This window comes from Myotis myotis, unplaced genomic scaffold (assembly GCF_014108235.1).
Source record: "Myotis myotis isolate mMyoMyo1 unplaced genomic scaffold, mMyoMyo1.p scaffold_m19_p_19, whole genome shotgun sequence".
Taxonomy (NCBI): Eukaryota; Metazoa; Chordata; class Mammalia; order Chiroptera; family Vespertilionidae; genus Myotis; species Myotis myotis.
In genome coordinates this window covers 8,531,589-8,603,304 of record NW_023416323.1, presented here as the reverse complement: position 1 = coordinate 8,603,304, position 71,716 = coordinate 8,531,589, and the positions used below count along the sequence as shown (strand labels likewise).

At 41.1% G+C, this 71,716-nt stretch overlaps 2 protein-coding genes and 1 pseudogene across 2 annotated transcripts in view; all 3 read left to right on the top strand.

The window, feature by feature from the left end:
* The first annotated feature begins 33,395 nt into the window (after positions 1-33,395).
* On the top strand, positions 33,396-41,184 carry LOC118674060 (zinc finger protein 570-like). Its single transcript, XM_036345252.1, has 4 exons — positions 33,396-33,496; positions 35,203-35,283; positions 39,207-39,333; positions 39,616-41,184. The coding sequence occupies exons 2-4, from the start codon at positions 35,254-35,256 to the stop codon at positions 39,717-39,719; spliced, it is 261 nt and encodes an 86-aa protein (XP_036201145.1). The 5' UTR covers positions 33,396-33,496; positions 35,203-35,253; the 3' UTR covers positions 39,720-41,184.
* An 8,001-nt stretch (positions 41,185-49,185) lies between these two features.
* LOC118674059 lies at positions 49,186-49,906 on the top strand (annotated as a pseudogene).
* Positions 49,907-58,312: 8,406 nt separating this feature from the next.
* The window catches only part of ZNF570 (zinc finger protein 570), a 19,059-nt gene continuing 5,655 nt past the window's right edge, over positions 58,313-71,716 (top strand). Inside the window, exon 1 of the mRNA XM_036346789.1 lies at positions 58,313-58,316. Within this exon, the coding sequence (XP_036202682.1) occupies positions 58,313-58,316 (4 nt within the window). The remainder of the gene's footprint in view (positions 58,317-71,716) is intronic.

Sequence of the window (71,716 nt, the reverse complement as noted above, 5' to 3'; positions counted from 1 at the left end):
CACAATTCACCATAGCTAAGATCTGGAAACAGTGTAAGTGCCCATCAGTAGATGAATGGATTAGAAAACTGTGGTACATCTACACGATGGAATACTATGCTGCTGTAAAAAAGAAGGAATTCTTACCATTTGCAACAGCATGGATGGAACTGGAGAGCATTATGCTAAGTGAAATAATCCAGTCAATGAAGGAAAAACACCTCATGATCTCACTCATTTACGGATAATAAGGACCATTATAAACTTATGAACAAAAATAGATACAGAGGCAGAGCAGCCTCGAACAGACTGTCAAACTACAGTGGGAAGGCCTGGGAGGGTTGGGGGCAGGAGGGGTGGGGTAAGAGATCAACCGAAAGACTTGTATGCAGGCATATAAGCATAACCAATGGACATAAGACACTGGAGGGTAGGGGAGGCCAGGGGATTGTCAAGGATGGGAAGAAAATGAGACATATGTAATATTCTTTGTAATACTTTAAGCAATAAAACAATTTAAAAAAAATAAATAACAAAATAAATAAAAATTTTGGGGGAAAAAAAAAGATTCTCTCTTTGTCCTGAACATTTGCCATCATAATTACAATGTGTCTTGGCATGGGTCTTTTCAGGTTCATCTTGTTTGGGACTCTCTGTGTTTCTGTGACTTTTTTCTGTCCCACATCCATGAAGTTTTCTAACGTTATTTCTTCAAATAGGTTTTCTAACCCTTGTTCCTCTTCCTGTTGTTCTGTAACCCCTGTTTTTCATCTGTTGCTTCATTTCGTGTTGTCCCAAAGCTCCCTTAGACTCTCCTTATGTCTTTTCATTTTTTTCTTTAATTGCAGTTCAGTTTGGGTGTGTTTTGCTTTCCTGTCTTCTAGTTTGGTTCTGCACTTCTCTTAGTCCACTGTTGAAACTTTCCATAGTGTTTTTTATTGCTTCTATAGAACTCTTTATTTCTTCTTGTTGCTTTTTTTCATCTATCTGGTATTACCCTTTTTCTGAATTCTTTTCTGACATATTGTGTGCCTTGGTTTCACTTAGCTCTTTTTCTGGTTAGTCCTCCTTTTCTTTTCTTTGGTGTCTTCTTTGTCTCCCCATTTTTGCTTTCACCAGAGGATCCAGGTGTCGAGTCATGTGGGAGCTGCTCCTCAAGTGGACGTGGCTCCTGGGGTGGCGGCTGCTCCTTGGGCAGTCATGGTAGTGACTGCTTCTCTGTTGGCAGTGGCTCCTCTTTGGGTGCTGCTCACATGGTTGTGGTGCCCTGGGCTAAAGCATTGGTCCAGCCAGAGGGGAGCACGCTTTAGAACTCACACGAGCCTATGGCCAAGATGGCAGGAGTCTTGGTGACTGTTTGACCACAGCCAAGGTAGCGGGTCACTGGTGGGAGTGGCTGTAGAGTCCCAGGTGGTATCTGAGGGCACCCTGAGTAGAGGTGAAGCTGGGCTCTCAGTCATAGCAACTTTCCCTTTCAAGAAGACACAGCCTCTGTTGTAGCGCCGGCTGCCCCAGGAGTGCTTGCATTGGTAGCAGAGGCTGCCCAGCTAGGCGAGCCCAGTCTGCCTGCCCTCCCTCGAAGGTCCTGTGGAGCTAACTGTCCCTCACTCATGTACATACACACACACCACACATCTACACACTCCCCTTTCGCTCCCTCACTCACTCGTGCTCTCTCCGTCACTGCTGACATCTTCCTGCCTCTATAGTAGGGTCTGGAGTGTTTTTGACCCATTGGTGAATGGAGTCTTCTCTCCAAGTGTCTGGTTATATGGCTTGCTCTCTACCACATTGACCAAACAGGACAAAATGCAACTTGACAAGACATACTACAACAGGAACAAAACACGAATGTAATCACGACACTGAGAACCCCAATATAAGTGACCACCAGAGAAATGAGAATTAGGTGAGAGAAAAGAGTGTACAAATGATATCAAGGAGAGAAAAGAAAAAGGGAGAAAAAGGAAAAAATATATATATGTGGGGAGAAAACATCACAGAACAAACAGATAAACCAAAAAATGCAAACACCAAACACCCAGAAAAGAGGGTGGAGGCAGAATCTGTAGAGGCCGAGCTTATATTAACAGAAAGTAAGGTTAAGGAATTGGATGAATATGGATGGGGAGGACCTCAGTTCAATATAGAGGAAGTAGAAAGAGTATGAGTGGATAAGAAGAAATAATAAGAAAGAAGAAAGAAAAAATTTAGAAATTAATTTAGAAAAAAAAGATAAAATAAAAATAGAAAAAATAAAAATAGAATGATGAAAAAATAATGTCAGAAGAAATAAAAATAAGGATACAAACAAAAAAGGAAATACAGAAAAAAAGGAAAAAGAGAGATAACAAAATAATAATAAAATAAAAATAAAAATGAAAAAGTGAAGTGCCTGGCAAGTTTTAATGCCTCATGAGGACTGGTTTAAGATCCCATTCTTCTGTACTGTCTGCCACTTCTTAGTTTCCTGTTAGATTGTTGAATTTCCAAGCAGTCCACCGCTCCTCTGCTTGTGACTATCTCCACAGCCTTGACTGCCAGCAGGAGGGAACAATCTGCCCACTTAGCCTGCTGCCACTTTCAATCTTCATCTCTCAAGTGGATGTTTCTGACAGGGCTATAGTTGGGGAGATATCTGTATGGCTTTCCGGGACTGATGGCCTTTCTTCAGGCCAGTCCCTGCGGGCTCTCAGGGACTATTCATATTTTTTTTTTTCAAGTTAGCACATGAGTAATATATATATATTGGTTAAAGTATTACAAAGAGTATTACATATGTCTCCTTTCCCCCCACCCCTTGACAATCCCCCAGCCTCCCCTACCCCGCAGTGTCTTATGTCCATTGGTTATGCTTATATGCATGCATACAAATCCTTCGGTTGATCTCTTACCGCCTCCCACCCCCGCCCACCAACCCCCGCCCCAGCCTTCCCACTGTAGTTTGACAGTCAGTTCGAGGCTGATCTGCCTCTGTATCTATTTTTGTTCATCAGTTTATAATGGTCCTTATTATCCGTAAATGAGTGAGATCATGTGGTATTTTTCTTTCATTGACTATCTTATATCACTTAGCATAATGCTCTCCAGTTCCATCCATGCTGTTGCAAATGGTAAGAATTCCTTCTTTTTTACACCAGTATAGTATTCCATTGTGTAGATGTACCACAGTTTTCTAATCCATTCATCTACTGATGGGCACTTAGGCTGTTTCCAGATCTTCGCTATGGTAAATTGTGCTGCAATGAACATAGGGATGCATATATCCTTTCTGATTGGTGTTTCTGGTTTCTTGGGATATATTCCTAGAAGTGAGATCACTGGGTCAAATGGGAGTTCCATTTTTAGTTTTTTGAGGAAACTCCATACTGTTTTCCATAGTGGCTGCACCAGTCTGCAGTCCCACCAGCAGTGCATGAGTGTTCCCTTTTCTCCTCATCCTCTCCAGCACTTGTCGTTTGTTGATTTATTGATGATAGCCATTCTGACAGGTGTGAGATGATACTTCATTGTTGTTTTGATTTGCATTTCTCAGATGCTTAGTGACTTTGAGCATGTTTTCATATGTCTGTTGGCTTTCTGAATGTCCTTTTTTGAAAAGTGTCTATTTAGGTCCTTTGCCCATTTTTTGATTGGATTGTTTATCTTCCTTTTGTTAAGTTGTATGAGTTCCCTATAAATGTTGGAGATTAAACCCTTATTGGTGATAACATTGGCAAATATGTTCTCCCATGCGGTGGGCTTTCTTGTTGTTTTGTTGATGGGTTCTTTTGCTGTACAGAAGCTTTTTATTTTGATGTAGTCCCATTTGTTTATTTTCTCTTTAGTTTCCATTGCCCTAGGAGCATTATCAGAGAAGAAATTCCTTAGACATATGTTTGCTATTTCGCTGTCTATGGATTCCACTAGTATTTTTATGTTTTCTCATCTTACATTTAACTCTTTTATCCATTTTGAGTTTATTTTTGTATATGGTGTGAGTTGGTGGTCTAGTTTCATCGTTTTGCATGCATCTGTCCAATTTTCCCAATACCATTTATTGAAGAAACTGTCTTGACTCTATTGTATGCTCTTGCCTCCTTTGTCGAATATTAATTGGGCATAGCGCTTTGGGTCAATTTCTGGGTTCTCTATTCTATTCCATTGATCTACATGTCTGTTTTTGTGCCAGTACCAAGCTGTTTTAAGAACAGTGGCTTTGTAATATAGTTTGTTATCTGGTATTGATATCCCACCTACTTTGTTCTTCTTTCTCAGGATTGCTGCAGCTATTTGAGGTCTTTTTTTAATTCCAGATGAATTTTTGGAAGGTTTGTTCTAGATCTGTGAAATATGCTGTTGGTAATTTAATGGTGATTGCATTGAATCTATAGATTGCTTTGGGTAGTATGGACATTCTGATGATGTTGATTCTACCAATCCATGAACACGGTATGTTCTTACATCTGTTTAAGTCTTCCTCTATCTCTTTATTCAGTGTCCTGCAGTTTTTCACATATAAGTCTTTTACGTCTTTAGTTAAGTTTATTCCTAGGTATCTTAATTTTTTTGGTGCAATGGTAAATGGGATTGCTTTTTTAGTCTCCCTTTCTGTAAGTTCACTATTGGTGTAAAGAAATGCCTTAGATTTCTTGGCATTAATTTTGTATCCTGCTACATTGCCGAATTCATTTATTAACTCTAATAATTTTTTGATGGATCCTTTAGGGTTTTCTATATACAGTATCATGTCATCTGCAAATAAGGACAGTTTTACTTTTTCTTTTCCAATTTAGATGCCTTTTATTTCTTCTTCTTGTCTGATCACAATGGCTAGTACTTCCAGTGCTATGTCGAACAGGAGTGGTGAGAGGGGGCATCCCTGTCTTGTTCCTGTTCTCAGGGGAAATGGCTTTAGTTTTTGCCCATTGATTATGATGTTGCCTGTGGGCTTGTCATATATGGCTTTTATTATGTTGAGGTATGATCCTTCTATTCCTACCTTGCTGAGAGTTTTTATCAAGAAAGGGTGTTGAATTTTGTCGAAAGCTTTATCTGCATCAATTGATATGACTATGTGGTTTTTATCTCTCAATTTGTTTATGTGATGTATCACATTTATTGATTTGCGGATATTGTACCATCCTTGCATCCCTGGGATGAATCCTACTTGGTCATGGTGTATGATCTTTCTGATTTATTGCTGGATCCGATTTGTTAGAATTTTGTTGAGGATTTTGGCATCTATGTTCATGAGGGATATTGGCCTATAATTCTCTTTCATTGTGTTGTCTCTATGTGGTTTTGGTATTAGGGTGATGCTGGCTTCATATAATGAGCTGGGAAGTGTTCCTTCTTCTTGAATGTTTTGGAATAATCTGAGGAGTATATGTTTTATTTCTTCCTTGAATGATTGGTAAAACTCACCTGTGAAGCCGTCTCGCCATGGACTTTTATTTGCTGGGAGCTTTTTGATGATTGGTTCAATTTCTTCCATCATTATTGGCCTGTTGAGATTTTTAGAATCCTCTGGATAGAGTTTTGGAAGATTGTATTTTTCTAGGAATATGTCCATTTCCTCCAGTTTGTCTAGTTTGTTAGAGTAGAGTTGTTCATAGTATTGTTTAACCATTCTTTGAATTTCTGAGAGGTCTGTAGTTATTTCGGCTCTTTCATTTCTGATTTTGTTTATTTGAGTCCTCTGTCTTTGCTTCTTGGTGAGCCTGGCTAGAGGCTCATCAATCTTGTTTATCCTTTCAAAGAACCAGCTCTTGCTTTCATTGATCTTTTGTTTTTTTTTTTTTGTTTTGTTTTGTTTTTTTGGTCTCTAGGTCATTTATTTCTGCTCTAATCTTTATTATCTCCTTTCTTCTGCTCACTCTGGGCTTTTTTTTGTTGTTCTCTTTGTAATTCCTTGAGTTGTAGAGTTAAATGATTTACTATCATTTTTGTTGTTTTTTGAGGTAGGCCTGTATTGCTATAAACTTCCCTCTTAGGACTACTTTCATTGTGTCCCCTAGATTTTGGGTTGTTGTACTGTTATTGTCATTAGTTTCCAGGGTGTTTTTAATTTCTACTTTGATCTCACTGGTAACCCAATCATTATTTAGTAACATGCTATTCAGCTTCCAAGTGTTTGAGTTTTTTGGATTGTTTTTATTGTTGTTTATTTCTAATATTATGTCCTTTGTGATCTGAGAAGATGCTTGGTATGATTTCAATCTTCTTTTATTTCAGGAGACTTTGCTTGTGACCCAATATGTGGTCTATTTTTGAAGATGTCCATGTGCACTTGAGAAGAACATATATTCTGTGGCTTTGGGGTGAAATGTTCTGAAGATGTCAATTAAGTCCATTTGATCTAGTGAGTCATTTAGGATTTCTGTTTCTTTGCTGATTTTTGTCTAGAGGATTTATCCAGTGATGTCAGTGGTGTGTTTAAGTCCCCTACTATGATTATGTTGTTGTTGATCTCTCCCTTGTTATTTTCCAGGAGGTTTTTTATGTATTTTGGTGCTCTTGCATTGGGTGTATATATTTTTATAAGGGTTATATTCTCTTGTTGTATCGATCCATTTAATATTATGAAGTGGCCTTCCTTATCTCTTGTTATGGCCTTCACTTTGAGGTCTATATTGTCCGATATAAGTATTGCTACCCCAGCTTTTTTTTCATTTCCATTTGCCTGAAAGATATTTTTCTATCCCTTCACTTTCATTCTGTGTGAGTCCCTTTTTCTGAGGTGGGTCTCTTGTAGACAGCATATATATGGGTCATGTCTTTTTATCCATTCAGCCACTCAATGTCTTTTGATTGGAGCATTTAGTCCGTTTACATTTAAAGTTATTATTGAAAGATACGTGCTTGGATTCATTTCTCTTTTTGTGCCTGTGTTCTTTCTTACCTTTATATTTCTTTTTACAGCATTCCTTTTTAGCATTTCTTGAATTGCTGGCTTGGTAGTGATAAACTCCCTTTACCTTTTTTTGTCTGCAAAGCTCCCAAATTCCTCTTCAATTTTGATTGATAATCTTGCTGGATATAATATTCTTGGATTCAGTCCTTTGCTTTGCCACATTTTGTATACCTCCTTCCTTTCCCTTCTAGCTTGATGTGTTTCTGTTGAGAAATCATTTGATAGTCTGATGGGAGATCCTTTGTAGGTAACTCTCTGTTTCTCTCTTGCACCCTTTAAGATTCTCTCTTTGTCTTGTACATTTGCCTTCGTTATTATGACGTGTCACGGCGTGGGTCTTTTGGGGTTCATCTTGCCTGGGACTCTCTGTACTTGTGTAACTTTTTTCTTCCCCATATCTGGGAAGTTTTCTGACATTATTTCTTCAAATAGATTTTCTAATCCTTGCTGCTCTTCTTGTCCTTCTTGCAGCCCTATTATGTGTATGTTACTATGTTTCATGTTGTTCCAAAGCTCCCTTAGGCTGTCCTCCTGCTTTTTAATTTTTTTCTCCAGTTGCTGTTCAGATTGAGCTTGTTTCTCTGCCTTATCTTCTAACTCACTAATTCGGTCTTCTGCTTCTTCTAGTCTGCTGTTGAAACTTTCCATGGTGTTTTTGATTGTAGCTATATCACTTTTCATTTCTTCCTGATTCTTGCATAGGTTGTTGATTTTCTCATCCATCCTGTGAATGAATTGTATAACCATTATTCTGAATTCTTTTTCTGTCATGTTGCATGCTTCAACTTTATTAATTTCCTTTCTTGGCAACTCCTCATTGTCTTTCCTCTGGGTGTTGTGCTGTCTCTTCATTCTGATTATCTCCTGATTGTTCAAATGTTGAGTTGCGTGGGCCTGGGATGTGTACAGTGGGAGCGTCACACCACCCTAGTGTCACTAATGTGTGGTTGTTGTGGGTTAATGGGAACCAGACTCGCTCAGAGACTGTGTTGCCTGCGCTCAATGTGGCCTCATGCACTCCCTTAGAATCAGGGACCCTGCCTGCACGGTGTGAAACAGAGACCCCCCTGAAGCGTGTTGAAAATCAGCGCCCCTTAGCCCGAGCCAGGGGTCAGAGTTCGCCAAGAATCTGGTATCAGAGTCAATGTTGCTTCGCGTGACCTCACATTGAGAATCAGGTTCCCTGTGTGCCCTTGCACCAAGAATTGGAGTCACTGGCTCTTACTATGAATGCACAGGGAGTCAGGGATCTCAGCCGCAGGTGAAAAGAAACACAGTCAAGTCACTGGTGCTTGGTGCTGCCTTCTGCCCTGAGAATTGGGGTCCCTGGGCCCGCGCTACGTGGGACAAATTCCTAGTGTTCGCGCGATTGCTCCCAGCCCAGGGCTCCTGAAGCCCGCAGTGCGCAGAGAATCCGTTCCTGGTGTTTGCACATTTACTCCCAGCCCAGAACTCCTGAAGCCAGCAGTGTGTGTGCAGAATCAGTTCCAAGGTGCTTGCACACTTCCAGGCTAAAGTTCCGGAAGCAACACTGAGGCCCAGGGAACGGGTGGGTCTATCAGTTACTATGGCGCTGCCAGCAAGCCTGCAGGGAGGGGGATGGGCTCTGTTACTCACAGATCTGCTGGGGGGATTTCTGAAATTTTGGTGTCCGCAAGTCTGTAGCTGTGGTCAAAGGTCGCTGTCTCCAGCTGCTGAAGGGTCCTGGTATGCGTCTGAGATCAGACTGGGTGGTTTTGAGGCCAGGATCCTAGTCTCAAGCAGCTCTGTTTCCCAAGATGGCATGGTCCGACTGTGTGGTTTTTACCTCTCAATTTGTTTATGTGATCTATGACATTTATTGATTTGCGGATATTGTACCATCCTTGCATCCCTGGGATGAATCCTACTTGGTCATGGTGTATGATCTTTCTGATGTACTGCTGGATCTGATTTGCTAGAATTTTGTTGAGGATTTTGGCATCTATGTTCATGAGGGATATTTGGCCTGTAATTCTCTTTCATTGTATTGTCTTTACCTGGTTTTGGTATTAGGGTGATGCTGGCTCCAGAGAATGACCTTAGAAGTGTTCCTTCCTCTTGAATTTTTTGTAGTAGTCTGAGGAGGATAGGTTTTAGTTCTTCCTTGAATGTTTGGTAAAACTCCCTTGTGAAGCCATCTGGCCCTGGGCTTTTGTTTGCTGGAAGCTTTTTGATGACTGCTTCAATTTCTTCCATAGATATTGGCCTATTGAGATTTTTAGATTCTTCCTGATTAAATCTTGGAAGGTTGTATTTTTCTAGGAATATGCCCATTTCATCCAGGTTGTCTAGTTTGTTGGAGTAGAGTTGTTCGGAGGATTTTTTAACAATCCTTTGTATTTCTGTGGGGTCTGTTGTTATTTCTCCTTTTTCATTTCTGATTATGTTTATTTGGGTCCTCTCTTTATGTTTCTTGGTGGGTCTGGCTAGAGGTTCATCGATGCTGTGTATCCTTTCAAAGAACCAGCTCTTGGTTTTGTTGATCTTTTGTATAGTTATTTTTTTTTTTTTTGGACTCTATGTCGTTTATCTCTGCTCTGATCTTTATTATTTCCTTCCTTCTGCTGACACTGGGCTTTTCTTGTTGCTCTCTTTCTAACTCTTTGAGTTGTAGGGTTAGGTAATTTATTATCATTGTTAATTGTTTTTTTGCAGTAGGCTTGTAGAGCTATGAATTTCCCTCTCAAGACTGCTTTCACTGTGTCCCATAGGTTTTCGATTGTTGTGTTTTCATTGTCGTTTATTGCCATGATGTTTCTTATTTCTTCTTTGATCTCTCTGGTAACCCAGTCATTGTTTAATAGCATACAATTTAGTCTCCATGTGTTTGGTGTTTTTGGATTGTTTTTATTGTAGTTGATTTTCAGTGTTATGCCATTGTCATCTGAGAAGATGCTTGATATCATTTCTATCTTCTTGATTTTGAAGAGACTTTTGCCTGTGACCCAATATGGTCTATCTTTGAAATGACACATGTGCACTTGAGAAGAATGTATATTCTGTGGTTTTGGGGTGAAATGTTCTGAAGATGTCAATTAATTCCATCTGATCTAGTGAGACATTTAGGATTGATGTTTCCTTGCTGATGTTTTGTTAGAGGATTTGTCCAATGATGATAGTGGGGTATTAAAGTCCCCTACTATAATTGTATTGCCGTCAATCTCTCCTTTGATCTCCAGAAGTTTTCTTATGTAGTTGGGTGCTCTTATATTAGGTGTGTATATGTTTACCAGAGTTATTTCTTCTTGTTGAATTGCTCCTTTTTGATTATGAAGTGGTCTTCCTAATCTCTCTTTGTGTCCTTCACTTTGAGATCTAATTTTTCAGATATAACTATTGCTACCCCAGCTTTTTTTTTTCATTTCCATTCGCCTGAAAAACCTTTTTCCATTCCTACACCATCAGTCTGTGTGCGTTTTGTTTTTTTTTTTCTGAGGTGGGTTTCCTGTAAACAGCACATATATGGGTCATGTTTTCTTATCCACTCAGTTACCTTATGTATTTTGATTGGGGCATTTAATCCATTTACATTTAAAGTTATTATTGATAGATTTTTGTTTGTCGCCATGATTTTCTTTACCTTGTATTCCTTCTTTGTTTCCTATTTTTTCTTTTTACAGCAGACCCTTTAGCATTTCTTGCATTGCTGGTTTGGTGGTAATAAACTCCCATAGTCCTTTTGTCTGTGAACCTCCTGATTTCACCCTCAATTTTGATTGATAGCTTTGCTGGGTACAGTATTCTTGGATTCAGACCTTTCCTTTGCATGACTTTGTATATTTCATTCCATTCCCTTCTGGTCTGGTGTGTTTCTGTTGAGAAACCAGTCACTAGTCTTATGTGGGATCCTTTGTAGGTAACTTTTTGTCTCTCTCTGGCCAGTTTTAAGATTCTTACATTGTTGTTGGTGTTTGCCAATTTAAGTATAATGTCCCTTGGTGTCGGTCTTTTGGGGTTAAGTTAGTTTGGGACTCTGTGAGCTTCTTGAATTTGTATGAGTTTTTTCTTCCCTATATCAGGGAAGTTTTCTGTCATTATTTTTCAAACAGGTTTCCTATTCCTTGCTCAGTTTCCTCTCCTTCTGGCACCCCTATTATGTGGATGTTGTTTCATTTTGTGTTGTCCCAAAGTTCTCTTAGGCTATCCTCCTGCTTTTTAATTTTTTTTTCTAGAAGCTGCTCTGCTTGGGTATTTTTTTCCTACCTTGTCTTCTAGTTCACTGATGTGGTCCTCTGCTTCTTCTAGTCTACTGTTGATGCTTTCTATTGAGTTCTTTATACCAGTGATGTCATTTTTCTTTTCTTCTTGGTTCTTCTTCATTTCCTCTTGGTTCTTACACATATTGTTGAATTTGTCTTCAATTCTTTTCATGCACCTTATGACCATTTCTCTGAATTATTTCTCTGACAGGTTGCTTGCCTCCATTGCCTCCAATTCGTTTCCTTCCTTTTCTGGTGATGTCTGTTTTTCTTTCATATGCGGGCTGTTTCTTTGTCTCCCCATGATCACTCTTCTCCAGGTGTTTGGTTATGTAGTTCTCTCTCTGCTGCGTTGATTTAAAGGCACAAAATACAACACAACAGGGCACAACACACAAGGCATTGAACACAAATGTATTCACAATACTAATAACCCCATATAAAGGTGACACCAGAGCAAAGAGAATTAAGGTATAATGAAAAAGGAGAGAAAAAGAAAAGAAAGGAGTGCAAAAATGAAATTGGGAAAAGGGGGAAAAAAGTAAGAGAGAGAAGAAAGAGAATGAAATAGAAGAAGGGAAGAAACTATTTATATGGGGAGAAAACTGCAATAGAAGAGCCACTAATCCCAACAAATTCCAGCAACAAATCCCTAGAGATGAGGGCAAACTACAAACAACCACTAATATCAAGTGAGGCGAGGGAACACAGAATCAAAAAAATAACCGGGGGCAAAAAAACCACTGAAAAATAAAAAGCAAAAGCAAAACCATCTCACAAACAAGCTTAAAAACCAATATACTCAACAATCAAGCAAACAACAACAAAACGACAGAGAAAAAAAATTGGATAGTGAAAAAGAAGAGATAGGTGTATATGGATTTAGAGTAAGGGATTGGAAATTAGATATATAAGTAGGGTGAAATTTAGACAGGGGGTAAAAAGAAGAAGTAGGGAAAATATAAAGCAGGAATAGAGTAAGAGAAACAGGACAACAAAAGGGGAAAAGTGAGGAAGAGAGTTTTGGCATAAAGGTAAAGTTGAGGTAGAGTAAAATGATGCTAAAAGAAAGATGAAAATAGAATGTAGAACACTAATCCCAAAATAAAATAAAAAGAAAATAAAATGGCACTAAAAAAAGGTAAAATGGTAATAGTGATAAGGCTGGTTAAAAATAAAAATGTAGTAATTAGAAGGTAAAATCAGGTGATGAAAAAAGAAAAAAAATTAGTTTCTTGAGTAAAAGGTGAAAAAACAATGTGCAGTAGTGAAGGTCCTTCAATTCCTCTACTCTTCTGTTTGGCACACCTTAGTCCTATCAGGTATTCAGGAGAGTGTTGAAGTTCCCTGTGATACATTCATCCTCTGTGTTGTAAACCACAGTCCTGATTTTAAAGCAGGCCATATTTGTTTCCCAGTCTGCCTTTATTGGTATTTACAGAAGAGTCAGTTTGTGGTTCAGCCCTCGGTGGCAGTGTTTCTGGATTGACCGCCAAGGCTATAAGCCCTCTCTAGCCAGTAGTTAGGTTTTGGGAGAGTCGACTGCCCCAGAACTGGTTTTTTGATTGTTACTCCCCACTTTGATTCCCAGGTTCCACAAAAACAACTTTCCCCTGCAATCTCTGAGTGACCCCAATTGTGCGATCCTATGTATTGGGTTTAATAATCAAACACAAAGATTTAAAGGGAAGAGAGAAAAGAGAAAAAGAGCCTGAGAAGGTATGCGAACTGGCAACCCTCCACCATCCAGCTCTGTGTGCAAACTCTTCCGCGCATCCTCTCTCCCCTGGCACTAAGCAACCAGCACACTGGCAAAATCCGAGGCTGCCTTTTTGCACCCAGTCCAGCTATGGGCTTATTTTTATAGTTCCCTTCTGCAAGCAGCCCTGTGGGACCCATTCCACACTCATGGATCATGGTGGCCCCAATGGCCGCGGACTTTGTGGGGCGCAGAGCTCCTCTGCGTGTGTTCCTCTCTCCAACCTGGATTGCAAACCACACCTTTAGGTGAAATCTGACTTTTCCATGAGGAGGAGCAGGGTTTGTCTGAGTCCATGTAGTCGTGCTGCTTGAGATGATCCCTGGATGCTATGGTTGTAGGGTCTCTGAATGTATATGCTTCCGATATCAGCCACTCAAGATGGCGCCATCTCTGGGGCTGAGTTGGCCGCGATTTCAGCAGCAGTGGAGGCTGCCTGATCCGGCAGTCTCCAACAGTCCCCTTTCTCTTGGAGTCCTCTGTCTTTCTAGGCTGCAAACTGTCTCCCAGCTGAATCTCCTCTGCCAATTTGGGCTAGATGTTACTGGTTTCAGCTGCTCACCCTATCTGCTCCGGGACAAGGCTAGAGACATGTCTGTATATACCACCACCATTTTCTCAGTCCCAGTAATTTTTTAAAAAATATATTTTATTGACTTTTTACAGAGAGGAAGGGAGAGGAATAGAAGAGTTAGAAACATTGGTGAGAGAGAAACATTGATCAACTGCCTCCTGCACAACCCCCACTAGGGATGTGCCCACAACCAAGGTACATGCCCTTGATCAGAATTGAACCCGGGACCTTTTAGTCCATAGGCCGATGCTCTATCCACTGAGCAAACCGGTTAGGACCAGATTTTTTTTTTATCCTTTGTAGCACTCAGGGTGTAGTTTGGGTGTGGCTGTATTGGTTGCCTGGAGACTGAAGGTAGGGGCTATCTCTTCAGGAAAAAATGGCTGCCTAAGTACAGCTTGTCAGGTATGTCTCAGTGCCAGACTCCTGGCCACCTCTCCCCAACCTGCTCCTCTCCTCAGCCTCTCCCCAGACTCTGCATCTCAGCCACTGGTGAGTGTTTGTATTTGGAGGTCCTATGAACTGGGTTTAGTGAATAAAAGCAAAGACCAAAGAAGGAAAAGAGCTGGCCACTGAGAACCCCTTTCCCCTGGTATGGCGCGGCTTGGGCAGTTGTTCAGGCTGCCCACTCCAGGCTCAGCCTCTCATGGTTGTGGGCTTAGATCTAGAATCCCCTGCCACCAGCAGCTCTGTGGACTTCCTTTCCACAGTCAAATGTTACGCCTGTCTCAAGGGACACAGCCTTGGTGCTGTGCGGCTTCCTTCTGATCCTCTGGGCTTGGAGGTCTCATAATACTCTCCAGCGCAGATCCCTAATTTCACCATATTTTAGTATCTGCTCTGGGACAAGGCTGGAGACACATCTGCCTATTCTGCTGCTATTTTGTCTCTCCAGTGTTCAAGTTTTTAATCTATTTTTAGTTTATTCTTGTTTATGATGTAAGAAGGTGGTCTAGTTTCCTTTTTTGTACATGATTTTTTCAAGGTTCATTCATAGTGTAGCATGTATTCCTTTTTATGGCTGAAAAAAATGTTCAAATGGATGTATACCCCATTTTGTTTTGTCCATTCACCTAGTGATAGACACTGGTATTATTTCCACTTTTTGTCTATTTTGAATAATGCTACAGCTAATATTGGAATACAAATATATGTTCAAGTCCCTGTTTTCCATTCCTTTGGCTGATACTTAGACGAAGGGTGCACATTTTAAGTAGAAATAAGATAGAATCCAACGTGTAGTACTCCCTGGGTTGGCCTTCCTTTCCAGTCCCCCACACCACATAGTTGGTCTTCACTCTCTTGGGCCAGGAGAACTCGCCACAAAAGATGACTTTGTCCCCCTTCACCAAGATCTTCTTCTTCAGGATGTTGTATTGTTGCAGGACACTGAGCAGAGCTGCCATCTTCTGCCACTGCCACCAGAAGGGCCCTGCACACCAGAGCCATTGCCTCCTAGCCCACTTCTGGCCATGCCTGAGACCTTGCTCACTGGACTGCTGCTGCTGCTGCGCCGCCGCTGCCGCCACTACCTGTTCCACACACCCACTCAGCAGTTTCTTTTATACATTTGAAATTAAGGATGAAATATAAAAAGGATTACATGAAAGTGAGAGAAAACAAGACAGGGATTGGATTATAAGATTACTAGAGGCTTGGTTCACTGGGGGAGTGTCCCTCAGCCCAGCCTGCTTCCAGTTCGGGGGGATGTCCAACTGCCACAGAGGCGGGAGAGGCTCCTGCCACTACAGCTGTGCTCACCAGGTATGGCCAGAGTTTCTTCAATAGGGTGGGGCAGTTTCTTTTGCCTGGAGACTAATTGTTATTTTTAATCTGTTAAGTGGCCTCAGGGCAAGGTGTTTTCCAATAGGGTGTGTCAACTGTCTTCCCCCAGGCAAGGCAAATGTCTATGTGGGAAAGATGACCTCTACTGTGTGAGGGGATGGCTCAACCCAGGAAACTTGGGGTGTCTGCCTTCTGAGCTCTATCTTCAGAGACCCCAGTCCTGGCTTCTGCTCTCACAGCTCCAATCCACTTCACCCTCCCTCTGGTGGAGTACAAGGTGGGTGGCTCCACAGGGAATTTTGTGTGTTGGCCCTTTTTTTGAGGGTGCCTGAATTTTCAGCTGCTACTCTCTAGCAGACAGTACCCCCTTGCTTTTCACAGCTAGATGTTATGTGGGGACCCTCCTCAGTTTTGGTGTTCTCTGCTGGGGAGCACAGCTTGGGGATTAAATCCCAGAGTTTTTGGTAGCTACCCCCCAAGCTGAGATATCTCTCTGGGACTTCAGTTGCCATCTGTGGGTGCCAGGCCAGCCCTTTTGTGCCTCTGAACCTCCTACCAGTCTCTATGTGGTCGCCACCTTCAGTCTTCAGTTATCAGGGGTCTCTCCTACAAGTTTTCTGTTGATTATTCAAGAAGTTTTTCTGTATTTTAGTTGTAATTCCTGTTTGTTCCTGGGAGCATGTCTGTGAAGCATCCACTTACTCTGCTGCCATTTTTAATCCTTCATATCTTCTTTTTTTTTTTTTTTTTTTTTTTTTCCACTCCCCAACCTAAATTGCAAACTGCACCTTTGGGGGAAGTCCAACCTTTCTGTGGGGAGAAGCAGGGCTCCTCTGAGTTCATGTAGTCGTGCTGCCTGAGAGCCGTTGCTTCCGGGTTAGTAGCCGGTCTCTGGATGCTGGTAACAGCCACTCAAGATGGCGCGGTCTCCATGGCTGTGCGGGCGCACCGGGAGAGGTTTCAGCCTCAGACTCTAACCATTCCCTTTTTCTAGGAGTTCTCTGTCTTTCCTGGCTGCAGACTGTCTCTCAACTGAATCTCCTCTGCTTATTTGGGCTGCATGTTACCCGTTTCAGCTGCTCGCCCTTATCTGCTCTGGGACAAGGCACCGACAAGTCCCTCTAAACCTCCGCCATTTTTCTTCCTTTTCTATGCCAGGTTTTTTTGTTTTTTGTTTTTTTTTTAATTAAATCTTTATTGTTCAGATTATTACATTTGTTCCTCATTTTTTTCCCCCCATAACTCCCCTCCTCCCAGCTCCCGTCCCACCCTCCGCCCTCACTCCCCACCCACTGTCCTCTTCCATAGGTGCACGATTTTTGTCCAGTCTCTTCCCGCATCTCCCACACCCCTTTCCCCCCCAAGAATAGTCAGTCCATTCCCTTTCTATGTCCCTGATTCTATTATGATCACCAGATTATTTATTCACTTGATTCTTAGATTCACTTGTTGATAGGTGCATATTTGTTGTTCATAATTTGTATCTTTACCTTTTTTTTTCTTCTTCCTCTTCTTAAAGGATACCTTTCAGCATTTCATATAATACTGGTTTGGTGGTGATGAACTCCTTTAGCTTTTCCTTATCTGTGAAGCTCTTTATCTGACCTTCCGTTCTGAATGATAGCTTTGCTGGATAAAGTAATCTTGGTTGTAGGTTCTTGGTATTCATCACTTTGAATATTTCTTGCCATTCCCTTCTGGCCTGCAAAGTTTCTGTTGAGAAATCAGCTGACAGTCGTATGGGTATTCCCTTGTAGGTAACTGGGTTTCTTTCTCTTGCTGCTTTTAAGATTCTCTCTTTGTCTTTTGCTCTTGGCATTTTAATTATGATGTGTCTTGGTGTGGTCCTCTTTGGATTCCTTTTGTTTGGGGTTCTCTGCGCTTCCTGGACCTGTAGGTCTATTTCTTTCACCAGGTGGGGGAAGTTTTCTGTCATTATTTCTTTAAATAGGTTTTCAATATCTTGCTCTCTCTCATCCTCTGGCACCCCTATAATTCTGATGTTGGTGCGCTTGAAGCTGTCCCAGAGGCTCCTTACACTATCTTCATATTTTCGGATTCTTTTTCATTTTGCTTTTCCAGTTGGGTGTTTTTTGCTTCTTCGCATTTCGAATCTTTGACTTGATTCTTGCGCTCCTCTGGTCTGCTGTTGGGTGTCTGTATAATATTCTTTATTTCAGTCAGTGTATGCTTAATTTCTAGTTGGTTCTTTATCACAACATCGAGGTTCTCATTAGATTTCTTGAGGATCTCACTACATTTATCGGCCGTCTCACCAGTCTTTTCGAGGGCCTTACTAAGTTTATCGGCAGCTTCTAGACAGTTCTTAAGAGACCTTAAAAGTGTGGTTCTGAACTCAATATCCTCCATTGACAGTTTTGTCCTGTTTCTTTGTCTCCGCATTTTTTATGCTTTCTTGGTGCACCCCCTAGTGGTCTTTGTCCGCAGTCTTGTTGCCTTTAAGCCTTGATTGATGTCGGCAATACCGGGGGTGATTTGACCTCCAGGCTAACTGGCTATGATAGTCTGCTGTGTCTGTAGTGGGAGGGCTTCTGTGCTGGATCTCTAGGGCGGTGCTAATCTAGCGTTTGCCTGAGGCTATCCGGCAAATGGCGCTGCGCAGGGCTTGGGCGGGGCGGGTCCCCGGGGATCTACAGGGCGGGCGGAACAAGCAGTTATGGCGACTCTCAGTTCCTTCCCCAGGGGCTCTGCCTCTCAGAGCCCCAGCAATGGTTGCAAACCTCAGAGAGAAAGCTGCCTTCGAGTTCCGACCGAAGCCAGACAGTCCCGTTTCTCCCGTTTGAGTCTCGGTCCCCAGAGACTCGCCCGGATCTGGAGCTCAGAGTCTGAAACTCCCTCCCGATTGAAAACAACAACCGCGCCCTCCGCCGCCAGCCCGCTCCGCGCGCGCACTCTGCACCTGAGTATTTCACTTCAGCACTGCGCCTCCTCTGAGTCTGGGTATGATATTCTCTTTCCTCCTAGTTGTAGAATTTCCACTCAGCCAGCCTTCCCGTGGTTCTGGGTGATGTCCGTTCTGTCCTTTAGTTATATCTCTAAAGTGGTTGTTTGAGGCAGCGATCTCCAGCGTTAACCTATGCCGCCATCTTGGTTTCTCCTATGCCAGGTTTTCCTTCATATCTTCTTTAGAAATATATATATTCAGGTCCTGTGCTCACTTTTTAATTGGGTTAATTGTCTTTGATGTTGAGCTTTAGAATCTCTTTAGATGTTCTGATTATTAAACTCTTATTAGATACTAGAGGCCTGGTGCACAGATTCATGCAGCGGTGGGGTCCCTCGTCATAGCCTGTGGGGATCAGGCTGAAATCAGCAGTCCAACACTGCCTGCTTCTCCTGCCTACCACTCCACTCATCCCAGCCCCACTGTGCCTGCCTCTGCCGCTCAGTAGTACTTCCATGGAGGGAGAGGCTTGTGCCACAGCAGCGGCACTCGCCAGCCATGAGCCGGCATCTGGTGCCTGTTGGTCAGCTGAGCAGTGCTCCTTCTGTGGGAACACACTAACCATCAGGGGGAAGCTCTTACATTGAGTGTCAGCCCCCTGTGGTCAGTGTACATGATAGCAACTGGTTGACTGGTCAATCGGTCACTTAGGTTTTTATATATATAGATACTAGAGGCCCGGTGCACAAAAATTTGGGCACTCGGCAGGGAGGAGGGGTCCCTCAGCCCGACCTGTGCCCTCTTGCAGTCTGGGACCCCTCGGGAGATAATGACCTGCTGGCTTAGGCCTGCTCCTGGGTGGCAGAGGGCAGGCCTAATCCCTAGATGCAGCCCCTGGTTGGGCTCAGAGCAGGGCAGATTGAGAGGTTGCGATGCCACCTCAGTCACGCTCAGGGTAGGGCCGATTGTGGGGTTGGGGCACCGCCCCCTGTCACACTCAAGGCAGGGTCGATGGGGAGGTTGCGGCGCCACCCCCGTCACGCACAGAGCAGGGCCCATCAGGGAGGTTGGGGAGCTCCCCCCAGTCACTCACAGAGTAGGGCCGATAGGGGAGTTGGAGCACCACCCCCTGTCACACACAAGGCAGGGCGGATCAGGGGGTTGGGGTGCCGCACCCTGTCACACTCAGGGCAGGGCTGATGGGGAGGTTATGGCTCTACCCCGTCACACAGAGCAGGGCCCGTGGGGGGGGTGGTTGGGGCACCGCACCCTGTCACACACAGAGCTGCAGGGCGATCAGGGGGTTGGGGAGCTCCCCCCTATCAGGCACAGAGCAGGGCTGATTAGGGGGTTGGGGCGCCTTCCCCTGTCACGAACAGAGCAGGGTGGATAGGGAGGTTGTGGCGCCACCCCCTGTCACACACAGAGCCGCAGGGCGATCAGGGGGTTTGGGTGCTGCCCCCATCACGCTGATCCCGGTGTTGGGAGGCCTCGCAGCTCCTCTAATCCCGTTGCTGGGAGGCATATTACCCTTTTACTATATAGGATAGAGGCCTGGTGCACGTGTGGGGGCCTGCTGGTTTGCCCTGAAGGGTGTCCTGGATCAGGGTGGGGGTCCCCACTGGGGTGCCTGGCCAGCCTGGGTGAGGGGATAATGGCTGTTTGCAGCTGGTCACACACCCTTTAGGGTTGGGGTCCCCACTGGGGTGCCTGGCCAGTCTGGGTGAGGGGCTGAGGGCTGTTTTCAGGCTGGCGGGTGATGGAAGCTCCCAACTGCCCCTTTTTTGCTTTTTTTTTTTTTTTATTCTGGGCCAGCTTTAGCTCTGAGGCTCCAGCTCTTAGGCCTCCGCTCCTGAAAGCAGGTATCTGGTTTGTTTAGGTTCTATAATCGAAACAATGTACAACTCAAGCTCTGAGATCCCTGCTTGCTGAAAGCAGGTTTCTGGGGTTTTGTTTAGCTTCTATATTTGTTACAATTTTTCAAACTGCCGGCTCAGAGGCCAGCAAGGCAGGCAGGGAACGTTGGTTTCCTCCATCACTGAAGCAAGCAAGCCTCATGTTAGTTTCAAGCTGCCTGGCTGCCGGCCACCATCTTGTCTGGCAGTTAATTTGCATAGCACCCTGATTAGCCAATGGGAATAGTAGCGGTAGTATGCTAATTACCATGTTTCTCTCTTTTTTTTTAAAATATATTTTATTGATCTTCCACGGAGAGGAAGGAAGAGAGATAGAGAGCCAGAAACATCGATGAGAGAGAAACATCGATCAGCTGCCTCCTGCACATCTCCCACTGGGGATACGCCCGCAACCCAGGTACATGCCCTTGACCGGAATCGAACCTGGGTCCCTTCAGTCCGCAGGCTGACGCTCCATCCACTGAGCCAAACCGGTTTCGTCACCATGTTTCTCTTTTATTAGATAGGATGATTTAAAATATTTTCACCTATTCTGTAGGCCACTTTTAAAAAAAATCTTTCTTGTTGAAAGTATCACATTTCTCCCCTTTTTCCCCCCATTGACTCCACTAGCTCACCCCACCCCCTGCCCCAGACCTTCACCACCCTATTGTTTGTGTCCTTGGATTATGCATATATGCATACAAGTTCTTTGGTTGCTTACCTCCCACCAGCCCAACCTACCTCACCTTCCCTCTGAGATTCCACACTCTGTTCCATGCTTCATGTCTCTGGATCCACTCTATTCAGCAGTTCATTTTGTTAATTAGATTCCACATACGAATGAGATCATGTGTCACTTATCTTTCTCTGACTGATTTATTTTACTTAGCATGATACTCTCCAGGCCCCACATGCTGTCCCGAAGGGTAAGAAATTCTTTTTTACTGCTGCATAGTATTCCATGGTGAAACTGGCAGTCCAATGCTTTTTTCCCCATTCGTCTGATGGGCAGTTGAGCTGTTCACAGATCTTTGCTATTGTAAATTGTGCTGCTATAAACATAGGGGTGCATACATTCTTTCTGATTAGTGTTTCAGGTTTCTTTGGATATATTCCTAGGGATTACTGGATCAAATGGCAGTTCCATATTTTATTCTTTGAGTAAACTCCATACTGTTTTTCATAATGGTTGTACCCGTCTACATTCATTCCCACTAGCAGTGTACTAGGGTTCCCTGTTCTCCACATCCTTGCCAGCACTTGTCATTTGTTGCTTTGTTGCTGGTACCCATTCTGACAGGTGTGAGGTGATACCTCATTGTTATTTTAATTTCCATCTCTCTGATGATCAGTGACTTTGAGCATTTTTGCATATGTCTCTTGGCCTCCTGTATGTCCATTTTGGAGACGTGTCTATTTAGGTCCTTTGCCCATATTTTTATTGGATTGTTTGTCTTCCTTTTGTATGAGTTCCTTATATATTTTGAATATTAACCCTTTATCAGATGACTGTCAAATATGTTCTCCATACAGTGGGTTCCCTTTATATTTCATTGCTGTGCAGAAGCTTTTAATTTTGATGTAGTCCCATTTGTTTATTTTCTCCTTAGTTTCCTTTGCCCTTGAAAATGTATCCGTAAACATATTGCTATGAGAGATGTCTGAAATTTTGCTGCCTATAGTTTCTTCTAGGATTTTTATGGTTTCACAACTTACATTTAAGTCTTTTATCCATTTTGAGTTTATTCTTGTGTGTGGTGTAAGTTGATAATTTAGTCTCATTTTTTTACATGTATATGTCCAATTTTTCCAACACCATTTATTGAAGAGACTGTCTTGACTCCATTGTATATTCTTGTCTCCTTTGTCAAATATTAATTGAGCATAATGGCTTGGGTGGATTTCTGGGATCTCTGTTCTGTTCCATTGATCTATATGCCTGCTCTTGTGCCAGTACCAAGCCTTTTTTTTATTATTATGCTAGCTTTGTAGTATAACTTGAAATTGGGTATTGTGATTCTTTCTCAACATTGTTGCAGCTATTCTGGGTCTTATTTGGTTCCAAATAAATTTTTGGAGTATTTTTTCTAGATCTGTAAAATACACTGTTGGTATTTTAATAAGGATTGCATTGACTCTGTATATTGCCCAGAGTAGTATGGACATTTTAATGATGTTAATTCTACCAATCCATGAACATGGTGTATTCTTCCACTTGTTTATACCTTTATCTTTTTTTTCAACGTCCTGTACTTTTCCAAATACAAGTCTTTTACCTCCTTGGTTAAGTGTATTCCTAAGTATCTTAAATTTTTTTGCTGCAATGGTAAATGGGATTGTTTGTTTGGTTTCTCTTTCTGAGAACTAAGTATTGGTGTATAAAAAAAACCCAATAGATTTTTGAGTATTTTGTATCCTGCTAATTGTCAAATTTATTTATTAAATCTAGTAGTTTTTTGGTGAAGTCTTTAGAGTTTTCTATGTACAACATCATTTCATCTGCGAATAATAAGAGTTTTACTTCCTCCTTTCCAATTTGGATGCCTTTTATTTCTTCTAGTCTGATCACTGTGGCTAGGACTTCCAGTGCTATGGTGAATAAGAGTGGTGAAAGTGGACATCCTTTTCTTATTCCTGTTCTTAGGGAAAATGATTTTAGTTTTTGCCCATTGAGTATGATGTTTGCTCTAGGTTTGTCATATATGACCTTTATCATGTTGAGATAGGCTCCCTCTATTCCCACTTTGCTGAGTTTTTTTTATTATTAAAAATGAGTATTGGATTTTGTTAAATGCTTTTTCTGCGTCTATTGACATGATCATGTGATTTTTGTCTTTCAGTTTGTTTATGTGATGTATCACATTTATTAATTTGGAAATATTGTAACAGACTTGCGACCCTGGGATAAATCCCACTTGGACCTGGTGTATAATCTTTTAAATATATTGCTGTATGTGATTTGCTAATATTTTGTTAGGATTTTAGTATCTATGTTCATCAGGGATATTGGCCTGTAATTCTCTTTCTTTGTAGTGTCTTTATCTGATTTTGGAATTAGGATAATGCTTGCCTTAAAAAAAGGGTTTGGAAGTGTTCCTTCCCCTTGGATTTTTTAGAATAGTTTGAAGAGCATAGGTGTTAGTTCTTCTTTGAATGTTTGGTAAAACTCCCCTGTGTAGCCATCTGGACCCGGGCTTTTGTTTGCTGTTTTTATTATTATTATTATTATTATTATTACTGCTTCTAGTTCATCAGTTGTTATTGGCCTATTCAGGTTTTCTGATTCTTCCTGATTCATATTTGGGAGATTCATCCACATTGCCCAGCTTGTTGGCATATAGTTGTTCATAGTATTTTTAGTGATTACTTCTCTGCTTTCACTTCTGATTTTATTTGGGTCCTCTCTCTTTGTTTCTTGATGAATTTGGCTAACAGTTCATCAATCTTGTTTATTCTTTCAAAGAACCAGCTCTTTGTTTCATTGATTTTTTTGTATTGTGTTGGTTTTTTGTTTTTGTTTTTGGTCTCTATATCATTTATCTCTGCTTTAATTTCATTATTTCCTTCCTTCTACTTACTCTGGGCTTTTCTTGTTTTTCTATTTCTAATTTTTTAAGTCGTAGGGTTAAATAGTTTATAGTTAATTTATCTTGTTTTTTGAGGTAAGCTGGTAGTGCTTTGAACTTCCCTTTTAGGACTGCTTTTGCTGTGTCCCAGAGATTTGGGGTTGTTGTGTATGTTCATTTTAACTTGTTTCCAGGAAGTTTATTATTATTTTTTTTATCTCATTGGTAACCCATTCACTGTTTAATAAGTGTTATTTAGTCTGCATGTGTTTGAATGTTATAGGGTATTTTTACTGTAGTTGATTTCTAATTTCATTCCACTGTGATCTAAGAAGATGCTTGATATGATTTCAATCTTCTTGAACTTGTAGAGATTGGTGTCCTAACATATGGTCTATCTTAGTGAATGTAGGTCACTTTCTTGATGTTATTTGATGCACACAAGTTCTTAATTCAGAAGAGGTCCAGGTTATTTTTTTTGTGGTTGCTTACTCCTTTGGAATGACATCTAGGAATCCATTCTCGAAACCAAAGTCATTCCAGCTTTCTTTACACAGCATTAGCATGTATCTTTCTATTCTTGTAATTTTAACCGTTTGAGTTCTATTTAAGGTGAAATTTTTCTAGGCAACATGTGTTAAGCTGTGTGTGTTTTTTTTGTTTATGTTTTTTGTTGATGTTTTTAATCCATTCTGACACTCAGTGCCTCTTAATTGGGATCTGAACAACCCAATTTATTTTATCTCCCTTGTTGATTATTAACTATAACTTTTGGTTAGTTTAGTGGTTGCTTTAGGGCTTTGAATTTGAATATTTCATTTATCACAGTATTTGTTCAAGTGATATTTTATATATATATATATATATATATATTTGCTTTCCATCAGGAATTATTTTATTTTTATTTTTTTATTTTTTTTAATTTATTGCTTAAAGTATAACAAAGGGTATTACATATGTGTCCATTTTATCCCCCCGCCCTAGACAGTTCCCTAGCCTCCCTTATCCCCCAGTGTCTTATGTCCATTGGTTATGCTTATATGCATGCATACAAGTCCTTTAGTTGATCTCTTACCCCCCTACCTCCTGCCCCCCAACCCTCCCCGGCCTTCCCGCTGCAGTTTGACAATCTGTTTAAGGCAGCTCTGCCTCTGTATCTATTATTGTTCAAAAGTTTATAATGGTCTTTATTATCCATGAATGAGTGAGATCATGTGGTATTTTTCCTTCATTGACTGGCTTATTTCACTTAGCATAATGCTCTCCAGTTCCATCTATGCCGTTGCAAATGGTAAGAGTTCCTTCCTTTTTAGAGCAGCATAGTATTCCATCGTGTAGATGTACCACAGTTTTCTAATCCATTCATCTACTGATGGACACTTAGGCTGTTTCCAGATCTTAGCTATGGTGAATTGTGCTGCTATGAACATAGGGGTGCATATATCCTTTCTGATTGGTGTTTCTGGTTTCTTGGGATATATTCCTAGAAGTGGGATCACAGGGTCAAATGGGAGTTCCATTTTCAGTTTTTTAAGGAAACTCCATACTGTCTTCCATAGTGGCTGCACCAGTCTGCATTCCCACCAGCAGTGCACAAGTGTTCCTTTTTCTCCACATCCTCTCCAGCACTTGTCGTTTGTTGATTTGTTGATGATAGCCGTTCTGACAGGTGTGAGATGGTACCTCATTGTTGTTTTGATTTGCATCTCTCGGCTGATTAGTGACTTTGAGCATGTTTTCATATGTCTCTTGGCTTTCTGAATGTTCTCTTTTGAAAGGTGTCTATTTAGGTCCTTTGCCCATTTTTTGATTGGATTGTTTATCTTCCTTTTGTTAAGTTGTATGAGTTCCCTATAAATTTTGGAGATTAGGCCCTTATCAGATATGACATTGGCAAATATGTTTTCCCACACAGTGGATTTTCTCATTGTTTTGTTGATGGTTTCTTTTGCTGTGCAGAAGCTTTTTATTTTGATGTAGTCCCATTTGTTCATTTTCTCTTTCGTTTCAAGTGCCCTAGGAGCTGTATCAGTGAAGAAATTGCTTCGGCATATGTCTGAGATTTTGTTGCCTTTGGATTCTTCTAGAATTTTTATGGTTTCCTGTCGTACATTTAAGTCCTTTATCCATTTTGAGTTTATTTTTGTGTATGGTGTAAGTTGGTGGTCTGGTTTCATTTTCTTGCATATATCTGTCCAATTTTCCCAACACCATTTATTGAAGAGAGTATCTTGGCTCCATTGTATGTTCTTGCCTCCTTTGTCAAATATTAATTGAGCATATTGGTTCGGGCCAATTTCTGGGCTCTCTATTCTATTCCATTGATCTATATGCCTATTCTTGTGCCAGTACCAGGCAGTTTTGAGAAGAGTGGCTTTGTAATACAACTTGATATCTGGTATTGAGATCCCACCTTCTTTGGTCTTTTTCAGGATTGCTGCAGGTATTTGGGGTCTTTTTTTATTCCAGATGAATTTTTGGAGAGTTCGTTCTAGATATCTGAAGTATGCCATTGGTATTTTAATGGGAAGTGCGTTGAATTTATAGATTGCTTTGGGTAGTATGGACATTTTAATGATGTTGATTCTACCAATCCATGAACACGGAATATTCTTCCATCTGTTTATGTCTTCCTCTATATCTTTTTTCAACGTCCTGTAGTTGTCTGAGTAGAGGTCTTTTACCTCTTTAGTTAAGTTTATTCCTAGGTAGCTTAATTTTTTTGGTGTGATGGTAAACGGGATTGTTTTTATAATCTCTCTTTCTGAAAGTTCACTATTGGTGTATAGAAATGCCTCAGATTTCTTGGGGTTAATTTTGTATCCTGCTACATTGACAAATTCATGTTTTAAGCCTAGTAGCTTTTTGATGGAGTCTCTAGGGTTTTGTATGTATAATATCATGTCGTCTGCAAATAAGGACAGTTTTACTTCTTCTTTTCCAATTTGGATCCCTTTTATTTCTTCTTCTTGCCGAATTACAATGGCTAACACTTCCAGTACTATGTTGAACAGGAGTGGTGAGAGTGGGCGTCCCAGTCTTGTTCCTGTTCTTAGGGGAAATGGTGTTAGTTTTTGTCCATTGAGTATGATGTTGGCTGTGGGCCTGTCATATATGGCTTTTATTATGTTGAGGTATGATCCTTCTACTCCCACCTTGCTGAGGGCTTTTATCAAAAATGGGTGTTGAATTTTGTCAAATGATTTTTCTGCATCAATTGATATGACCATGTGGTTTTCTCTTTCAATTTGTTTATGTGATGTATCACGTTTATTGATTTGCGGATATTGTACCATCCTTGCATCCCTGGGATAAATCCTACTTGGTCATGGTGTATGATCTTTCTGATGTACTGCTGGATCCGATTTGCTAAGATTTTGTTGAGGATTTTGGCATCTATGTTCATGAGGGATATTGGCCTGTAATTCTCTTTCATTGTGTTGTCTTTACCTGGTTTTGGTATTAGGGTGATGCTGGCTTCATAGAATGAGCTTGGAAGTGTTCCTTCCTCTTGAATTTTTTGTAGTAGTCTGAGGAGGATAGGTTTTAGTTCTTCCTTGAATGTTTGGTAAAACTCCCCTGTGAATCCGTCTGGTCCTGGGCTTTTGTTTGCTGGAAGCTTTTTGATGACTGCTTCTATTTCTTCCATAGTTATTGGCCTGTTGAGATTATTAGATTCTTCCTGATTGAGTTTTGGAATGTTGTATTTTTCTAGGAATTTGTCCATTTCCTCCAGGTTGTCTAGTTTGTTGGAGTAGAGCTGTCCATAGTATTTTTTAACAATCATTTGTGTTTCTGTGGGGTCTGTTGTTATTTCACCTCTATCGTTTCTGATTTTGTTTATTTGGGTCCTCTCTCTTTGCTTCTTGGTGAGTCTGGCTAGAGGTTTGTCAATCTTGTTTATCCTTTCAAAGAACCAGCTCTTGGTTTCATTGATTTTCTGTATTGTTTTTTTGGTCTCTATGTCATTTATTTCTGCTCTAATCTTTATTATCTCCTTCCTTCTGCTCACTCTGGGGTTTTCTTGTTGCTCTCTTTCTAATTCTTTGAGTTGTAGAGTTATATGATTTACTACCATTTTTTCTTGTTTTTTTGAGATAGGCCTGTAGAGCTATAAACTTCCCTCTCAGGACTGCTTTCATTGTGTCCCATAGGTTTTGGATTGTTGTGTTTTCATTGTCATTAGTTTCCAGGATGTTTCGAATTTCTTCTTTGATTTCATTGGTAACCCAATCACTATTTAATAGCATGCTATTCAGCTTCCAGGTGTTTGAGTATTTTGGGTTGTTTTTATTGTAGTTTATTTCTAATATTATGCCATCGTGGTCTGCGAAGACGCTTTTTATGATTTCAATCTTCTTGAATTTGGGGATACTTTGCTTGTGACCCAATATATGGTCTATTTTTGAATATGTCTTATGAGCATTTGAGTAGAATGTATATTCCCTGGCTTTCGGGTGAAGTGTTCTGAAGATGTCTATTAAGTCCATCTGATCTAGTGAGTCATTTAGGATTGCTGTATCTTTGCTGATTGTTTGTCTAGAGGGCTTATCCAGTGTTGTCAGTGGTGTATTAAAGTCCCCTACTATGATTGTATTGTTGTTGATCTCTCCTTTGATATCTTCCAGGACTTTTTTTATGAATTTGGGTGCTCCTGCATTGGGTGCATAGATGTTTACCAGGGTTATATCTTCTTTTTGTATTGATCCCTTTAGTATTATGAAGTGGCCTTCCTTATCTCTTGTTATGGCCTTCACTTTGAGGTCTATTTTGTCCGATGTAAGTATTGCTACCCCAGCTTTCTTTTCCTTTCCATTTGCCTGAAAGATATTTTTCCATCCTTTCACTTTCAATCTGTGTGAGTCCTTTCTAATGAGGTGGGTTTCTTGTAGACAGCTGATGTATGGGTCATGTGTTTTTATCCATTCAGCCACTCGATGTCTTTTGTTTGGAGCATTTAGTCCGTTTACATTTAAAGTTATTATTGAAAGGTACTTGTTTGTAGCCATTTCTGTTTTTGTGTGGCTGTTTTCTTTCTGAGCTTTTTATTTCTTCTTTTTATACCAGTCCCTTTAGCAGTCCTTGCATTGCTGGCTTGGTGGTGATAAACTCCCTTAGCCTTTTTTTGTCTGTGAAGCTTCTTATTTCCCCTTCAAGTTTGAATGATAGCCTTGCTGGATAGAGTATTCTTGGATTCAGTCCTTTGCTTTGCATCACTTTGTAAATTTCCGTCCATTCTTTTCTGGCCTGATGTGTTTCTGTTGAGAAATCATTTGACAATCTAATGGGAGATCCCTTGTATGTAACTTTCCATCTCTCTCTTGCAGCCTCTAAGATTCTCTCTTTGTCCTGAACATTTGCCATGGTAATTATGATGTGTCTTGGTGTGGGTCTTTTCGGGTTCACCTTGTTTGGGACTCTCTGGGCTTGTGTGACTTTTTTCTTCCCCACCTCAGGGAAGTTTTCTGATATTATTTCTCCTAATAGGTTTTCTAATCCTTGTTCATCCTTCTGTTGTTCTGGTACCCCTATTATTCGTATGTTGTTTCGTTTCATGTTGTCCCAAAGCTCCCTTAGGCTCTCCTCCTGTCTTTTAATTTTTTTCTCCAATTGCAGTACATTTTGGATGTGTTTTGCTTCCTTGTCTTCTAATTCACTAATTCGGTCCTCCGCTTCTCCTAGTCTACTGTTGATACTTTCAATGGAGTTTCATTGCAGCTATATCACTCTTCATTTCTTCTTGGGTCTTACTTAAGTTGTTGATTTTTTCATCTGTTTCTTCTTGCTTCTTGCAGAGGTGGTCGATTTTTTTTCCTCCATCTGGTTTATGCACTCTAGGACCCTTATTCTGAATTCTTTTTCTGTCATGTTGCATGCCTCTGTATTACTTAGCTGCTTTTCTGGAGAGTCCTCCTTCTCTTTCCTTTGGGGGTTTCTTTGTCTACCCATGTTTGATCTCACTGACATATCTAGACATTTAGTCATTCAGTGGTTGCTCCCTTGGTGGCAGTGACTCCTTGGTCTGTGGTTGCTCTCCGGGCGGTTGCGGTAGCAGCTGCTCTTCAGTTGGCAGAAGCTCCTTTGGTGGGTGCTGTTCACAGCTGTGATGGCTCTTCTGGCTGGTGGGGCAAGGTTTCACGTACAGCTGCTGTTCCTCAGCAGAGGGTGTGGTGCTCAGGAGGTTGCTGTTGCTTGGATCTGCTGCGTTGATTTAAAGGCACAAAATACAACACAACAAGGCACCAAGTACCAGGCACTATACACAAATATATTCACAATATTAATAACCCCAAATAAAGGTGACCACCTGAATTAAGAGAATTAGGGGATAAGGAAGAAGGAAGAGAAAAAGATAAAAGAGAAAAAAGAAAAGAAAGGTAGGGACCAAAAAAAGGAGTGCAAAAATGTAATTGGGAAAAAGGAGGGGGGAAAATAAAAGCGAGAAAAGAAAAGAAAAGAAAAAAAAAAGAGCGAAAAGAGAGAATGAAGTGGAAGAGGGGAAGAGACTTTTTTATATAAGGAGAATACTCCTATAGAACAGCCATTAATCCCAACAAATTCCAGCAACAGCTACCTGGAGATGAATGCAAACTAGAAACAACCAATAATATAACGATGAAAATAGAATGGAGAACACTAATCCCAAAATAATATAAAGAGAAAGTAAAATGGCACTTTAAGAAAAATGGTAAAATGGTAGCAGTAATAATACTTGTTAAAAATAAGAAGGTAGTAATTAAAAGGGTAAAATCAGGTGATGGAAAAAGAAGAGAAAAAAAAAGAAAAAAAATTGGTTTCTTAGTTAAAAGGTGAAAAAAGAAAAAAAAAATTGCAGTAGTGAAGGTCCTTCGGTTCTTCTATTCTTCAGTGTGGCTCGCCTTAGACCTGCCAGGTATTCAGGATAGTGTTGAGTTTCCCTGCGATACACTGTTCCTCTGTGTTGTAAACCACAGTCCTTATTTTAAAGCAAGCCACATTTGTTTCCCAGACTGCCTTATTTTGTGTTTAGCAGAGTCAGTTTGTGGGTCAGCCTCTGGGTGGCAGTGTTCTGGGGTTGGCCTCTGAGGCTATAGGGCCTCTCTGTCCAGTGGAAGTTCACTGCCCAGAGCTGGCTGTGTAATAGTTAGTTACCGGCGCTGTGTTGTTGCTGGGATTCTGTTCAAGTGATATTATATTACTTCACATAGAATATAGGAACTTACAATAGTTTATTTCAATTTACTTCTCTTCTCCTGGCCTTTCTGCTATTTTTTTCATACAATTTGCTTCCATATGTGATATATCCTAACAATAGAATTTCAGGTGTTAATTTTGTATTTATTATTTAAACCTCATTTGTTGAGGTTTTAATAATAAAAAAAAAAGTCTTACATGTTTACCATATATTTCCTGTCTCTAGTACTCTTATTTCCCTTCTATGGATTGAGATTTCTATTTGTTAACCAATTACACATATATTAATATGTCTCTTGAGGTTGCACCTCCATTCATTAATATTCTGTTTGAAAATTTTTAAAGTTTGTTTTCTCTGTATCTATCTGAGCACCTCAAAGAGCATCTGGCACACTGTGGGTGCTTTCTAATCAGATACCATAGGGAAGAATTCCACACACAGACAGACATCTATTCGTCTAATCCTCATGGTCTCTCACACACCATCATATCACACTCCTGCTCCAAGCTCCACCAGTATGTTCGTTTCTATTACAGCAGATTCTCAGAGGTAACATCACAAATCTCAAACACACTATCACATGGTCACCGAAACACAGCATGCCCACCTCAGCACATAGAGTTTTATATAGGTACTCTCATAGAAACACACACATACACACACAATGACAGAATCAAAGGGTATTTGCACCAACTCTCAAAATCACAGTCTGGTGACAGAAACTCGTGTCTAGACAATAAACAAATAAGAAACATAAAATATAAACACTATTGTTCTAATGGGGTATACAGTTAGTTACATTAAGGAGCCATGGAGTGCCGAGAGAGCTGTGATCAGGTAAAGCCTCTTTGGAAATGTGACATTTTTATCTGAATGTAGGGAGTAAGGGAAATCTGAAGATACCTAACAGAAGGCCCATATTAGAAGAGGGGTCACATTCAATCCCATCATCACTAAATCACAAATAGCAGAACCATATGCAAACGGTTATGCGTTCTACCCTATCCCCACTCTCGTCCCACCCACCCCCATCTGCAAGGTAAGTTGTTCCCTGAACTAGAATGCCCTAAGGCAGGGGTGGGCAACCTTTTTGTGAGTGCGTGCCCAAACCAGCAAAATCTCTGACTCAAAATTTTTCTGCGTGCCAACCCTAATTTTTTGAGAACATGTTACGCCTACTTGATATCTCTTAAGGTGTACGTATGTGAAGAACCTTGAAGAAATAATAAAATTCATTTGAGTGACAAAAACACAATATATGATGATGAAAATACATTTATTTTTTAATGTATACATGTACAATGATAGTCCGACAGAAAACTTTATGATTCTGTTTGATATTATCAGTGGGACTTTTGCTGCTGCATCACTGATGACAGAGATTTTACATCAAGTTTATATTTCGTGACCTTCAGAGATATGCACGAGCTACTACTTTCATCCGTCAGGCTACTCCTATTACAAGACTTAACAAAATTCATCACTGAGAACAAAGATTCACAATTGTAAATGGAAGATTATAAGAGAGGGTTTCGCATGCCAGCAAAAGTTACTGGCGTGCCATGTTTGGCACGCGTGCCAGGGGTTGCCCACCCCTGCCCTAGGGACTGGGAGGAAGTATAATATGCCTGTACACTCTAGTCCAGTGATGGTGAACCTATGACACGCATGTCAGAGGTGACATGCGAACTCATTTTTTGGTTGATTTTTCTTTGTTAAATGGCATTTAAATATATAAAATAATTATCAAAAATATGTCTTTCTTTTACTATGGTTGCAAATATCAAAAAATTTCTATATGTGACATGGCACCAGAGTTAAGTTAGGGTTTTTCAAAATGCTGACACGCCGAGCTCACAAGGTTCGCCATCACTGCAGTCCCTACTCCCCCCCACACACCTACTTTTGGGGGATACCCTTACGGAATTCTAGGAACTATCCCTTTTCCCACTTTGTGTAGACACATGCACTATCAGTGATGGCATAAAAGACAATACAACTAATAAATAACACCACCAAGATCAACTAAATACTCACTGATTCTTATGATAGGGGTTTTTGGTTGAAAAACCCTAACTTAACTCTGGTGCCGTGTCACATATAGAAATTTTTTGAAATTTGCAACCATAGTAAAACAAATATTTATATTTTTGATATTTATTTTATATATTTAAATGCCATTTAACAAAGAAAAATCAGCCAAAAAAAAAAATGAGTTCACGTGTCACCTCTGACGCGCGTGTCATAGGTTCGCCATCACTGCACTAGATCCAGCCTACACAAACCCTGCGCCTTCGGCTAATCTCGGGCTCTAAATTCTTCAGCCCTGGTCGCTAAGGGTTGTGAACCGGTCGCCCGCACACTTTAATCTTAGGCCATCTAGTGTGAAACTTGGCTCCGTCCCTGTTGCGGACCCAGGCCCAGAGCTAAGAGGAATAGGGACTTGGGGCTTCTTTTGGAAGATCTGGAAGAGGCCCGCGTGGGAACCTGTGGCAGAGGGGGTGGCGTTTGCAACCCTTAGTGAGGACGCAGTTGGATTCTGTGGCTACGGTTTTTTTCCTGGTCTGGACTACATTTCCCAGTGGACACCGCGTGCATCAGTCGGTGGCTCTTTTGTCCCTTCTTTCCCCGGCCTCGGGGGCCGGGCTCCATCAGGCACTCAGGGCTGTAGGTGGGCCCTAGTAGAAATTGCCGGAGCCTTGGGGGCGAGGACCGTATCTTCCCCCCGTTCAGTTCCGCAGGTAGGGAGTGGGCTGAGGAGTGGCCTGTGAGTCTTGGGCCGCGGGGCCGGGGCTCCTCTGTGTGACGTGGTTGTCGCTATGGTGCCGTGTGAGACTGTCACTCGATGTGCCGCACACATGTATTTGTGTTACTGTGGGTGCGAGTAAGTGCGAGGTTGGTGTCACGGGGAGTGAGACTGTGAGCAGGGGTGGGAGAGTATTCTCTGCCCCCTGGTTCCCCTACCCTCGGCTCCGTGTGGGCCGTGAGCGAGACCGTCGGTTGTAACACCGAGTATTTGAGGCTGGGGGCATGGAAGAGAGGGCGAGACTGTGTCCATACCCGGGGCCTCTGACTGTGATGTCTGTGAAATGGTGGTTGACGCTGTCGTTTTAAGAATCAGTGAGTATTTATGGAGATTGAGACTGTGTGCCACCACTGATCTATTGAAGAGGACCGTGAAGTCAGAAAGATCTTTAGTTGATCTTGGTGTTGTTATTTATTAGTTGTATTGTCTTTTATAAATGATTATATTACTCGGAGTTTTTATTTATAAAGTCTAAAAAATCTGTTGTTAAAAAAATATACTAGGAAGTGATTTAGGCATGAATTAAATGGTATGCAAATAAATTCCCAGGTTTCCATTATGCTTTCTTTTTTAAAATTTAAATTCTTTATTGTTCAAAGTATTACATATGTCTCCCTTTCCCCCCTTTGACCTCTTCTCCGCCACTCCCACCCCCCTCCTCCCCCCCAGCACATGCTCTCACCTTCCTACTGTCTGTGATCATTGGTTATGCTTATATGAATGTATACAAGTCCTTTGGTTGATCTCTTACCCCTTTCCTCCCCTACCACCCTCCCCTGCCTTCCCTCTGAGTTTGACAGTCTGTTTCATGTTCCTATGTCTCTGGATCTATTTTTGTTCATCCGTTTATGTTGTTCATTATATTCTACAAATGAGTGAGATCATGTGATACTTATCTTTCTCTGACTGACTTATTTTGCTTAGCATAATGCTCTCCAGGTCCATCCATGCTGTTGCAAATGTTAGGAGTTTCTTCCTTTTTACAGCAGCATAGTATTCCATCATGTAGATGTACCACAGTTTTTTAATCCCCTCATTTGCTGATGGGCACATAGGCTGTTTCCAAATCTTAGCTATTGTTAATTGTGCTGCTATGAACATAGGGATGCATATATCCTTTCTGATTGGTGTTTCTGGTTTCTTGGGATATATTCCTAGAAGTGGGATCACTGGGTCAAATGGGAGTTCCATTTTTAATTTTTTGAGGACACTCCATACTGTTTTCCACAGTGGCTGCATGTGCTCCTCTCTTAAAAAATAAAATATATATATATATATTATATATAAATTTTAAAATAAATATATATATATAATTTATATATATATATATATATATATATATATATATATATATATTTCAGGAAGGAAGGGGGAGAGAGAGAAACATCAATGATGAGAGAGAATCATCGATTGGCTGCTCTCTACATGCCCCACACCAGGTATCCAGCCCACAACCTAGGCATGTGCCCTGACCCTGAATCAAACTGTGATTTCCTGGTTCATAGGTTCATGCTTAACCACTGAGCCTTGCTAGCCAGGAGCTCCTCTCTTTACAGGAGGAGAGAAGCTTCAAACCTTAGGCTGGTGATTCTGGATGCTGCAAGAAAAACCTAGTTTCTCATGTTCTCTTTTCCATCTTAGTCATCTAAGAACACTGCCATTTCCCAACAGAAGAGCCAAGAAAAGGATAGAATGGCTCTTGACCTTAAAACCATGTACCAGGTGAGTTGGTGTTTTTTCCTGAAATATTGTTCTGCTGTATGAAATAAGCAGACCTTAGTTTTTCTTTTGCTGAAGCTTTTTCTGTGTAATCAATTATGTTACTTCTTAAAACTCTCCAGTGGATTTTTACCCATTCAGGATAAATGCTGAAGTATTTTCCTTGGCTAACAAGGCCCAACATAATCTGGCCCTCTGACCTCATCTAATTTTTCTCACCCTGTCTATAACTTACTTGGTTCCAGCCATACTAGCTTCCTTGTAGTGAGTTGGATATATTCTTAACTCATGGCCTTACACTTGCTATTCCCTCTGCCTGGAATGCTGTTCCCTCAGATCCAGACCAACTTCTTTAGTCTCTGCCCAAACATTCATTCAACAAATTTGTAATAAGTACCTATTAACTAAGAGGGTTTAATCCTTGGTCCTCCTCTGTGCTCTGTCTACAGTCACTCTTTTGTTGATCTTATCCTGTCTCACAGCTTTAAATACCATCTATATGCCAATAACTTCCAAATTGTATACTAGACCTCTCTCCTATAATCCAGACTTGTATATCCAACTACCTACTTAGTATCTTCATTTGATTATATAATAGATACCTCAAACTCAGACATCTCAAACTGAGTGAAACGAGCCTTTGGATGTTTTAGAGCAGTGGTTGCCAACCTTTCAGACCTCATGGACCACCAGTGGTCCGCAGACCGCTGGTTGGCGACCGCTGTTTCAAAGCACAGGAATCAAATGATCTGATTCTCATTTTAATAGGATCACTCTCACTGCTACTTAGACCAATGGTTTTCAACCTTCCTAATGCCGCAACCCTTTAATACAGTTCCTCATGTTGTGGTGACCCCCAATTTCATTGTTACAAATTGAACATAATTAAAGCATAGTGATTAATCACAAAAACAATATGTAATTATATAGGTGTTTTCCGATGGTCTTAGGCGACCCCTATGAAAGGGTCGTTCGACCCCAAAAGGGGTCGCGACCCACATCTTGAGAACCGCTGACTTAGACTAAACCTAATGTGACAAAGATAGAGGCAGGGAAACCAATTAGGAAATTCTTACATATTCCTTATTTGAAGTGCTCAAGCTAGAAGTCTTCCACCTTCAAAAGATATCTAGAATCTGACCACTTCTTAATACCAACACTTTTTTTTCCTGGTCACATCATCATCTCTCAATTAGATCATTGCTATACTCTCCTAACTTACTCTCTTCTAGTCTGTGCTTAACAGAGGAACTGAAGTGATCCTGTTACACAGGTTATAGTATGTAATTCCTCTTCATGGTGGGGATAGAAATAAAAGTATAGACAACTTTATAAAATAGTTTAGCTATAAGCAAAAAAGAGAAATGGGTGGTGACTGATGGAGAAACTGGTGGACAAAGTTTTTTAAAGATGAGTATATGTCTTAGGCTGATGTTGATTCCGTAGAAATGGAAACTTGAAGGTGAAAAAGCGAAAGGAGAGAATTGCTGGAACACTACTTGAGTAGGTCAGAGGAGCTGAGGTTTAGTGTATAAGTGGAGAGGTTAGCATTTGCTAGGAAGGCAGGCTGTTCATTTATAGTAACAGGAACAAGTTAGAGTATATAGGCACAGGTGCAGGTAGATGTGTAGATGCTGTGGGAGTTTGTGGAAATTCTCTTAAAATGGCTTTTTTTTTTTTTTTTTTTTTTAGTGGAACAGAACGTAAGATTATCAACTAAAAATAAGGATGGGAGAGGACATATCAAAGATTTGAGGAAAGGAGAAAGTATTAAATGGTCATTTAGGAGAATAGTAGAATACATGGACTAGAACAGGGGTGGGCAAACTTTTTGACTCGAGGGCCACAGTGGGTTCTTAAACTGGACCAGAGGGCTGGAACAAAAGCATGGATGGAGTGTTTGTGTGAACTAATATAAATTCAAAGTAAACATCATTACATAAAAGAGTACGGTCTTTTTTTTTTTTTTTTTTTTTTTAGTTTTATTCATTTCAAACGGGCCGGATCCGGCCCGCAGGCCGTAGTTTGCCCATGGCTGGACTAGAAAAATATATTGTGTAGGTAGCATTTTGGCCTGCTTGAGGTTAGTGATCATGACTTTAAAGTGAGACCAGTTAGTATGGTTGGTATGATTTTCTCCAGTATGTTTACCTGTGTACTGTATAGAAATGGAGTATATGCTGAGAAATGGCTATGGTTAAGCCAGGTGAGAAAGGAGCAAGTAAGCTGAGGATGTATGAATGGGATGATTATAACAAATAGTTGTGCTAGGAAGTGAGGGTATGCAGGGATGAAGAGCAGTGAAAACATGGCAAGATCAATGATCTGTAGGTTCAGTTGGGATGAAAAATTATCCTAATTAGGATACCATAGAGCAAAAGTTGGAATATAGAAGATGGAAGTCAGAGTTAAAGAGTTGAGATTATGGAGGGTTTGGCAATGAAAAGGTCTGGGCATTATGATGGAAGTGTGACTTTAGAAGTGTAGAGGACGGCATTAGTGAAGGAGAGGGGGTTGGAGAACTGAGAAGCCAGGCTGTTGTGAGGATTATTTTATGGATATTGAAATGACCAAAGATTATAACAGGAATAGCATTGGGAAGAGTGACAGTGAGCCATATGTTCAAGGAATGACAGAAACTTGGTATCTACCAGTAATTGGTAGATAACTGAAATGAGGGTTAGTGTGATTGATATAGTCTGACTTCATGAGGCATAAAACTAGGTGTCTTTCTGTTGCATAAATAATGAATAAAATGATTCATATGTTTGTAATTCCATTGTTTCATGTTATCAGCAGTGCCTGGACCAGAACAGTTATCAGTTTCAAAACAGGCATAGGACAAAAAAATTATTCATTTCTGTAGATCCTTTTAAAGTTTGAAAATGACTTTATAATCTTTCAAAGTGTGTATATATTGCTTTGGAACACCCTGTATTTATATAAACTAAAAAAGACATTTTTTGAAAGCATATATACCATATGAACCAAACTCTTAACAGGAATGTTTCTGCAACATATGAGATATGTTACTGGCAGAACAGAGAGGGAAGAATTCACAAACTACTTCATATAATTAAGAATAAAAGTTACTGAGTGGTGAAAAACACTTTAAGAGTTTTTATTTGGCAGAGAGAGTTTCTTTAACTATGACAAAATTATTTCAAATGACCAATAATGAAGTCTTTTCTTGCCATGACAGATGTACCTCTTTCAATTTTGTAAAAAAATATATATATATATTTTACACACACACACACACACACACACACATTATATTAATTTCATCAGCAAGTGATCACATTATAGAAATCTGGAATCACAACATGACTTGCAAGTTTTTAAGAACTTTGCCTAACCTATTTAGGCAGAAGCAGTATTATGAGTGGAACATCTATTCCTTTACATAAAATGTAAGGTTCTCTTGATTGAAGTACTTGAATTTTAATGTGGTCTACCACATTTTTTAGAGATATAGTATATACTTTCTGATCCCACTTTTAACCCTCTTACAGGTTCTTGAACTTTTCAAACCATTCATTTATTCAGTTTATTCAATGCATGTTTGAATACCTCACCTGTGCCAGATACTGTTCTGTACCCAGGAATACAGCAGTGGCTGAAACAAAAACATGCTTTGCCCTCATGGAGCTTATATTGTAGTGGAGGTGAGGGACAGACAATAAATAACAAAAAAATTAAGTGCTATCAAGAAAAATAATGAGGGTTCGTGAATAGGGAACTGAGGCATGAGCATTGATATTTTTATACAGAATGATCCGAGAAGTACAAAAGCCCTAAGGGGGATCATGCTTTACATATTTGAGGTTGTAATATCAGGGAGACCCCATTGTGCCTGGGGCAAAATGAATGAGTTAAGTGTGGTAAGAGATGAGGTTATTTTACTTTCACTTATTTCACTCCAGGAGTTGGTGACCTTTGGGGATGTGGCTGTAGACTTCTCCCAAGAGGAGTGGGATTGTCTAAATTCTTCTCAAAGGCATCTGTACAGTAATGTGATGTTGGAGAACTACAGGATCTTGGTATCACTGGGTAAGAATTAAGCTTCTATTCATAAGGGGCTCTTTGCTACCACCATTATGATTTTTTGGATAGCATCTGCAGTGCTTGGTTGAATGTGTGCTGCTTGTACCAACTAATGATTTATAAATATTTGTGGAGTTGGCAGTGGACAGGTCTATTATTAACCTATGTTGGAAGCTTCATTTTCCCTATGCTTTGAATACATGTCTCTTCCCTGATGAACAAAGGATTGGATGTGAGTTCTGGGATATCCACAGCATGACCAAATTCTGTTTCTTTTTATATATGCAGGACTTTGTTTCTCTAAGCCAAGTGTGATATTATTGTTGGAACAAGGAAAAGAGCCCTGGATGGTGAAGAAAGAGCTGGCAAAAGACTTGTGCTCAGGTGGGTGAAGAATTAGGCAAACAAAACCTTTGCAGGGTACAGCTCTGTTTGTGTCACCCCATCACTTTTCCTTGTTGGCATGTTCTCAGAAGCTCAGGGCCTTTTAGGGTGTTCTCCCAATTTATTATTCATAACTGTCTCTCCTTTAACATTTTGCCCCCTTCTTTCTAATAACTCACTTATCTATTCTCTGAATACAGTTTCTTCCCAGTTTCATAAGCCTCTCTCAGTCTTTTAAAAAAACATTTTCCTAATCTGATAAACTTTTAAGCTGGACAGATAGCTGTAACTGATGTACCAGGTTGAAATCCTGACACATGCAGGAAAATTGGGGAAAGTTACTAACCTCTCTGTGCTTTTGTTTCATCATATGTAAAATGGGGTAACACTTTAAAATTCTTTGAACAGTTCCTACCTCATATTATGAACTCAATAGATGTTAGCTACTGCTGCTACTAGTAGTATACCTCTAAATGCCTAATTTTTTTCTTAATGGTCAGTTTATTTTCCCTTTAATCAACATATTTTGAAATTGTACTTTAAACAAGGTACTGGCAAGATACTAGGGTGTTATACACTTATATAAATAAATAATTAGTAGGCTAGTTATGATATAGCTATAAATGGAATATCTGGAGAGAAAGCTGACATAAATGGGAAACTCACAGAAAAAGGTGAGAGGCAGAGGAATCTGGGTAACTGGAAGATGATGATCTTAAGCAAAAACACAGGTCAGAAGCTAGAAAACATGCACATACTATGAGTTTATCTTTGTGGCATAGGAAGGATTTTCATACAGATAGGAAGCATTAAGATAAAATGGAAAACTGAAGTTCAGAAAAGAAACAGGGTCTTTATAAACATCTCTGTCAATATCACTCCCCACTCAACTATCACTACTTCTTCCCATGTTTTATATATATCCTTGTTCAGTTTTCTGAGAAAAAAAATTTGATGTAGAATCATAGTATTAAATATATATTATTTTAAATTAATTATTATTAAATAACTCTCACACACATAAATATATATTAGCATGCATGTGTAGTTTAAATAGTATTAGAACAAAAAACCCATAAACCTACTTCTTAGTGTAAGAAATAGAAATTGTCAGTGCCATTTGAGGCCCTTAAAGGCCTCTGCCCAATGATATACCACTTCATGGTTCATTCTCACCCCTCATTGGAGAACCAATTTTGCTTATAATTTATTGGCTTTTCTTTATAGTTGTATCATATATCCCTATTTTCAACTTTTTATGCACAGAATTGTGTATGTAATTCTGACTTTTTAAAACTCAAAATTGTATTACTGAGATTCATCCATGCTGATTTTAGTTTCTGTGGTTCATGGAATATTTTTTTCTTCTGAAATGTAATGTATTCCACTGTGTAAACGACACTTTATATCCATTTAAGGTCATTGGAATTGTTTCAGTTTTATGTTAGTGCTATGAATCTTAGTAAATCTGACTGCTAGTACACATATACTGGAGTTCATTTAGAGAATACAGCCAGGAATTTACTAGATAGTGTTATTTTACTTTCCAAAGTGTTTGTACTAATTTACATTTCTAACAATTGTGTGTAAAGTTGGTCATTGTTCCACACTTGGAATAGACAAATTAAAAAAAAAATTTTGCTAACCTTCTGGGTATAAAATATTATTTCTTTATATTTTAATCTGAATTATTTTGATTACTAAAGAAATCATTCATGGATAATAGAGACCATTATAAACTTTTGAACAATAATAGATACAGAGGCAGAGCTGCCTCAAACAGATTGTCAAACTGCAGCGGGAAGGCCGGGGAGGGTTGGGGGGCAGGAGGTAGGGGGGTAAGAGATCAACTAAAGGACTTGTATGCATGCATATAAGCATAACCAATGGACATAAGACACTGGGGGATAGGGGAGGCTAGGGGACTATCTAGGGTGGGGGGATAAAATGGACACATATGTAATACCCTTTGTAATACTTTAAGCAATAAATAAAAAAAATAAAAAATAAAAAAAAAGAAATTGAGCATATTTTAATATTTATAATGGCCATTTGGATTTCCTCTCTAGTCTTTTGCCCATTTTTAGAAAGGTTGTCTTTTGTACATACATTAGTGGCCCGGTGCATGAAATTTGTGCATGGGGAGGGGGGGCGGGGGTATGGGGTTCCCTCAGCCCAGCCTGCACCCTCTCCAATCAGGGACCCCATGGCGGATGTATGACCGTCGGTTTAGGCCTGATCCCTGTGGTCAGACATCCCTAAACTGGTGGTCAGACATCCCTCTCGCAATCTGGGACCACTGGCTTCTAACTGCTCACCTGCCTACCTGCCTGATCGCCCCTAACTGCCTCTGCCTGCCTTCCTAATTGCCCCTAACTGCCTCTGCCTGCCTGTCTGAGCTCCCCTAACTGCCATCCCCTGCCGGCCTGATCTCAACCCAACTGCTCTCCCCTGTCGGCCTGTTCTTGCCCTCAACTGCCTCTGCCTGCCTGATCACCCCTAACTGCCCTCCCCTGCCGGCCTGATCTTGCCCCCAATTCATGCACAGGTGGGGTGGGGGGAGTCCCTCAGTTCAGCCTGTACCCTCTCCAATCAGGGACCCTTTGGGGGATGTCTGGCTGACGGTTTAGGCCCCTATGGGATCAGGCCTAAACCGGCGGTCAGACACCCCTCTTGCAATCTGGGACGGCTGGCTACGAACTGCTCACCTACCTGCCTGCCTGATTGCCCCTAACTGCCTTCCCCTGACAGCCATAGGCCTGATCAAAGAGGCGTGGCTGATCAGCAGCCCCCCTGGAGGCCTGGAGAGAAACAGAGGCCCGGCTGCTGGCGAAGCCCGGAGGAAGAGAGAGGCAACAGCTGGTTAACAGCTGCCACAGAGGCTGCAGATCAGACCCTGCCTCTCTCTCTTCAGGCCTCTCTCCTGGCCTGATCTGCAGCCCCCTCGGCAATCAGTGCTGGGTCGCTGCACCGCACTGGCTGCAGTCAATGCTGGGTTGCCCTGGCAACCCAGCACTGACTTCTGGTGTGGGGTCAAGCCTTGGTCTTTGCAGATGTTACTGACCCTGGCTCTTTATGTACATAGATTTGTAGTTTATATTTTTGATATTTTGTTTTAAACAAAATCATATATATATACTCTTAAATTGTCTTTTAAAGATTTTCCTTTTATATTTAGGGCCATAATATAATTGAACTTGATTTTTGAGATTGAAGTAAATTTAATTTTAGTACCTATGGAAAAGCAGATGTCATAGATATTTATTAAATAAATGAGCCCTCTTTGTTCATTATTCTGAATGTTATATACTATATCAGATTATAGTATATTTATGGTTCTGATTTTTTAAACTATAAGAGAACATTTATTTGGAATATAAGAGATAGAAGAAGTAATTTGTAGAAGAAATGGGATTAGAAAACAAGTTATAGAGGTAAAGGAAGGGCCCTTGGAGCTTAGGAGTGAGTAAGGTAATAGTAATGCACCTGGGCAGGAGGAGAGGTGTGGCAGGAAGGGAAAGGCACAGGCTTGCTCCAGGAGGGAGAGCCTAGGGGTTTAATTTTGAGCTCTATTCCATCCATCTCCATTTCTTTATGCCCAGCCTATCTTTAATTAAAATACTTTATTATAACACTGAATATCTGTTAGGGCAAGTACCTATGTCTTGCTTATGTTCTTTAGAATTTCTTGTTTGCCCTTTGGCCATCCAAATAAAGTTTAGAGTCGGCTTGTCAATTTCTACCAGAAAACAAGAGAGCTATTGGCTTTTGATTTGTTCATTTATTTATTTTATATACCAGTTTTTCTCTTTGTAAATATGATTTATCTCCATTTATTTAGGTTTTAAAATTAATCCTTACCTGTGGATATTTTTTCTGTTACTTTCTAGAGAGAGTGAAAGGGAGGGCAGAGGAGGAGAGAGAAAGATTAAGACCTCAACAACTGAGAGAAACACATCAATTGGTTGCCTCCCACATGCAACCAAGGTACGGGCCCTTGACTAGGGCATGTGCCCTTTGGTCTGCAGGCAGGTGCTCTAACCACCAAGTCCAACTGGCCAGGTCTCATTCGATATGTTTTATAATTTTCTCTATAAAACCCATGCACATCTTCTGTTAGATAAATTCCTAGGCATATTGATTTTGATGCTATGTTAAATGTTGTCTATATTTTCTATTTGTTGTTTGTATGTAAAAATGATGTTAAGTTGTATACATTGACTTTATATCCAGCAACGTTTCTAAGCTGTCCTGCTAATACTACATTTTAGATTTCTTTGGATTTTATTCTGTGAGCAGGTAATCTGTGAATAATGGCAGTTTCTTCATTTTAAATTCTTATGCCCTTAATTTCTTTTTGTTTTTGTTAACCTGTCTTCAATCTTCAGTATGGTATGAACTAAAGTAGTGATAGCAGGTATACTAGTACTTGTCAACTTCTGGTCTCAATGAGAATGCTTTAATATTTTTTTATTAATAATTCTGATGTTTACAGGTTTTTAGCAAATACCCTTTCAATTCTACTTACTAAAGTTTTGAGTTTTAAGACATGTTTTTTAGTTTTTCATGTGTTAATGTGTTAAATTACATATTACAATTTTCAATGTTGAACCAACCTTGTATTCCTGATACAAACCCATCTTTATATCTTTTCTGTTCACAGTTAGTTACTACTCAGTAATATTATCTTTAGGTTTTTTACATCTATGTGTATTGCTGAGGTTGTTCTTCAATTTTCCCTTCACATACTCTTGTCATATTTTGGATTTAAGATTGCCATAGTCTCATAAAATTTGTCTGTGAGTATTCCTCTTTTTATTCCTTAGAAGAATTTGTGTAAATCATTGTCTTTTCAAAGTTTGGTAGAACTTTCTTCATCTTGACCTGTGATGTGTGTGTGTGTGTGTGTGTGTGTGTGTGTGTACATAACTGAAATTGATAATTCAGTTTCTGTTTTGTTCTAAGAGTCTATGTTTTCTGTTTCTCCTATAGTCATGCAGTTATGGTATTTTTTCTAAGAACTTCTACTTCTCATGTAAATTTTCAAATTTATTAGGTAAAGTTGTCTATTATTTTCTAAAGTTGGTAACATATGTATTTATGGCTTAATTTTTCCTTCAAAAAATGGAGAAACAAATCTTTACAGGGAATTATCAATATATATATATATATATATATATATATATATATATATATATATTAATGTAACTTTATTGTTGAAAATATGACAGACATCCCCTTTTTCCCCCCATTGACACCCTCCCCAGGACTTCACCACACTATTAGTTGTGTCCATGTGTTATGCATATCCTATATAATAAAAGCCTAATATGCTAAGTGTCTGGTCATTCAGTCATCCATTCAACCAATCAAAGTGTAATATGCTAATGATATGCTAAGACTACTCAACCGCTCACTATGATGTGCACTGACTACCAGGGAGCAGAAAGTCGATCTGTCAACCAGTTGCTATGATGCACACTGACCACCATGGGGCAGACGCTCCGACTGGTGGATTAGCTTGCTGTGGGGGTCCGGCTGATGGGGACTGAGTGAGATGGGCTGGATATGCCCTGGAGCCCTCTTGCAGTCCCTCCCCAACTGGCCAACTTCCCGCATCCCTCCCCAGCCCCAATCATGCACTGGTGCCGGTCCCTCGCCTGAGCCCTCTCGCAATCTGGGACCCCTTGGGGGATGTCGGAGAGCGGTTTTGGCCTGATCCCACAGGCCAGGCCAAGGGACCCCACTGGTGCATGAATTCATGCACCAGGCCTCTAGTATGCATATAAGTTCTTTGGTTAATTTCTTCCCGACCCCCCACACCCACTTCATTCCCTCTGGTATACGTCAGTCTATTGCATATGTCAATGACTCTGGCTCTATTTTGTTTGTCAGTTTATTTTGTTCATTAGATTCCACACATAAGTGAGATCATGTGATACTTGTCTTTCTCTGACTAGCTTATTTCACTTAGTATAATACTCTCCAGGTCCCTTGATGCTATCTCTAAGGGTAAGAAATTCTTCTTTTTTACAGCTACACAGTATTTCATTGTGTAAATGCACCACAGTTATTTTATCCATTCATCTACTGGTGGGCAGTTGGGTTGTTTCCAGATCTTAGCTATTGTAAATGATGCTGCTATGAACATAGGGGTTCACATATTCTTTCTGATTGGTGTTTCGAGCTTCTTAGTACATATTCCTAGAAGTGGGATCACTGGGTCAAATGGCAGTTCCATATTTAATTTTGAGGAAACTACATACCGTTTTCCATAGTGGTTGTACCAGTCTGCGTTCCTATCAATAGTGTACTAGGGTTCCTTTCTCTCCATATACTCATCAGCATTTGTTTATTGATTTATTGATAACCATTCTGGCAGGTGTGAAGTGGTAGTTTTAATTTGCATCTCTCTGATGATTAGTGATATTGAACATTTATTCATGTGTCTCTTGGCCACTTGTCTGTCCTCTTTGGAGAACTATCTATTCAGGTATTATTCCCATTTTTTAATTGTATTTTTTTGTGTTCCTTTTGTTGAGTTGTATGAGTTCTTTATATATTTTGGAAATTTACCCCTTATCCAATGTATCATTGGCAAATATGTTCTCCCATACAGTGGGTTCCCTTTTCATTATGATGCTGTTTTCCTTTGCTGTGCAGAAGCTTTTTATTTTGATGTAGTCCCATTTAAAATTTTTTTTCCTTTGTTTCTCTTGCCTTAGGGCTGTGGTCGGCAAACTGCAGCTCTCGAGCACATGCAGCTCTTTGGCCCCTTGAGTGTGGCTCTTCCACAAAATACCACGTGTGGCTCGCATACAGTGCGATTGAAACTTCGTGGCCCATGCACAAAAGTCGGTTTTTGGCTTGGGCGAGTCTATTTTGAAGAAGTACTGTTGATATTTGGCTCTGTTGACTAATGAGTTTGCCGACCACTGCCCTAGGGGAAATTTAACTACATGAGATGTCTGATATTTTGCTGAATACATTTTCTTCTGGTATTTCTATGATTTCACAACTTACATTTAAATCTTTTATCCATTTTGAGTTTATTCTTGTGTCTGGTGTAAGTTGGTGGTCTAGTTTCATTTTTTTGCAAGTACCTCCCTAATTTTTCCAACACTATTTATTGAAGATACTGTCTTTACTCCATTGCATGCTCTTGCCTTCATTGTCAAATATTAATTGAGCATAATTGTTTGGGTTGATTTCTGGATCTCTCTTCTATTTCATTGATCTCTATGCCTATTCTTGGGCCAGTACCAGGCTGTTTTGATTACAATGGCTTTGTAGTATAGCTTGACATCCAGTACTGTGATTCCTCCAATTTTATTCTACTTTCTCAAGATTGCTAGGCTATTCAGGATCTTTTTCTTTTTTTGTATATAAATTTTGGACTGTTTGTTCTAGATTTGTGAAATATGCCATTGGTATTTTAACAGGGATTGCATTGAATCTTTAGATTGCTTTGGGGAGTATGGCCATTTAATGATGTTAATGTTACCAATACATGAACACAATATATTCTTCCACTTGTTTATATCCTCCTCTATCTCTTTTTTCAATGTCCTATAGTTTTCTGAATACAGGATTTTTACTTTCTTGGTTAAGCTTATTCCTAAGTACCTTAATATTTTTGTTGCAATGATAAATTGGATTGTTTGTTTAGTTTCTCTTTGTGAGAATTTATTATTGTTTTTAAAAATGCCATCGATTTCTGCGTGCTAATTTTGTATCCTGTTACATTGCCGAATTCATTTATTAAATCTAATAGTTTTTTGTTGAAGTCCTTAGGGTTTTGTATGTACAACACCATGTCCTCTGAAAATAATGACAATTTTACTTCCTCCTTTCCAATTTGGATGCCTTTTATGTTTTTCTTCTTGCCTAATCACTCTTGCTAAGACTCCCAAACTATGTTGAATAAGAGTGGTGAAAGCGGACATCCCTGTCTTGTTCCTGTTCTTAGGGGAAATGCTTGTAGTTTTTGCCCATTGCGTATGCTATTAGCTCTAGGTTTCTCATATATGGCCTTTATCATGTTTATGTATGATCCCTCTATTCCCACTTGGCTGAGAGTTTTATAAAAAATGGGTGTTGGATTTTGCCAAATGCTTTTTCTATACCTATTGATATGATCATGTGATTTTTGTCTTCCAATTTATTTATGTGGTGTATCACATTTATTGATCTGCAAATATTGTACCAACTTTGCATTCCTGGAATAAATTCCACTTAGTCATAGTGTGTGATCTTTTTAATATGTTGCTGAATCCAATTTGCTAATATTTTGTTGAGGATTTAATGACTATGTTCATCAGGGATATTGACCTGCAATTTACTTTTTTTGTCATCTCTATATGGTTTTGGGATTAGGATAATGCTGACCTCATAAAAAGGTTGGAAGTGTGCCCTTCTCTTGGATTTTTTGGAATAGTTTGAGGAGTAGAGGTGTTAGTTCTTCTTTGAATCTTTGGTAAAACTCCCCCATGAAACTATTTGGACCAGGGGTTTTGTTTGCTGGGAGGTTTTTTATTTTATTTTTATTACTGCTTCAATTTCATTAGTTGTTATTGGCCTAATTAGGTGTTCTGCTTCTTCCTGATTGAGTTTTGGATACATGTATGCTTCTAGGAATTTGTCCATTTTGCCCAAGTTGTCCAATTTATTTGCATATAATTGTTCATAGTATTTTCTTATAATCCTTTGTAAATCTATGGTGTCAGTTGTTACTTCACCTCTTTCATTTCTTATTTTATTTATTTTGGTCCTCTCTCTTTGTTTCTTGATGAGTATAGCTAAAGGTTCATCAATCTTGTTTATCTTTTCAAAGAAGCAGCTCTTGGATATTTTTTATTTTTTATTTAGTCTCTATGTCATTTATTTCCACTTTGATTTTATTATTTCTTTCCTTCTACTCACTCTGGACTTCTCTTTTTGTTCCCTTTCTAATTCTTTTAGTTGTATTGTTAAATAGTTTGTTAGAGCTTTTTCTTATTTCTTGAGGCAGGCCTGTAATGCTATGAACTTCCCTCTCAGGACTGCTTTTGCTATGTCCCATAGATTCTGAGATGTTGTGTGTTCATTTTCATTTGTTTCCAGGAAGTTGTTTTATTTCTTCCTTGGTTTCATTGGTAAGCCAATCATCCTATATAATAAAAGCCCAATGACCATAATGGCAGAACAATAAGAACGACCAGAGACCAGAACCATCACAAGCCCTCACTGGGATGGCCCTGCCCCCCAGCAACCAGATATGGGAATCAGGCAGGCAGGCAGAGTGGTTAGGGGCAATCAGGTAGGCAGGCCAGCAGTTAGGGGCGATCAGGTAGGCAGGCCAGCAGTTAGGGGCAATCTGGTAGGCAGGCAAGTGGTTAGGGGAAGTCAGGTAGGCAAGGCCAGCAGTTAGGGGTGATCAGGTAGGCAGGTGAGCAGTTAGGGGAGATCAGGTAGGCAGGTGAGTGGTTAGGGGTAATGAGGCAGGCAGGCAGAGCCCCGTGATCAATCGCCTCAAAGAGGGAGACCCAGGGCACAGCCTGTGGGAGGGACACTCAGCGTCTGTGATGGGAGGAGCTGGCAGCGGTGGACGCTGCAGGGCAGGGCTGGCACCATGGCAGTTCCTGAGAGGGTATGGCGCCTGCAGCCTGGCCCAGGCCCCAGCGTCACAGCCTCCCCCTGTGGCTTTTGCAGGGCTGGACTGCCACTCCTCCTGCTATGGTAGATTCCAGATCCTTCCATGACTGCGGGCTCTCTGCCAGGGCTCGGCCCCCTGACTGGACTCGCCAGCTTGGCCCTGACTGCAGAGGAGCTGAAATATGCTGACATCCACAACATTGGGGCCATGATCGCCCCTTTGCACTTCTTGGAGGTGAAACAGGGCAAGAGGCCTCAACCTGTGAAGTGAGCTAGATGAGGAAGAGGAGTGGAGGAAAAGTCGCCAGGAAAAGAACAAAGTGGCAACAGCCCCATGCCAGAACAAGAAGAAGGAGCAGAAGGGGTTTCTGCCGTGGGAATCTGAGTGGCTGGAACTCATGAATGCGGAACTGAAAACCCAGATGGAGGAGCTGAAGCAGGAGTGGCAGCAGCTCATCTGATGCTCAACTGACATCGCCCCACCTGCATTGTCAGGACCGACAGCATTAAGACCCCGGACTCAGAAGGCAATCCACTGCTGGAGTAGCTGGAGAAGAAGTGACCATGGGCTTGGAGAAGGAGAAGGAGGAGATGGAAAGAGGCAGGAGGAGGAGGGTCGCAGAGGGCTCCTCCTTGCTGCATGAAAAACTCTTCAATGAGGCTCAGCACAGCCAGCATTGGCCGGGCTTTTTTGTGAAACTCAGATCAGCCACACCAGGGGAAGAAACCCAGGCTGATGAAATGCAGAACCAAGTGCTGAGACCAAAGTAGTCCTGGGGGGGGGGGGGGCTTGTTCTGCCTGGGGCCAGGCTTGCAGGCAGCAGAACAGAGGCTCTGGGCAGGAGAGATGCCCAACCCGGCAGCTGTGGGCACTTCTCCAGCCTCTCCGCTAGGGCACCCACCCTAAGGACCTCCAAGTAGCCAGGAAAAGCCATGAATTGCAACCAAAATTAGGCTGAGTATGGAACTCAGAGTGAAACTGCAATCTGCCTGCTCCCAGTCCTGACCCTGATCCTGATACAAGGCTGGAGAAGGGCACAGTGCCAGGCCCTGCTGTACCCACCCACTGTGGTCCAACTCAGTCCTGCCTGGAGTAGCAGCCGGGACCTTCCCTCACCGGCCCTGCTGGAGTTTCTGTGGGCATGAGGCACGGGTGCCTTTCCAAAGCACATACTCACTGAATGTTTATGGACTGGCTGTCCTGGCAGGGTTTTCAGCTGCACATGTTTTTTATGTGTGTTTTTTAAAAATATTTTTTACAAAAAAAAAGATTTTATACAAGCAATATATAAATGGATTTCTCTAATCACTCAATGTGATATAGTATACATATGCTATGATTTGTTACAGATATTCAGCAGTTATGGCCATTGCGTGTAACTTCTAAGTACTGTCTCTGGGTGTTGGGGGTGTCAGGGGCAGGGTGCAGTGCATTTTCATCCTGGTAAATCCTTTATAGTACTCAATTCTGTATCACTCAGTAAACATTACTCTTACTTAAAAAGAGAAAGGGAGAGAAAGAGAGAGAGAGAGAGAGAGAGAGAGAGAGAGAGAGAGAGAGAGAGAGAAAGGAAAGAAAGAAAGAAAGAAAGAAAGAAAGAAAGAAAGAAAGAAAGAAAGAAAGAGAAGAAAGAAAGAAAGAAAGAAAGAAAGAAAGAAAGAAAGAAAGAAAGAAAGAAGAAAGAAAGAAAGAAAGAGGAAGAAGAGAAGAGAAGAGAAAGAAGAGAAGAGAAGAGAAAGAAGAGAAGAGAGGGGAGGGGAGGGGAGGGGAGGGGAGGGGAGAAGAGAAGAGAAGAGAAGAGAAGAGAAGAGAAGAGAAGAGAAGAGAAGAGAAGAGAAGAGAAGAGAAGAGAAGAGAAGAGAAGAGAAGAGAAGAGAAGAAAAGAAAGAGACCCAGGCCACCGGCCGGCGACTCTGTGGCAGGTATGCGGCTGGCCAGCGATTGGCCTGCAGAGGGAGGCCCAGGCCAGCCAAGCCATCACACTCCATGCTTGTGGCTTGCAGAGGGAGGCAACCTGTGGCAGGGGAGGAGGGTGCAGCACTGCACAGATGGCAAGCAGTGGTAGCGGCAGGGGCAGGGCCAGCTGCCTGCAGCTGGGGAAAGGAAAGCCCTGATAGGCCCTGATCTCAGACAGGCCTAGGGACCCTACCCAAGGAGTTCCAGATTGTGAGAGGGTGCAGGCTGGGCTGAGGGACCGCCCCCCCCCCCCCGCCAGTTCACGAATTTTCATGCACCAGGCCTCTAGTTGTTTAATAACATGCTATTTAGCCTCCATGTGTTTGAATGTTTTTGAGTGTTTTTATTGTAGTTGGTTTCTAGTTTCATGCCATTGTGATCAGAGAAGATGCTTGTTATGATTTCCATTTTCTTGAACTTGTGGAGACTTATATTGTGTCCTAACATGTGATCTATCTTTGAGAATGTCCTATGTGCACTTGAAAAGAATGTATATTAAGCAACTTTGGGGTGAAGTGTTCTATAAATATCAATTAAATCCATCTGATCTAGTGTGTTGTTTAAGGGTCTCTGTTTCCATGTTGATTTTTTTGTCTGTAAGATCTATCCAGTGATGTGTTGGAGTTCTAAAGTAGCCTACTATTAATATTGCTTTAGATCCCTCCCTTAAAGTCCTCAAAAAGTTATATATATATTTAGAATCGCCTATATTCGGTGCATATACTAGTATATTTAGCATGGTTATATCCTCTTGTTGGATCAACCCCTTCAGTATTATATAGTGAGCTTTTTTGTCTAATTATGGGCCTTGTTTTGAAGTCTATCTTGGCAGATATAGGTATTGCTTCCCCTGCTTTTTTTTTTTTCAATTTGCATGGAATTTTTTTTCCATCCCTTCACTTTCATCATGTGGGAGTCTTTTGTTCATTGGTTGGTATCTTGTAGAGAGCATATACATGGGTCATGTTTTCTTATCCATTCAGCCACCCTATATCTTTTGATTGGAGTATTTAATCCACTTACATTTAAGTTTATTATTGACTAGAGGCCCAGTGCACAAAATTTGTGCACTGGGAGTTGGGGGGAGTCCCTCAACCCAGCCTTCACCCTCTCACAGTCCAGGACCCCTCACTCCTCACTGCCTGCCTGCTTGCTGTTCCTTACCACTCAGCTTGCTGCTCCTTAGCACTACTTCAGAGGCAGTAGAGGCTCCCACCACCACTGCTGTGATCACCAGCCATGAACCCAGCTTCTGGCTGAGCAGTGCTCTCCCTTGGCAGTGCACTGACTACCAGGGGGCAGCTCCTGTGTTGAGTGTCTGGCCCCTGGTGGTCAGTGCACATCATAGCAACTGGTCGTTTTACTGGTCATTCTGCCATTCAGTCAATTTGCATATTAGGCTTTTATTATATAGGACAGGTACTTATTTACTGCTATTTTTCTTTATTTTAATGTTATTTTTCTCTCTCTGTTTCTTCTTAAATCAGTATCTAGAACAGTGATTCTCAACCTTCCTAATGCTGCGACCTTTTAATACAGTTCCTCATGTTGTGGTGACCCCCAACCATAAAATTATTTTCGTTGCTACTTCATAACTGTAATTTTGCTACTGTTATGAGTCATAATGTAAATATCTGATATGCAGGATGTATTTTCATTGTTACAAATTGAACATAATTAAAGCATAGTGATTAATCACAAAAACAATATGTAATTATATACGTGTTTTCTTTTTTTTTTAATTCTCTTTTTTTAATTAAATCTTTATTGTTCAGATTATTACATTTGTTCCTCTTTTTTCCCCCCCATAACTCCCCTCCTCCCAGTTCCCGCCCCACCCTCCGCCCTCACTCCCCACCCACTGTCCTCATCCATAGGTGCACGATTTTTGTCCAGTCTCTTCCCGCATCTCCCACACCCCTTTCCCCCCCAAGAATAGTCAGTCTATTCCCTTTCTATGTCCCTGATTCTATTATAATCACCAGTTCATTCTGTTCATCAGATTATTTATTCACTTGATTCTTAGATTCACTTGTTGATAGATGCATATTTGTTGTTCATAATTTGTATCTTTACCTTTTTCTTCTTCTTCCTCTTCTTAAAGGATACCTTTCAGCATTTCATATAATCCTGGTTTGGTGGTGATGAACTCCTGTAGCTTTTCCTTATCTGTGAAGCTCTTTATCTGACCTTCAATTCTGAATGATAGCTTTGCTGGATAAAGTAATCTTGGTTGTAGGTTCTTGGTATTCATCACTTTGAATATTTCTTGCCACTCCCTTCTGGCCTGCAAAGTTTCTGTTGAGAAATCAGCTGACAGTCATATGGGTATTCCCTTGTAGGTAACTGAGTTTCTTTCTCTTGCTGTTTTTAAGATTCTCTCTTTGTCTTTTGCTCTTGGCATTTTAATGATGATGTGTCTTGGTGTGGTCCTCTTTGGATTCCTTTTGTTTGGGGTTCTCCGCGCTTCTTGGACCTGTAAGTCCATTTCTTTCACCAGGTGGGGGAAGTTTTCTGTCATTATTTCTTCAAATAGATTTTCAATATCTTGCTCTCTCTCATCTTCTGGCACCCCTATAATTCTGATGTTGGTACGCTTGAAGCTATCCCAGAGGCTCCTTACACTATCCTCGCATTTTTGGATTCTTTTTTCATTTTGCTTTTCTGGTTGGGTGTTTTTTGCTTCCTCGCATTTCAAATCATTGACTTGATTCTTGCGCTCCTCTGGTCTGCTGTCGGGAGTCTGTATAATATTCGTTATTTCAGTCCGTGTATGCTTAATTTCTAGTTGGTTCCCCAATATAACATCGAGGGTCTCATTAGTTTTCTTATAGATCTCATTAAGTTTATCGGCGGCTTCTAAACAGTTCTTGAGAGACCTTAAAAGTGTGGTTCTGAACTCTATATCTTCCATTGACAATTTTGTCCTGTTTCTTTGTCTCCGCATTTTGTTATGCTTCTTTGGTGCACCCCCTAGTGGTCTTTGTGCGCAGTCTTATAGTTAAACCTTGGTTGTTGTAGCTAATACCAGGGAGGTCAAGTGGCCACCTCCAGGCCAAGTGGCTATGAGAATCAGCTGTGTCTGCAGTGAGAGAACTTCTGTCCTCTAGGGAGGTGCTAATCTAGCCTTTGCCTGAGGCTATCCGGCAAATGCCTCTGTGCAGGGCTTGGGCGGGGCGGGTCGAACAGGATCAACAGGGTGGGCTGGGGAGAGCAGTTATGGCGGCTCTCAGTCCTGTCCCCAGGGGCTCTGCCTCTCTGAGTCCCAGCACCCGCTGCAAAGCTCGGAGAGAAAGCTGCACTCGCTCTGACCGAAGCCAGACAGTCCCGCTTCTCCCGTTTGAGTCTGGGTCCCTAAAGACTCGCCTGTATCTGGAGCTCAGAGTCTGCGACTCCCTCCCGATTGAAAACGCCAACCGCGCCTTCCGCCGCCAGCCCGCTCCGCGCACTCCGCACCTCAGAATTTGACTTCAGCACTGCGCCTCCTCTGAGTGTCCGCATGCGTTTCTCTTTCCTCCTAGTTGTAGGACTTCCACTCAGCCAGCGTTCCTGTGGTTCTGGGTGATGTCCGTTCCGTTTTTTAGTTTCACTTTTGAAGTAGTTGTTCAAGGCAGCAAACTCCGGCGTTAACCTATGCCGCCATCTTGGTTCTCTCCATATACGTGTTTTCTGATGGTCTTAGGCGACCCCTGTGAAAGGGTTGTTCGACCCCCAAAGGGGTCGCAACCTATAGGTTGAGAACTGCTGCTCTAGCATTTCTTGCTATGCTGATTTCATGGTACTGAACTCATTTAACCCTTTCTGTTGTTGTTCTGGGAAGCTGTTAATTTTGCCTTCAATTTTGAATAGTAGCCTTGTTGGGAAGAGCAGTCTTGGATGCAGGTTATTGCTTTTTGTTACTTTGAATACTTCATGCCATTCCTTTATGGCCTGAAGTGTTTCTGTTGAGAAATCAGCAGACAGTCTAATGGGATCTCCTTTAAAGGTAACTTTCTCGCTCTCTCTCTTGCTGCATTTAATATTATTTCTTTATTCTTAACATTTGCCATTTTAATTATGATGTGCCTTAGAATGGGTTTCTTTGGGTTCATCTTTATAGGGACATTCTGTGCTTCCTGGACTTGTGTGACTTTTTTCTTCACCAGGTTAGGGAAGTTTTCTGTCATCATTTCTTCAAATAGGTTCTCTATACTCTGCTTGCTTTCATCTCCTTCTGAAACTTATATGATGTGTGTGTTGTCCCAGAGTTCCCTTAAACTATCCTCATTCTTTTATATTCTTTTTTCTTTTTGTTGGTCTGACTGGTGGTGTTGTTTTTTTCTACCTTGTATTCCAAATTGCTGATTTGATCCTTTGTCCAGCCTGGTTTTTATTTCTTTGAAGGTATTCTTGATGCTAGATATGGTATTCTTCATTTCCTACTGATTTTTATTTATGGTTACTATGTTCTTTTTCATGATTATGTAGTCCCCAGTGAGTTTCTTATAGTTCCCATGAAGATTCTTGTAGTTCTCACTAAGTTCCTTGAGCATCCTTATATCCATTACTCTCAGTTCTATGTCTGATAAACATCTTGTTTCCATTTCATTTCATTCTTTTTCTGAAGAATTTTTCTTTTTCATTTGGGGATTATTAGTTTGTATACCCATTTTAGCAGTCTCTTTGTGTTTTTTTATATGTCTTAGATACTAGTGCTATGACTCCCACATTTCATGGGTGGCCTTATGGAGTATGTGTTCTATAGGATGCAGTGGTGCAGTCTCCTTGCTCTGCTGAGCTTGCTGCACTTGGAATGTCCTTGTGTAGATTATGTGGGCCCTTCTGTTGTAATTGGGTCTTGATTGCTGTTGGCCTATTTGTGAGTGGGATCAACTTTTAGGCTGGCTGCCTTAGGCTCAATCTGACCACTGTGAGCAAGCTCCTCTGCAGGTGTAGTCTTGAAGTGTCTTGCTAGGCTCAGTGGCACAATCTTCCTGATCGTCTATGCTCCACACTTAGGAATGTTTTTTGTGGTTCATGTGCACCCTCTATTGTCATTGTGTCCTGATGTATGCTCTTGAACCTTTCATGGATGGAATTAACCCTTCAAGCTGGGTGGCAATAAGGGTGAACCTCGATCAGGGTATATGAGATATTGTTCACGGCCTGCCCCCAAGGCAGAATTGCTCATAGAAGAATCTCGTGCCTTCTGAATTATTCCTTTGTATGTGTCATTTGTGTAGCTGATTGGGTCACACTCTGGTGTTTCTGAAGCCCACCACTGGCTGTGTTGGTTCTGGTTCCGCTTGGGTGGTTTTGAGGTTCAGCTCACTTTCAGAAGTTGTGGGTAATGGTTTGGGGCTACATGTCTGGAGCTTCCACACTGTTCACTGCTTGTGTCTGCATTTACTGGACCTGGCAGTGCATGGGAGGGGCCAGTCTGTGTAGACTGGTTGTGTTCCTGGGGCTCTGAACTGGGGTCACATCTATAAAAGACCAAGGTATCCCATTGATGTTGCCTGGAATTCCCCCAGAGTCTTACACAGGAAGGCTGTAGAGTGGGCCCAAGCTGGCCATGCCCCACTGACCCATCCACAAGGCTCAGGCTGGGTGTGGCAGGGTGACCAGGTTGGGCACACAGGGTTAGTGGCTCCCCTAGTTTGAGGCAGCATGGTCTGGTACTCAATGGAGAGAATGTGGCCCCTATTCCCAAGCGATACCATTCAGACTCAGTACCTGAGTCTCCAACTCTATCTTCCCCAGGAGGAGTGCACCACAGGTTTAGTTTTGGTGTAGTCTGCTGTCCTCACTGCAGGTGAAAGTTCAAAAGGACAGGATAGATTCACTGGGACTTGGGAAAATAAATGGAGAAAGCCTTTTTTTAGGGTGGTACCAACTGTGCCACAGGAAGGAGGTGAGCTGCACTACTTTTAGGTTTGTAGCCACTCCCGCTTAAGCCTTGGACTAGAACCTTTAAGGTAGATATGCTCTGAATATCCCAGCTCTGCGTAGAGCCTCCTTCTCCCTCAAAACTGAGCCTACCTGGATGGGACCATCTGGGCTTTCCCTGCTCTCTTTACCCCTGCAGGACTTGGAGGAACAGATCAGGGTAGCCTTCCACTTAGGATGGCACCAGCTCTTTTGAGGGGAGAGAGCTGCAGCACACTACCAAAGAACCTACTGGAGGGCTCTGAGTAGGTTGCATCAAATGTCCCAATTCTGAATTGTGCCCCATTCTCTCTGCAGGTATGAGTTTAGCAGGATGGAGCCAGCAGTATTTGGGAGTACAAATCCAGTCTATCATTGCCTGACCAGCATAGCTCAGTGGTTGAGTGTCAGCCTATGAACCAGGAGGCCACAGTTCAATTCCCGGTCAGGGGATATAACCAGGATTGCAGGTTTGATCCCCAGTGGGGCCATACAAGAGGCAGCCGATCAATGATTATTTCTCATCATTGATGTTTCTACCTCTTTTTCCCTCTTATTTCCTCTCTGAAATAAAAAAAAATATATTTTTTAAAAATGGGAAATAATCCAATCCATCCATTGATTGGGGTGGCACCAGTCCTTGGCCCTTGGGAGAGGAGCTAGCTGCTTGCCTTCTAGCTTGGCAGCACCTCATCAGAAATCCTGAAGGGAGGTTCCAAGTGGGCTGTGCTCCAGATGTCTCAGTTCTGAGTTGTGCCCCATTTGCCCTGCGAGGCTGCACCAGCAGGAAGGTACCAGGGGTCTTGGAGGAAAATATCAAGGCTGCTCCCCCTGTTTGAGGTGGTGCCAGTTCTTGGGGATGAGAGAGATGCCTGCCTTTTTTTCTATCCCTGCAGTGCCCTAACTTGTTTGAAGGCATCATATCAAATGTCCAAGCTCTGAGTTGTGCTGTAAGAATAGACGTGCTGGACCCTAGGAGATGGCAACTCAGGGCTCAGGACCAGGACCGCAAAAAACTATCTTTTAGATTTCCAGAGCTATGCCACCCAGATCTTCTCTTTATGGCTTCTGTATGCCCCGAGTCTCCTTCCCTCTATAAGAGCCATGGGTGAGTGCCCAAGGGTGATTCCGTTTGTTACTCTTTAAGGAGATTACCTGGGATTCAAACAGACTCCCTCCTCTTTCCAGTGGACAAAGTCCCTGCTGCCAGATGCTATGCAGACTTTTCTTGGTCTGACTTGTGGACCCTTCTGTGGGGGCTTTTGCAGCTTCAATATTTCTCCAACTTCACCACCGCTGCCCCTGCCTGGGTGCAGGGACCAGCCCTCTTTGCATCTCCACCCTTCTTATCACAGAGTCCTGAACTGTCCTACCTGATTTTTCTCCTGTAGCACTTAATATCTTCTAACTTACAATAAAATTTACTTAATTACACTTGCTTTTTGTCTCCCCAAGAAAATAAGGCCCATGAAGGTAAGGATCTTTGCTTTGTTTACTATGATTTTGAAAGCTTTTAGGACAGTACCTGTCACAATGTTAAGTGAATTCCTTATAAGAAGAAACTATAAGAAGTAACTACAGGTTATTTCAGTATCTGTATTATTCATATATGCATAAAGTCGTAATAGTCCAACCACCTTCATAATTTCTTCTTTTTAAAAATATTTTTCCCCCTAGCTAGTTTGGCTCAATGGAGAGTATGTCATCTCGAGGACCGAAGGGTCACAGGTTTGATTCTGGTCAAGGGCATGTACTTTGGTTGCAGACTCGATCCCAGCTCCAGTCAGGGCATGTACAGGAGGCAACAAATCAGTGTGTCTCCTCACATCGATATTTCTCTGTGTCTCCTCCTCCCTTCCACTCTCTCTAAAAATCAATGGAAAAATATCCTCGGGGAGTATTAACAACAACAAAAAATACTTTTCAATTACAGCTGATATAAAATATATTACTTTTCGGTATACAATCTATTAAATTAGTCATTTACTATATACCTGAAAAGTGATCACCCCAATAAGTCTAATACCCATCTGACACCATACATAGTTTTTACAAAGTTACTGACTATATTTCTTATGCTGTACTTGATCCTATATAATAAAGAGGTAATATACAAATTGACCATCACTCCAACACACAAGATGGCCGTCCCCATGTGGTCAAGGATGGCCGCCCCCATGTGGACACAAGATGGCCACCACAAGATGGCCAGCAGGGGAGGGCAGTTGGGAGGAACCAGGCCTGAAAGGAAGGGCAGTTTGGGGGCGATCAGGCCTGCAGGGGAGGGCAGTTAGGGTTGACCAGGCCTGCAGGGGAGAGCAGTTAGACTGGATTGGCAGGGTAGGGCAGTTGGGAACGATCAGGCCTGCAGGGGAGGACAGTTAGGGGCAATCAGGCTGGCAGGGGAGCAGTTAAGCATTAATCAGGCTGGCAGGGGAGTGGTTAGGGGGTAATCAGGCTGGCAGGCAGAAGCGGTTAGGGACAATCAGGCAGGTAGGCGAGCAGTAGGGAGCCAGCAGTCCTGGATTGTGAGAGGGCAGCCGGACATACTTCAAGTGGTCCCAGATTGGAAAGGGTGCAGGCTGGGCTGAGGGACACACACCCGCATGCACGAATTTCATGCACTGGGCCTCTAGTATTTTTATAACTATTTTTATTTTTCCCCCTTACTTGATGAAACATATACAAAAAAGCAATGCTAAAAGCAATGGCAGAAAGTTTCCTGCCTATGTTGTTTTCTAGGATTTTTATGGTTTCAAGTCTTACATTTATGTCTTTAATCCATTTTGAGTTCATTTTTAGATATTGCAAAAGAAGGTGTTCTTGTTTTATTTTTTGCATGTTCCTGTCCAGTTTTCCCAACACCAATTATTAAAGAGACTGTCTTTACCACATTGTATATTATTGCCTCTTTTATTAATTGACCATATAGGCATGGGTTTATTTCTGGGCTCTATTGTGTTTCATTGATCTTTGTGTCTATTTTTATACCAATTCCATCTGTTCTGATTACTAACACCTTGTGGTATAGATTGAAGTCAAGTAGCATGATACAGCCAACTTTATTCTTTCTCAAAATTGCTATCGTGGTTCAGGGTCTTTTGTGGTTTTGTATACATTTTTGGATTATTTGTTCTAGTTATGTGAAAAATTCCATTGGTATTTTTGATAGGGATTTCATTGAGTATGTGGGTTACTTTGGGTATTAACCTTGCTTATTTTTTTTTTTAATCAGTGAGCATAGTATATCTTTTTAATTACTTGTATCTTAATTTCTTTTTTTTATTGCTTAAAGTATTACTAAGAGTATTACATATGTCTCCTTTTTATTCCCCTGCCCTTGATAATCCCCAGGCCTCCCCTACCCCCCAGTGTCTTATGTCCATTGGTTATGCCTATATGCATGCATACAAGTCCTTCGGTTGATATCTTACTCTCCCCCGCTCTGATCCCCCCTCCCCACCCCAGCCTTCCTGCTGTAGTTTGACAGTCTGTACGAAGCAGCTCTGCCTCTGTATCTATTTTTGTTCATAAGTTTATAATGGTCTTTATTATCCATAAATGAGTGAGATCATATGGTATTTTTCCTTCATTGGCTGGCTTATTTCACTTAGCATAATGCTCTCCAGTTCCATCCATGCTGTTGCAAATGGTAAGAGTTCCTTCTTTTTTACAGCAGCATAGTATTCCATCGTGTAGATGTACCACAGTTTTCTAATCCATTCATCTACTGATGGGCACTTAGGCTGTTTCCAGATCTTAGCTAGGGTGAATTGTGCTGCTATGAACACAGGGGTGCATATACCCTTTCTGATTGGTGTTTCTGGTTTCTTGGGACATTCCTAGAAGTGGGGTCACTGGGTCAAATGGGAGTTCCATTCTTAACTTTTTGAGGAAACTCCATACTGTCTTCCATAGTGGCTGCACCAGTCTGCATTCCCACCAGCAGTGCACGAGTGTTCCTTTTTCTCCACATCCTCTCCAGCACTTGTCGTTTGTTGATTTGTTGATGATAGCCGTTCTGACAGGTGTGAGATGGTACCTCATTGTTGTTTTGATTTGCATCTCTCGGATGATTAGCGACTTTGAGCATGTTTTCATATGTCTCTTGGCTTTCTGAATGTCCTCTTTTAAAAGGTGTCTATTTAGGACCTTTGGATTGTTTATCTTCCTTTTGTTGAGTTGTATGAGTTCCCTATAAATGTTGGAGATTAAACCGTTTTCAGTGATAGCATTGGCAAATATGTTCTCCCATGTAGTGGGCTTTCTTGTTGTTTTGTTGATGGTTTCTTTTGCTGTGCAGAAACTTTTTATTCTGATGTAGTCCCATTTGTTTATTTTCTCTTAAGTTTCCAATGCCCTAGGATCTGTATCGGTGAAGAAATTGCTTCGGCATATGTCTGAGATTTTGTTGCCTTTGGATTCTTCTAGTATTTTTATGGTTTCCCGTCATATTTTTAAGTCCTTTATCCATTTTGAGTTTATTTTTGTGTATGGTGTAAGTTGGTGGTCTAGTTTCATTTTCTTGCATGTATCTGTCCAATTTTCCCAACACCATTTATTGAAGAGACTGTCTTGACTCCATTGTATGTTCTTTCCTCCTTTATCAAATATTAATTGAGCGTATTGGTTGGGGCTGATTTCTGGGCTCTCTATTCTGTTCCATTGATCTATATGTCTGTTCTTGTGCCAGTACCAGGCAGTTTTGAGAACAGTGGCTTTGTGATACAGCTTGATATCTGGTATTGAGATTCCACCTCCTTTGTTCTTTCTCAGGGTCGCTGAAGCTATTCGGGGTTGTTTTTTATTCCAGATGAATTTTTGGAGAGTTCTTTCTAGGTCTGTGGAATATGCAATTGGTATTTTAATGGGAAGTGCGTTGAATTTATAGATTGCTTTGGGCAGTATGGACATTTTAATGATGTTGATTCTACCAATCCAAGAACATGGTATGTTCTTCCATCTCTTTATGTCTTCCTCTTTCTCTTTTTTCAACGTCCTGTAGTTTTCTGAGTAGAGGTCTTTTACCTCCTTAGTTAAGTTTATTCCTAGGTAGGTTAATTTTTTTGGTGCAGTGGTAAAATGGGATTGCTTTTGTAGTCTCTCTTTTTGCAAATTCACTATTGGTGTATAGAAATGCCATAGATTTCTTGGCGTTAATTTTGTATCCTGCTACATTGCCGAATTCTTTTATTAAGTCTAAGAGTTTTTGATGGAGTCTTTAGGGTTTTTTAAGTATAATATCATGTCATCTGCAAATAAGGACAATTTTACTTCTTTTCCAATTTGGATGCCTTTTATTTCTTCTTTTTGTCTAATTGCAATGGCTATTACTTCCAGTACTATGTTGAACAGGAGTGGTGAGAGTGGGCATCCCTGTCTTGTTCCTGTTCTTAGGAGAAATGGTGTTAGTTTTTGTCCATTGAGTATGATGTTGGCTGTGGGTTTGTCATCTATGGCTTTTATTATGTTGAGGTATGATCCTTCAATTCCCACCTTGCTGAGAGTTTTTATCAAAAATGGGTGTTGAATTTTGTCAAGCGCTATTTCTGCATCAATTGATATGACTATGTGGTTTTTTTCTTTCAATTTGTTTATGTGATGTATCACATTTATTGATTTGCAGATATTGTACCATCCTTGCATCCCTGGGATAAATCCTACTTGGTCGTGGTGTATGATCTTTCTGATGTACTGCTGGATCTGATTTGCTAGAATTTTGTTGAGGATTTTGGCATCTATGTTCATGAGGGATATTGGCCTGTAATTCTCTTTCATTGTGTTGTCTTTACCTGGTTTTGGTATTAGGGTGATGCTGGCTTCATAGAATGAGCTTGGAAGTGTTCCTTCCTCTTGGATTTTTTGTAGTAGTCTGAGGAGGATAGGTTTTAGTTCTTCCTTGAATGTTTGGTAAAACTCCCCTGTGAATCCGTCTGGTCCTGGGCTTTTGTGTGCTGGAAGCTTTTTGATGACTGGTTCAATTTCTTCCATAGTTATTGGCCTGTTGAGATTTTTAGATTCTTCCTGATTAAGTTTTGGAATTTTGTGTTTTTCTAGGAATATGTCCATTTCCTCCAGGTTGTCTAGTTTGTTGGAGTAGAGTTTTCCGTAGTATTTTTTAACAATCATTTGTATTTCTGTGGGATCTGTTGTTATTTCACCTCTATCGTTTCTGATTTCGTTTATTTGGGTCCTCTCTCATTGCTTCTTGGTGAGCCTGGCTAGAGGTTTGTCAATCTTGTTTATCCTTTCAAAGAACCAGCTCTTGGTTTCATTGATTTTCTGTATTGTTTTTTTGGTCTCTATGTCATTTATTTCTGCTCTAATATTTATTATCTCCTTCCTTTTGCTCACTCTGGTCTTTTCTTGTTGTTCTCTTTCTAATTCTTTGAGCTGTAGATTTAGATGATTTACTACCATTTTTTCTTGTTTGTTGAAGTAAGCCCGTAGAGCTATAAACTTCCTTCTCAGGACTTCTTTCATTTTGTCCCAAAGGTTTTGGATTGTTGTGTTTTCATTGTCATCAGTTTCCAGGATATTTTTAATTTCTTCTTTGATCTCATTGGTAACCCAATCAATATTTAATAACATGCTATTCAGCTTCCAAGTGTTTGAGTTGTTTTTATTGTAGTTTATTTCTAATATTATGCCCTTGTGGTCTGAGAAGATGCTTGGTATGATTTCAATATTCTTGAATTTGGGGAGACTTTGTTCGTGATCCAATATGTGGTCTATTTTTGAAGATGTCCCATGAGCACTTGAGAAGAACGTATATTTTCTGGCTTTGGGGCGAACTGTTCTGAAGATGTCGATTAAGTCGATCTGATCTAGTGAGTCATTTAGGATTGCTGTTTCTTTGCTGATTTTTTGTCTAGCGGATTTATCCAGTGATGTCAGTGGTGTATTAAAGTCCCCTACTATGATTGTATTTTTGTCGATCTCTCCCCTGATATCTTCCAGGAGTTCTCTTATGTATGTGGGTGCTCCTGCATTGGGTGCATATATATTTATCAGGTTTATATCCTCTTGTTGTATTGATCCCTTTAGTATTATGAAGTGGCCTTCCGTATCTCTTGTTATGGCCTTCACTTTGAGGTCAATTTTGTCTGATATAAGTATTGCCACCCCAGCTTTGTTTTCATTTCCATTTGCCTGAAAGATATTTTTCCATCCCTTCACTTTCAGTCTGTGTGAGTCCCTTTTTATGAGGTGGGTCTCTTGTAGAGAGCAAATGTATGGGTCATGTTTTTTTATCCATTCAGCCACTCAATGTCTTTTGATTGGACCATTTAGTCCATTTACGTTTAAAGTTATTATTGAAAGGTACTTGTTTGTAGCTATTTCTACTTTTTTGTGTGGCTGTTTTCTTTCGGGGCTTTTTATTTCTTCTTTTACACCAGTCCCATTAGCAATTCTGGCATTGCTGGCTTGGTGGTGATAAACTCCCTTAGCCTTTTTTTGTCTGTGAAGCTTCTTATTTCCCCTTCAATTTTGAATGATAGCCTTGCTGGATAGAGTATTCTTGGATTCAGTCCTTTGCTTTGCATCACTTTGTAAATTTCTGCCCAGTCTTTTCTGGCCTGATGTGTTATTGTTGAGAAATCATTTCATAATCTGATGGAGGATCCTTTGTAGGTAACTCTCTGCTTCTCTCTTGCACCCTTTAAGATTCTCTCTTTGTCTTGTACATTTGCCTTCGTTATTATGACGTGTCTTGGCGTGGGTCTTTTGGGGTTCATCTTGCCTGGGACTCTCTGTATTTGTGTAACTTTTTTCTTCTCCATATCTGGGAAGTTTTCTGACATTATTTCTTCAAATAGATTTTCTAATCCTTGCTGCTCTTCTTGTCCTTCTTGCAGCCCTATTATGCGTATGTTTCTTTGTTTCATATTGTCCCGAAGCTCCCTTAGGCTCTCCTCCTGCTTTTTAATTTTTTTCTCCAGTTGCTGTTCAGATTGAGCTTGTTTCTCTGCCTTATCTTCTAACTCACTAATTCGCTCCTCTGCTTCTTCTAGTCTGCTGTTGAAACTTTCCATGGTGTTTTTGATTGTAGCTATATCACTTTTCATTTCTTCCTGATTCTTGCATAGGTTGTTGATTTTCTCATCCATCCTGTGAATCAATTGTACAACCATTATTCTGAATTCTTTTTCTGTCATGTTGCATGCTTCAACTTCATTAATATCCTTTCTTGGCGACTCCTCATTGTCTTTCCTCTGGATGTTGTTTCGTCTCTTCATTCTGATTATCTCCCGATGGTTCAAACGTCGAGTTGCGTGTGCCTGGGCCATGTGCAGTGGGAGCCTCCCACCTCCCTAGTGTCACTGAAAAGCTCTGACACTAAGATGTATGGTTGTTGTGGGTTGCTGGGAACCAGGCTCGCTCAGGGTCAGTGTTGTCAGTGCTCAATGTGGCCTCGTACACGCCCTTAGAATCAGGGACCCTGCCTGCACCATGCTGAAACAGAGACCCCCCTGGAGCATGTTGAAAACTAGAGCCCCCTAGCGTGCTCCAGGAGTCAGAGTTCCCCAGGAATCCAGTATCAGAGTCTCTGTTGCTTCGCGCGACCTCACCTTGAGAATCAGAGTCCCTGTGTGCCCTTGCACCAGGAATTGGAGTCACTGACTCTTATTATGAATGCACAGGGAATCAGGATCTCAGGCGCAGGTGATAAGAAACACAGTCAAGTCACTGGTGCTTGGTGCTGCCTCCTGCCCAGAGAATCGGGGTCCCTGGGCCTGTGCTACGCGGGACAAATTCCCAGTGTTCGCTGGATTGCTCCCAGCCCAGGGCTCTGATGCCGGCAGTGTGTGTAGGATCAGTTCCTGGGGTTCGCGCGTTTGGTCCCAGCCCAGGACTCCTGAACCCAGCCCTATGCGGGATCAGTTCCAAGGTGCTCTTGCACTTCCAGGCCAAAGTTCCTGCAGCACTGAGGCCCTGGCAAGGGGTGGGTCTATCAGTTAGTTACTCTGGTGCTGCCTGCAAGCCTGCGGGAAGGGGGGATGGGCTCTCTTACTCATGGATCTGCCGTGGGGATTTCTGAACTTTTGATGTCTGCAGGTCTGTAGCTGTGGTCACAGGTCTCTGTCCCCAGTGGCTTCAGGGTCCTGGTTTGCATCTGAGATCAGACTAGGTGGTGCTGAGGCCAGGATCCTAGTCTCAAGCAGCTCTGTATCCCAAGATGGCGTGGTCGCTGTGCCTGTGCTGGCCGCCCAGGAGAGTCCACGCAGGGAGCGGGACTCCGCCGCCTAAAACTGCCCAGTTTAGCAGCCCCTTAGAAGACCTGCAGAGTCTAACCGTCCCTAGCTCATACACACACACCACACATCCACACACTCCTCTATCACTTCCTTGCGCTCTCACACTCTCTCCCTCCCTACCTTCCTGCTGGTCACGATTTTCTCTCCTCCCTGTATCTTAATTTCTTATGATTTTTCAAGTATAGGTATTTTACTTCCTTATTTAAATTGTATTCTTAGGTATTTTATTCCTTTTGATGCAATTGTAAATGGGATTGTTTTCTTAATTTCCTTTTCTGATATTTAATTAATGGTATATAAAAATGCAACTGATTTCTGATATTAATTTTGTATCCTTCTATTTTGCTGAATTTATTAGTTCTAAAAGTGTGTGTGTGTGTGTGTGGGTGGGTGTGTGTGTGTGTGTGAGAGAGTGTGTGTGTGTGTGTGTGTGCAAATGATAACAGCTTTACTTCTTTCCAATTTGGATACCTGTTACTTTTGTTTTTAGAATTTTTTTAAAAATAGTTTTATTGCTTAAATTATTACAAAGAGTATTATATATGTCTCCTTTTTTTCCCTCTTGAACTTCCCCTAGCCTCCCATGCCCCCCAGTGTCTTGTGTCCATTGGTTATGCTTATACGCATGCATACAAGTCCTTCGCTTGATCTCTTACCCCCCCTCCCCACCTCCTTCCCTCACCAGCCTTCCTGCTGTAGATTGACACTCTTTTCGATGTTGCTCTGCCTCTGTATCTATTTTTGCTCAACAGTTTATAATGGTCTTAATTATCCATAAATGAGTGAGATCATGTGGTATTTTTCTTTCATTGACTGGCTTATTTCACTTAGCATAATGCTCTCCAGTTCCATCCATGCTGTCGCAAATGGCAAGAATTCCTTCTTTTTTACAGCAGCATAGTATCCCATCATGCAGATGTACCACAGTTTTCTAATCCATTCATCTGCTGATGGGCACTTAGGCTGTTTCCAGATCTTAGCTATGGTGAATTGTGCTGCTATGAACATAGAGGTGCATATATTCTTTCTGATTGGTGTTTCTGGTTTCTTGGGATACATTCCTAGAAGTGGGGTCACTGGGTCAAATGGGAGTTCCATTCTTAACTTTTTGAGGAAACTCCATACTGTTTTCCATAGTGGCTGACCTGTCTGCATTCCTACCAGCAGTGCACGAGTGTTCCTTTTTCTCCACATCCTCTCCAGCACTTGTCGTTTGTTGATTTGTTGATGATAGCCAGTCTGACAGGTGTGAGATGGTACCTCATTGTTGTTTTGATTTGCATCTCTCCGATGATTAGTGACTTTGAGCATGTTTTCATATGTCTCTTGGCTTTCTGAATGTCCTCTTTTGAAAAGTGTCTATTTAGGTCCTTTGCCCATTTTTTGATTGGATTGTTTATCTTCCTTTTGTTAAGTTGTATGAGTTCCCTATAAATGTTGGAGATTAAACCCTTATTGGTGATAACATTGTCAAATATGTTCTCCCATGCAGTGGGCTATCTTGTTGTTTTGTTGATGATTTCTTTTGCTTTTGCTGTACAGAAGCTTTTTATTTTGATGTAATCCCATTTGTTTATTTTCTCTTTAGTTTCCAGTGTCCTACGAGCTGTATCAGTGAAGAAATTGCTTTGGCATATGTCTGAGATTTTGTTGCCATTGGATTCCTCTAGTATTTTTATTGTTTCCCGTCTTACATTTAGGTCTTTTATCTATTATGAGTTTATTTTTGTGTATGGTGTTAGTTGGTGTTCTAGTTTCATTTTCTTTTGCATGTATTGTCTAATTTTCCCAACACCATTTATTGAAGAGACTGTCTTGCCTCCATTATATGTTCTTGCTTCCTTTGTCAAATATTAATTGAGCATATTTGTTTGGGTCGATTTCTGGGCTCTCTATTCTATTCCATTGATCTATATATGTCTGTTGTTCTGCCAGTACCAGGAAGTTTTGAGAACAGTGGCTTTGTAATACAGGTTGATATCTGGTATTGAGATTCTACCGCCTTTGTTCTTTTTCTCAGAATTGCTGCAGGTATTTGGGGTCTCTTTTTATTCCAGATGAATTTTTGGAGAGTTCGTTCTGGATCTGTGAAATATGCCTTTGGCATTTTAATGGGAAGTGAGTTGAATTTATAGATAGCTTTGGGTAGTATGGACATTTTAATGATGTTGTTCTCCCAATCCAAGAACATGGTATGTTCTTCCATCTGTTTATGTCTTCCTCTATCTCTTTTTTCAATGTCCTGTAGTTTTCTGAGTAGAGATCTTTTAACTCCTTAGTTAAGTTTATTCCTAGGTAGCTTAATTTTTTTGGTGCAGTGGTAAATGGGATTGCTTTTTTCGTCTCTCTTTCTTTAAGTTCACTATTGGTGTATAGAAATGCCATAGATTTTTTGGCATTAATTTTGTATCCTGCTACATTGCCAAATTCATGTATTAAGTCTAGTAATTTTTTCGATGCAGTCTTTAGGGTTCTGTATGTATAATATCATGTCGTCCGCAAATAAGGACAGTTTTACTTCCTCTTTTCCAATTTTGATGCCTTTTATTTCTTCTTTTTGTCTAATTGCAATGGCTATTACTTCCAGTACTATGTCGAACAGGAGTGGTGAGAGTGGGCGTCCCTGTCGTGTTCCTGTTCTTAGGGGAAGTGGTTTTAGTTTTTGTCCATTTTTTTTGTTTTTGGTAGTATGAACATTTTTTTATTTAATTAAATCTTTATTGTTCAGATTATTACATTTGTTCCTCTTTTTTCCCCCATAACTCCCCTCCTCTCAGTTCCCACCCCACTCTCCGCCCTCACTCCCCACCCACTGTCCTCATCCATAGGTGCACGATTTTTGTCCAGTCTCTTCCCGCATCTCCCACACCCCTTTCCCCCCAAGAATAGTCAGTCCATTCCTTTTCAATGTCCCTGATTCTATTATAATCAACAGTTCATTCTGTTCATCACATTATTTATTCACTTGATTCTTAGATTCACTTGTTGATAGATGCATATTTGTTGTTCATAATTTGTATCTTTACCTTTTTCTTCTTCTTCCTCTTCTTAAAGGATTCCTTTCAGCATTTCATATAATACTGTTTTGGTGGTGATGAACTCCTGTAGCTTTTCCTTATCTGTGAAGCTCTTTTTCCGTCCTTCAATTCTGAATGATAGCTTTGCTGGATAAAGTAATCTTGGTTGTAGGTTCTTGGCATTCATCACTTTGAATATTTCTTGCCACTCCCTTCTGGCCTGCAAAGTTTGGGTTGAGAAATCAGCTGACAGTCGTATGGGTATTCCCTTGTAGGTGACTGACTTTCTTTCTCTTGTTGCTTTAAGATTCTCTGTCTTTTGCTCTTGGCATTTTAATGATGATGTGTCTTGGTGTGGTCCTCTTTGGGTTTTTTTTGTTTGGGGTTCTCTGGGCTTCCTGGACTTGTAAGTCTATTTCTTTCACCAGGTGGGGGAAGTTTTCTGTCATTATTTCTTCAAATAGGTTTTCAATATCTTTCTCTCTCTCTCATCTTCTGGCACCCCTATAATTCTGATGTTGGTACGCTTGAAGCTGTCCCAGAGGCTCCTTACACTATCTTCGTATTTTCGGATTCTTTTTTCATTTTGCTTTTCTGGTTGGGTGTTTTATGCTTCTTTGCATTTCAAATCTTTGACTTGATTCTTGCACTCCTCTGGTCTGCTGTTGGGAGTTGAATAGTATTCTTTATTTCAGTCAGTATATGCTTAATTTCTAGTTGGTTCTTTATCATAACATCGAGGGTCTCACTAGATTTCTAGAGGGTCTCATTAAGTTTATCGGTGGCTTCTAGATAGTTCTTGAGAGACCTTAAAATTGTGGTTCTGAACTCTATATCTTCCATTGACACTTTTGTCCTGTTACTTTGTCTCCGCATTTTTTTTATGCTTTCTTGGTGCACCCCCTAGTGGTCTTTGTGCTCAGTCTTGTTGTAGTTAAACCTTGATTGTTGTAGTTAATACTGGGGGGATTTGACCTCCAGGTCAACTGGCTGTGAGAGTCAGCTGTGTCTTCAGTGGGAAAACTTCTGTCCTCTGGGGAGGTGCTAATCTATCCTTTGCCTGAGGCTATCTGGCAAATGGCTCTGTGCAGGGCTGGGTGGGGCAGGTCGCACAGGATCAAACAGGGCAGGTGGAGGGAGCAGTTATGGCTGCTCTCAGTCCCGTCCCCAGAGGCTCTGCCTCTCAGAGTCCCAGCAACTTTTGCAAACCTCAGAGAGAAAGCTGCCCTCGCGTTCCGACCAATGCCAGACAGTCCCGCTTCTCCCGTCTGAGTCTGAGTTCCTAGAGACTTGCCCAGAACTGGAGCTCAGGGCCTGAGCATCCCTCCTGATTGAAAACGACTGCCAAAACCAGTTTGGCTCAGTGGATAGAGTGTTGGCCTACGGACTGAAGGGTCCCAGGTTCGATTCCGGTCAAGGGCATGTACCTGGGTTGTGGGCACATCCCCAGTAGGAGATGTGCAGGAGGCAGCTGATTGATGTTTCTCTCTCATCGATGTTTCTGACTCTCTATCTTTCTCCCTTCCTCTCTGTAAAAAATCAATAAAATATATATATAAAAAAAAAAGAAAATGACAACCGCGCCCTCAGCCACCAGCCCGCTCCGGGCAATCTCCGCACCTTTGTATTTTCCACACTGCACCTCCTCTGTGTCTCGGTATGCTGTTCTCTTTGCTTCTAGTTGAAGAATTTCCTCTCAGCCAGCTTTCCTGTGCTTCTGGGTGATGTCTGTTCCGTGTTTTAGTTGTATTTTTTTTTAATATATTTTATTGAATTTTTACAGAGAGGAAGGGAGAGAGATAGAGAGTAGAAACATCAATGAGAGAGAAACATGGATCAGCTACCACCTGTACATCTCCTACTGGGGATATGCCTGCAACCCAGGCACATGTCCCTGACCGGAATCGAACCCGGGACCACTCAGTCCGCAGGCCGACGTTCTATCCACTGAGCCAAACCGGTTTTGGCTAGTTGTATTTTTGAAGTGGTTGTGCGAGGCAGCATTCTCTGGTGTTTACCTATGCCGCCATCTTGGTTTTCTATCGGTCTGTCCATTGAGTATGATGTTGGCTGTGTGTTTGTCATATATGGCTTTCATTATGTTGAAGTATGATCCTTCTATTCCCACTTTGCTGAGAGTTTTTATCAGAAATGGGTATTGGATTTTGTCAAATGCTTTTTCTGCATCAATTGATATGACCATGTGGGTTTTTTTCTTTCAATTTGTTTAT

Excerpts from the sequence above, each read along its gene's own strand:
- LOC118674060 (XM_036345252.1), top strand. The coding sequence starts at position 35,254 with ATGGCTCTTGACCTTAAAACCATGTACCAG. Across the intron at positions 35,284-39,206 it reads ACCTTAAAACCATGTACCAG|GAGTTGGTGACCTTTGGGGA; the intron begins GTGAGTTGGTGT and ends ATTTCACTCCAG. Across the intron at positions 39,334-39,615 it reads CAGGATCTTGGTATCACTGG|GACTTTGTTTCTCTAAGCCA; the intron begins GTAAGAATTAAG and ends TTATATATGCAG.